The sequence below is a fragment of the Pelophylax lessonae genome, assembly GCF_965119305.1.
Source record: "Pelophylax lessonae genome assembly, chromosome: 10".
In the NCBI taxonomy this organism is placed as follows: Eukaryota; Metazoa; Chordata; class Amphibia; order Anura; family Ranidae; genus Pelophylax; species Pelophylax lessonae.
The window spans coordinates 181,620,811-181,692,899 of NC_138777.1; the positions used below are offsets into that span (position 1 = coordinate 181,620,811).

Sequence of the window (72,089 nt, forward strand, 5' to 3'; positions counted from 1 at the left end):
AGATTCATGTGGAGTAATTAACTTTAGTTACTAAATAAAAAAAAAAAAAAAAAAAAGTTACAAATCACAATTAAAAGGGTATGAAAACAAAATAATTAACAGAGATGAGGGTGTGTTATATAAGAAGAAAAAAAAAGCTTGTCAAGTAATCATTAGTGCAGGAAAGCCGGGAGAAGGTTAATTTCCCACCATATAAATAAGCCTTACGCTCAACATCCGAATGTCCATAAGATCCCTCAGATGATGTTCAGTGAACACATTGACTGATCAAGTAAAGTGTATGTAGTGCAAATGGCTAAAATAAAAAATAAAATATAAATAAAAAAGGCAAGCATCTTATTTTTGCATGCTTATCCTCACTGATGGGGCAGGTCGCAAACAATGCACGTTTATTGGAAAGGCTGCGAAATTCTCAGATTACGGCCCAAATGAGGAGTAACTCACGATACCCTTTATAAAGTGTACCTGTTGCATACACTGAGGAGACAGTGAATGTGTGAGAGGACCAAGTATCAGGGCTATCAGTTTACTAGGAACAGGCAACAACAGAGGCATGAGGTATAATGTCCTATTACTGACTAATGCAAAGGATTATTTACTAAGCTATAGCATAGAGGGAATGTGTGCTAGCAAAAATCAGTAATCTATTCCTATTCCAATGCCAAATGCTCAACTCTGATTGGCCGCCACGGGTTACTGTGCTAATACGCATTGTATTAGCAAAGATACCCGTCTGATTAAAAGACATAAATGTGTCACAATGTAAGCAGCTTTAAGTTTAACCAATCAAGATTTTTACTTCCCTTTGAAATTAGGGTACATATAAAAGATGTAAACCAGCAGCTATGCTGTATCCAAAGCCCTGTGTTTGTTACCGCCCCTTCCACTACATCATATTCAGGTATGTAAAAAGAGGCACTACGACCCTCCAGGTCTTTGCTGTCCCTTAAAGTGGTTCCAAAGGCAAAAGTTGTTTTACCCTAATGCTTTTTCTGCATTAGGGTAAAAAACCTTGGAGTAGCAAAACCCCCCCCTGAACACTTACCTAAATCCTTTCTTGATCCAGCGCTGTGCCTGTGAGCAGTAACCCTTCTCCACTCTTCCTGTACTCACAGGAGGCTCTGACGGCAATGGTAGCCATTGGTGCCTGCTGCTGTCAGTCAAATTCTGTGAGAAGCCTCCTTGTGTGTGTGTCTATGGTCCTGAGTTTGTAAGCAATCCAGCTGCTATGGGGGCACTCGGAGAAGAGGAGGAAGACGGAAAGCGCCAGTCGCAAATCCCAGAAGAGGAGGTAAGTTGCCACTCTGTGCAATATCCTTGCACAGAGCAGGTAAGTATACACTCTTTTTTGAAAAAAAATAAAAAGCTTTACAGCCGCTTTAAGCTAGCCATACACTTTCTATTTCACTTGGTCAGTGTCATGGGCTGAACAAGAGATATCAAGTAATTCCCTGTACATGCTAAATAGTGTGGGGGTGAATCTCCTCTGCCCACTACTGTATTATGACAACCAACATCCATGGATGTAAAAAACAAACAAACAGTGGATGCATTTGATTAGATGCAGCTGCTGTTCAGATGACAATCTTCAATCCGGCTCTTTTGATTTTTAGAATGAATGATTTCAGGTGGGAGAATGCAGACAAGGCCCCCACAGCTCAAATTTTGCCTGAAACCAGTTGGGAAATTTGCTCTATGTGACTATAGTATCACTCACAGTAAGGCCTCGTGCACACTGCTGCTGTTAAACTCAAATTTTAGCGAGTTTGGACATTTTGTTTTTAACAGCCCTTAAGGCCCGTACACACGCGTCGAAAATCGGCAGGGAATTTTCGTCCGACGACCGATCTGCCGATTTTCGGCTTGTTAGTATGATGCTTCCGACAACCGACTCCGACTTTTAGGCCGAAAAAAATCTGGTGTGCAGGCTATAAAATTTTTGTCTGCCGTCAAAACACGGCCGATTTTCGTGCAGTCAGTACAGATTTTGACAGGGAAAAATCTAATGAGCAAGTCTGGGCATGCTCAGAGAAGAAAGAACACAAAGAAAGTAAACCTGCACATGACATCACTTCTGAAGTAGAATTTTGTTGGCCGAGAAAATTCGTTTGCAGTCTAGGCACATTCCAACCAACAAAACACCACTCTGGACAAAAGACGGACGATCGGTCGGCCGATAATCGTTGCGTGTGTACTAGGCTTTAAACTCCCCTCTACGTTATCCTATGTGTCCATGCACACATGGACCTTTTTAGCAATTTAATCAGCAGGGGAGTTTATGGGCTGTTGTCTGAACGCCCTAAAATCGCATTTAAGTGCAGTTCTTCTGACCACAAAAAACACTGAACGCTGAAAAAACTCTCATAAAATTCTGGCCATTGAAATAAACCTCCAAAACTCTGTTTTTTGAAAAAATACAGCTTAGGTGAATTTAGAAGGCTGATTTTCTCCTGTCAGGATAAACATCGTTTATAAGAAGTCAGTGTGCGTGAGGCCTAAAGTGTACTGGGCAGAGGTGCTGTAACAAAATTATTCCAAGGCAGAGCTGCTGGTGACTGGCATCTGATCTGTGATATTAAATGACCTAGCACAGCAGATGTATACTGAAGCATTTCTATGCTGCCATTAGTGGTTCTGCCATGGGGGATCTTATTGATACAGCACTTCTCCACCCAGCCTACTCTGCTCAAAGGGTGGGGGTTCTAGCTAGGAGAGGAGTTGTGCAAAATGTGCACTTGGATCCCCCAAAACCCTGATCATACTGTCAGCACAGATCATTTGAAGGCTGACTGGTGAAGGCCAATGTATACTTATCCACATCATGCACACTGGGTATCATACTACAATATTACACTATTGGGGGGTTTCCTAAAACTGGAGAGTGAAAAATGTTGTGCAGCTCTGCAGTCAGCTTCCAGGCTTTATTGTCAAACCAAAATTAAACAAGCCGATTGGCTACTATGCACAGCTGCCCCAGATTCTGAGTGCTCCAGTTTTAGTAAATCTCCCCCTATGTGGCTGCTTTTGACACAAACAGCGCTTAGAGCAGTTCCTTAAGTTCCTCATTTGTGTTTCATGCCTCGTTGATGACAGCGCCCCCCAGTGAACTGATATTCTTCACTGAATACTGAGTCTACCAACAAAATGGCTGTCATTTTTACATTTAAGTTGTGGGAACTCTTCGATGCACTAAGCATGAGTATGATTAACCCCACAGGGTGCCATGTATCTGCAATACCTGCAGTGTTTTTTTGGCAGTAAATTGATAAAGCTACATGATTCCAGCACTCCAACCTGAGCTCGGATCCTAAAGAGTCTGTAGAATTGCCTAAATGGGAAGTATTCTATCTTTCCAGGCTTACAATGTTAGACAGCCTCTTCGGATAATCATGGTATTTTCAAAAGATGAGATCAGCACACCCCCCATAATATGTACAACTTAGAAAACAATGATTTACGATAAATACCTCCCCTTTAAATGCTCTTAACCATGGCAGTTACTCAGGAAAAGAATACTAAGGATCCATTATGAATCAGTAGCATCAGGAACAGAAGCCTGTGATGTAGGGGAGGGGCAACAGATTTTCTTTTGTGCACAAACACGCAGATTTTGACGGTAGGTTGTGTGTATTCTATTTTTAAAGTCACATGATGTAGTACCTGAATGTGTGGCTGTATATATATATATATTATATATAAATCTATGTATATATACACACACACACCGTTTACGTTAGACTTTCCTTAATCACAGACATTTCAATGTGTTTACATATCCACGTATATAATTATATATACAGATGTGAATACAACGTGAATTCAAGAACACCAACACAAAGGCTTCTTAGACCCCGTTCCTGCACATGGCTCGTGCATGTTTGTGCTTTATGCGCAGCAGAGAGCTCCCTGGTGACCCTGACATTCTATGGAGGAGGTCACGGGGTTATGGAGGGCACGCTGGCTGCAATGAGGATGATGCCCGGCAGGAACTGGAAATGAGGCAGCAGCTGCAGTAACCCACAATCCATGCAGCTCCTCGCCTCTCTGCCAACAGCACACACAGCTGAGTCTTGTGTGAGTATCCGTCAGCAAGTGAAGGCACACTGGGCTGTACCACCCCACCCGCTGTTTCATGCTTACTGGCTGAGCACGGAGGATTTCTGCTGCCCGCTGGCTCTTGGGGCGCCGTAAAGAGTGACTGATGCTATGTGGTTGTTCTGCATCACCTTAAATACAAAGAAAGAAAAAAGTTAAAAGCATATACATCACCAAAGAATACCCATTTCATTTAAGCCTTAGCAAGGCTGCAAGTTAGTTTACTGAGACCTACATTTAAAGTATATATGAAGTCAAAGCATTTTTTTTGTGTTTTGGAGTAGGAAAGGGTTAGAACTGCTGCCAGTTTTCTTTTTTGCCAGGTGTGGCTCAATAGAGAGATTGCCCTTAACTTTCTGTCCTTAAGTCCTGGTTCACACTTATGCAATGCGGGGAAAGCAGCGAATCCTGTGCGTTTCCTGCACCGCATTGCAAAGCGTCCATGCAATGCTGCGGGTGTCAATGTGATCTTAACAACACCCCGATGCAGATTGCAAAACTCAGTGCGATTGCAAAAATCGGATCGCTTGGGTGTAAACAGTGTTTGCACTGGCATGCTGGGGACGCAGGCTTAGGGAACCGACACCAACAGACTCTGACCAACAGAGGGCTGATGTGAAGATTTAGCCCCCGTTCACATCGCAGCCTATTGTCGGCAATGGCACTGTCCCAATCGGTGCGACGCCGACTTTGCGGCACTGCACCGATTTCCAAAAGTACACCCTGCACTACTTTTGGCGACCTTAATAGACATCTGTGCATGAACCAGCACCAATGTCTTTCAAGTCTCCCCTGAAGTCGGAAACCGAAGCGGCTTTAAAAAATGTATGTATAACGATTTCTTCTTTACAGGGCTAGATAGGTTAGTCTTAGATCGTGGATGCCTGTAGATTTAGAGATTTTAGTGTTAGTGTGGACTTCTACTTTAACATTATGCTTATTTTAATACAATATTTACTTAAAGTGGTTGTAAAGGCACAAGGTTTTTTACCTTCATGCATTCTATGTATGAAGGTAAAAAGTCTTCTGTTTGCAGTATCCCCCAGCCTCTTCTATATCCAGCAATATCTACGAGAGCCTAGCCTCTCTGGGGACTGGCAATCCTGATTGGCTTTTGGCAGCAGTAGGAGCCACTGGCTCCCGCTGCTGTCAATCTGTCAAGCCAGTGAGCCAAACAGGAGATGGAGGGGGCAGACACACAGAGCCGCAGCTCAGGAGTGTGCCGGCATGGTGTGGGGGCAACCGGCAGGAAGGAGGATCCAGGAGCTCCAGCAGGGGACCTGAGAGGAGGAGGATCTAGGCTGATCTGTGTAAAACCATTGTTTAACATGTTTAAAACCAAGTAGGACATGTTTGTTATTAAAAAAATAATTAAAAAAAAAATAAGGCTTTAGTATCACTTTAATTAATTAAGTACAGTATAGATATCTGTGTTAATTTGTAGGTTTTTTATGAGTTCAGCTTTAATAATGGCAAAAACACTGAACAAATGGTATCTGACGAATGGACAGGTCATCATTCAGGTTGAGCTTCTTACTGGCTAGTTTTAGCTTAAAGAGACCATTTAATTTCAAACAATAATCTTCCAGTTGAATTATATATGCATTTATTAAGTTTAATGCAAGTTACTTACTCAACAGTCCCTTCTTGTGTAGACATCCAAATGCCCTGACACTGCAGAATTGTCTCTGCCTAACTATAAGTGTCTACATGTTTTTTAATCAATAAACTTGATATACTTCACCATGGGAGCCCCCATTCTATTTTTTTAAGCATTACTGGATAAGCACACAGAGATCCACTTTACAAGTGAAGTCCATACCAAGTAAAGAGTGGCCAGAGGGTTTCAGAACCCCCCCCCCCCCAATCCATTAGGAGAAAAGGAGAAACCCGTTGCCTGGATCTTTGAACCAACAGCAACATATATACAAAAACGCCTTTATTGGTGTAATGTGAGGTGAGCGGCCGCCATTGCACCAGATTTTGGATTCGTTAGCTCACTCTGCATGACACTACTTTGGATCTCACAATAAGAAAAGTCACCAAGTTTATTTGTCAAGATATCACCACAAAAGCCACGTTTCATTTATTATTGTCTTTTGCTGCACTTGGACATTCTTTTAGTTTAGCAGCATCATTCCGTTTTGGTTCACAAGGACATCTTATTTTATCACTGAATTGATTATATTCTGTGCACTTAATTTATTGTTTTATATTTGATCCCACACATAGTGTGGCCATTTATTCCCTATTTATAGGCACCAGCACTATATTTGTCACAGTTTCATCTTCACCATTATCACGCTACATTTCCCCGCACTTTAATAGTTTCCCACACTATTTGGTATTGACTATTGGATGGTATTTATTTATTTATTGATTTAAATATATAAATATTTTTCATCATGCAACATTTCCCGCGCTTTAATAGTTTCCCACACCATTTTGTGTGTTATTGAGTTTTTGATATTTTATCTATCTATTTATTCATCTGGATTGGTTCCTCTACCGTTCTAAAGGAATAGCACCGATTCACCCCTTCTTTTAGAACCTGCCTAAAGCTGGCTTTAGATGTATCTTTTTGCTTTTTTTTGTTTTTATCAGCCAGTTCACCCATCAAAAATTTGAGGTGGATGAGATAAACCCCCCCAATATGCCATTGTATTTTGAAATCAGAGACTCCTCCACTGTCAGGATACACTGATCAGCACTGCATCTATTATTTTTATTAACACCTTTCTTCCCTAAGATTTGTTTCCAGCTGTAGTGCCAAACTAAGGAGCTTTAATCACTTGCCGACTGCCTAACGCCGATCTACGTCGGCAGTCAGCCCCTCACAGGCAAAGTGACGTAGGGCTACGTCACTAGCTTGTGAGGGTCTAGGGAGCGAGCGCGCACCCCCGGAGGCGCGCTCCCGCTCCCGCGTGTGTGACCGGCGGACCCGATGTCCACCGGCCACTCGGCGATCGGCGGGGAGAGGGAGAAAGTCAGGCAGCTTGTGTAAACAGCTGCCTGTCATTCTCCTCGGTGTAAAGACACTGATCACACGGATCTACTATGTAGATCCGTTGATCGGTGTCCTTACAGCTCAAGCCACAGCCAATCACAGTAGAAAGCACGCCCCTAGGGACACACACAGCCCCTCCCTCCCAAATAAAGTTAACCCCTTCACTACCAGTGTATTTTTACAGTAACAGTGCATATGTATAGCACTGATTACTGTAGAAATGTCACTGGTAACCCCAAAAGTGTCAAAAATGTCAGTCAAGGGTCCGATCTGTCCGCCGCAATGTCGCAGTACCGCAAAAAAAAAAAAAAAACGCAGATCGCCGCCATTACGCGTTAAAAAAAAAACAACAAAAATTACAAAAATCTTTCCCTTTGTTAGTAAACGTGATAACTTTTGCGCAAACCAATCAAAATAAGCTTTTTGCGATTTTTTTTACCAAACATAGGTAGCATAAAACAAATTGGCCGAAAATGTTAAAAAATTTTGATTTCCACATTTTTTTGGGGGGGAATTTCATATAAAAAAATGTGAAAAATATTGCTATTTTTGCAAAATTGACGCTCTTTTTTTGTTTATAGCACGTGATCAAAAAAATCGCACAGGTGATCAAATACCACCAAAAGAAAGTTCTGTTTGTGGGAAAAAAAGGACGCCAAATTTGTTTAGGTACAGCGTCGCACGACCGCGCAATTGTCCGTTAAAGTCACGCAATGCCGAATCGCAAAATACCCCCTGGTCAGGAAGGGGGTAAAATCTTCTGGGGCTTAAGTGGTTAATGATAGAAGAAATCAGTAGCTGGTTGCTATGAGTAAAGTGGCCATGTGTATTACTATTATTCTATACAAAATTGGAGATGGAGGTCGTCTCATATCCTAAGCCTTTTAACACTGCTATTTTGCACAACTTTTTAGCAGTCAGTCTACATATATTTTTATGGAAAACAAGAACTCAGTTTCTTTTTTTTTTTTCCCTTTACCTCGAAAATCATCCTCTGCAAACCAAAACAAAAAGTTGATCCAAACGGGTTTGTGTTGTTTGGTGATGATGATCTGTAAAGAGGGGAAAGACACATGACATGATGTTTCACAAAAAAACAAAAAAAAACAAAAAAGGTGGTAATTTGCAGTTGGATATTGCTCAAGAGCGACTATATGAAGCCAGCTGCATTCAGCTTTTTAATTCATTGGCTGCACAAAAAAAAACCCTGGCATCCTTATGACTTTGAATATAATTAAGAGCCATTTAAGAAAGGAGGATTTATAGCAGTAACGCAAATCCTCTTCCTCAAGATGAGCATTTTTGTAGTTTTTTTAAACAAACTGCAATCAACAGAACTGCCACTTCATAGCAACTTTCCAGCACTGTTGCTAAGTGATTCCAGTTTGTCAAGGTCTGTTGTACTTAACACAGTCCAGTGTACTGTATCTGCTCATGCATATTAAATCCGCAATTTGTAGCTGCAAGGACATGTATTGTAGCCATCTACAGAGGCTTCTTTAGCTAGAGACCGGCAGGGATCTTATGAATAATATCCAACCCAATACCCAACCTGCAAAACTTAAAATCCCTAGAAAAAAAAAATGTTGCCAAGAACAAACCCCTTTCCAAAAGCTTAAGATATAATACAATGCCTCCCAAAGGGACTACCATGTTGAAAGGCACTCTCAATGCAGAAAGTCTGAATTTAAACGAAGGCTGTGTTCACACAGGTCCAATGCGTATTATGTTATACATTCATTTCTAATGGGCTGCCATTGCACCCCAGCAAGGTGGGAATGCAATACATGGCAGTGCATTGTGGTGTGCTGCAGCACAGGCACCTTAGTCTATTGGGGTGACAAGCAAGATAGCGTGAACCCAGATGAAATACATGAAGTAAAAAGTGTTTCATGCAGTCAATACCCAGACATTAGAGCAGGGGCCCCCAAACTTTTAAAACAAAGGGCCAGTTTACTGCCCTTCAAACATTAGGAGGGCCGGACTGTTGCCAGTTGGAGTAGAACATTTCCTGGCATTGGTGGGAGCAAAAAAAAAAAAGCCATAAGCTTGGTGGTCAGTGGGAGTAAAATAAAATACATCATTGGTGTCAATGTGAAGAATAGTCCCCCACTATTGGTGTCAGTGGGGGAATTAGTTCCCCATCATTTGTGTCAGTGTAAGGAATAGTACCCCATTGTTGGTGTCAGTGGGAGGAGTAGTGCCTTGTATACGTGAAAGGAATAGTGTCCCGAGGGCCAAATGAAGGCAAGCAAAGGGCCACATCTGGCTCGTGGTCCATAGTTTGGAAACCCACATTACAGGGTGGTTTTATTCAGACATTTACCTGTGAAGGACAACTGGCTTCTCCACTGGGTGCCCTAGATGTTCTTGAATACTTTCCCACTGCAATACACACATAGGGAATTAGACAAATACTATTCATGTGCCCAGACTTTGAACATTAACCATTTTCATATTCCTCACAAGCAGTGAAAGCTTTAAAAAAGCTCTTGCTTGCCTAACTAGGTGATTTTATTGTGAAGTTATTCATTCTTAAAGATCACAACAGAGACTTTAAAGTTGGGTTCATTCAATTTCTACAGCTTTGGAAAACCTGATGGTTGTTTACATCAGAGGGTTGACAGCCTGCCAAAATCTCCTTTAATATAAAAAAAAAAAAAAAATCTAAGTTTTTTATGCCTGTATTTTAAGCTTTGGGTTTTTATTGTTAGTTCAGAATATGTAAATGCTTTAGGCCAGGTTCACACTGGTGCGGTGCAGAAACCGCATGGGATATAATTCGGACAGGAATCGCACCACATTCCTATTCAAATCACATGCGACTCTGCAGCAGTGCAATTCATTCATTCGTTTTGTATGACTCAAATCGCACCACATACACACTAAAATCGTGCAGGACACTTTTTTCGTCGCACCAGAATCAGATTGCATGATTGTTGACACCCATGCAATCAGATTCTGTGAACTAATTTTGAAATGTCCTTAACCTAACATACAAACACGCAGCAGTTCGCATGAACGGGGTGTGATTTTGATGCGGTGCGGGAAATGCACAGAAATTGCTGCAAATTCAGTGTGAACCAGGCCTTTTAATGTGCATGATCTGGGCACAAAATCACTGTAAAATTTCAAATCAACACTAAAACTTTAAGGTTCTAAAGAGAATCAGAATTAAATATGTACATTATCTTGATGCCAGACACAAAATGCTTTGTTATACTCATTATGTGTGTACATATTACAGACATGGTTAATATTTTATACTATTTTAATAGATAATTCATTTTAATTTAATAACCATATACTGAGCACAATTTTACTCCTCCTGCACAAACTTAGTAATAAACATTTATACAGGTAACACAATATAAACCCATCTTCGTAGTTTAGGGTGTGAATTGTAAATCAGACATGTATTTTTTTTCTCTGCAGCAGTTCTAATGTCAGCAACAACATAACCTCCCTTGACTACCAATCACAGGGCTCGTTTTCTGACAGCTCTGCTGCATGAAGGGATATATCAGTAACACAAGGAAGAAGAGAGTCTGTAAGCCCTCCTTTACACAGGTGCAATTTATCATGTGACAGTCCCAAATCGCATGACAAGGCGCACCCCATTGTCGGCACTGAACCTCTCAAATAGCTAGCTGATGTCGCAGTAAATTCAAAAAGGTTCCTGCAATTTGCGACTTGCATAGACTTCTGTTGTACGAAGTCACAATTAAATCAGCAGCAAAAATCGATCTGATGTTCGGCTTTGAAATCGTGCTGAAGTAGTGCAATTTCAAACGGTGTGAACGGGGGCTAAAGCAACAAGCACACATTACTCATGATAACTGAAAAAACCACTGCATTTAAAAGACGAGTGAGTATTGTTGAGCAATCCGATGATAGAATATCCAAAATGATATAACAGAGCTCTTTCCTTTAGTTTTGGGTATAGTGTGGCTGTATTAATTCCCCAATGTCTTTATAGCCATCTGTTACTGCTGCAGGGAGATCATTCCTAAAGTCCTTGCTTTTTTTGCCAACAAAGAAATGATAAGGTCAATAAAGTAATCTTTATTATGTAACGTATTTTATATGAATATTAAAACATCCTGATTATAAGATTGTTCTTTGGACTGATTACCATTTTATTGACATGGGCATTTTCAGGATACCTTATTGCTATATAGATTTTATGGACTTGTATTACTTTATCGTTTACATGAGATAATTACAGAAGGTTTTACTTTTTACTGTTTTTTTTTTTGTACTTTAGCCCTGAAGAAGGGGGAAAGCTGTTTCCCTGAAGCGCATTGGCTTTAATAGATGCTCGTAACCATTAAATGTTTCAAAAAGTCCTTCAAGTGAGATAAATTTTTTTACCAGGCACTCCTCCATACATATCCAAGAATTACAAGAAGCCAGGATGTAATTCAGCCAATTAGTATCAACCTAGTACTGAAACACTGGTTTGGATGGATCAACTGTAAGCAATGATAATATCTCACCTTACTGTACGTGGTGCAGATTTCTGTTTGTGTTTCGGAGCTGTCTGTACAAAGAATAACAGAAAATGGTGTCATCTTCTACAGCATTGCCCCACGGATAGAGTGCAGTCATAGAAAACAATGCTGTGAAACATGCAGTGCAATCTATTAACCTCACCTCTCTTCACATTTAGTGGAATCCGAAAGTCACAACGATGATAACTAAAACAGAAAAAAGTTATATGTTTCACATAATATAACAAGAATCAAATACTGTGATATGACAAGTCGAAACATGACAGCAACAATCTAAAGAAAATAAAGATATTTGCGCCGCCTACACAGTTTAATCACAGGGGTGCACCAGTGCAGCAACAAAAACTTTGATTTAACATACATCATATGGCCAAAAGTTTGTGGATACTTACCTTTGACGTCTTGAACGATATTAAATTTTCAAGACCATTGCCATTATTATAGAGTCCCCCCCACCCCAGGTGTGTCTGTTGGAATTAGTGTGCATTCAGCTTAAAGAGCATTTGTGAGGTCAGGTACTGATGTTGGACACAAAGGCTACTTTCACACAGGAGATTATGGCCCATGCAACTTGTAGCAGCAGGAACCAAATTCCTTCTGTGGCTCTGAGCATCTGGGTGGGGCCACTGGCCCCACTGTTTATAATGACAGGTCGGCGGTGGCCGCAGGTATTTATATATTGCCCTGGAGATTACAAAGTGCATCCAGCAGCGATCACTACAGGTAATCGCTGGCTGTGCAGACAGTCACTAATAGCTGTGGCCACCAGCGACCTATCATTATAGTGAGAGGGGCCAGAAGTCGCATCTAGCTGCTCAGAGCCGTAGAGGAGTCTCTTATTCCTGCCACTACAATTCGCACCGGCCTAAATCGCTGGTGTGAATGAAGCCCAAGCCATGATTTGCAATTGCCGTACCAATTTACCCCAAGGGTGCTTAATTGGGTTGAGCTCAGAGCTCCGTGCAGGACATAACTTCCTCAACACCAAAACCCATCATCCCAAATCTTTAAGGAGCTGGCTTTGTGCAAAGGGGTACAGTCATGCTGGAACAGAAAAAGTCCTTCCCCTAAATTTTGTTTTCTAAAATGACATTGTATGCTTGAGCATCAACAGTGCTCTTCACTGGAAACACCTAAACTCAATCATTTGGAGGGTTGTCCACATCATTTTTTCACCATATAGTGCATATACAGTAGGCTTGCAAATAATGTGCATACATATAATCAATACTGCAAAATGCTCACAATATATTAAGATTGAAAAAAAAATGTATTAAACTGAATTAGAGCACACCTGACCTAATTTATCAACTGTGCTGAAAATTCAATATTTAAATTTGTCAATAAGCTTCTTTCACTTTAAGTGATGCCCCGTCACACACCCCGCAGGACTCCTCCTCCTCTTCTCGGCTCCTTTCCTCTTCCTTCTATTTCCCAGCTTTTTCCCTAGCCCCTCGCCTTTCATGTGTAATTGCGGGGCAAGGTTTTGGTGGGGATGGTTACAGCAATCTATATAGACATCCACAGTCTACAAGTTTAAAATGTTTTGTGTTCTTCAATACCATGCTTGGGTGTCTTTGTTTTAGTCCATAGCACATTGCAGTTTGGAACTTCAAGCTTTCTTCACTAAGGACTTATGGACTTTAGTTATTGCGCTATACTGATTTTGCAGATTATGTAACATTTTTTTATGCATCCCTTTGTCGGGATTTTCACTTATGCTATATGTGATGTAACCATCTCATTGTTGGACTAATTTGTCAGATTGAATTTTAAAAAATTATTTTGTAAAATAAAATTTGATATTTTAGTTCTATATAGGTGCCCACCAGGTCACTTGGTCATGAATCAGTTTCTTAAGCCCCGTACACACGATCAGATTATCGAACAATCTGGCGTCCGTTTTTTGTGGCATGCTAGTCTGATGTGGAAAGTGAAGAGGTTATTTTCATACGAATTTTCCCGTTTCTACTTCAGAAGTGATGTCATTTGTTGGATTGCTTTGTATGTGTTCTTTCGTCTCTGAACATGCCTAGTCTTGCTCTTAAGATTTTTTTCCGTCGAAATCTGTACTAATGAGACGAAAATTGGACGTTGTTTTGACTGATGACAAAAATTATATAGCCTGCACATCAGGGTTTCGTCAGCCGAAAAGTCGGAGTCGGCTGTCGAAAGCACCATACTAACAATCCGAAAATCGACAGATCGGTCGTCAGACGAATTTTCCCTACAGATTTTCTTATCGTGTGTACGGGCCTTTACTTCAATCTGTTTGTCTGGCAGGGATGGCTATTTCTGGGACATAATATTGAACACATATAGGGAGAGACAGATTTCCATACCACACAATTATTACATTTATTGGAGAAAGCTGGGCATTGTCCCAACTGCCTTGTAAGATCTTAACACTTTTCTTTGAGAGGTTTATCTGCTGAATTTTGCGTATGTTTTATGTATGGATCCAGTTATATTATGTATGGAAGTATGCAGTCACATTAATATTTTATCAATATTCATTCAACCAATGTACTGCTATAATTTATGATTTAGGAGATACTAAAATTGCTGACAGCAACTCCGTCATATAGGAGATATGGTAATATGTGATTACCATAACGTATTATACTTTTGCAAATAGTCTCATATACAGTATATGAGACATCACATGCTGTTTTACTTTTATGAATTTCAAAGTGGATGACAACCATGCAGAATATCCAACAAGCATGCTCTTATAATGGAAAATGTACTAGCTTTACACATATCTGAACCGCATACTTGGCAGGTTTCTTGAGAGAATTACTGCTGTACAGCTGAACTATTTTTTCCCAAGCACATATGTTTATGCTGTATTACCTGTACATCATTATGATATTTTTTTGTGGGCAGTACTTTCATTATACCCTGCACTCTCACCATCTGAATCATGTCAGACTTTGTTTGTGCGCCCAATGAAAAACGAGTGACCACACTACCAAATACTAGGAGATCTTTTTTAATGTAAAAGCATCCAACAAGGAAAATTAAAAAGACTTCATGACACACAAAGGAAGAGCATGGTTAACACGTTTCATAAAATCAATTGCTTAGTCATGGTGTTTGCTGCACCAATGGATTAGAGGTGCCGTTCACTTTTATGAAGCTGGGAATAGCAACCAGGCATGCAAATTTATTGTGAAGTTTACTTCTATATGTTAAAAAAAATAGGCCTTGGAAAAAAGGAATGAGTTTTATATTTACTTGGTACCATATTACCAAGGTTCCTTTGGTATCATATTTCTTTGGGAGGAACCATGTAGATCTCAGTATTTTGTCTTACAGCATCTTTTTCTTTTTTTTTTTTTTTTAAGAACTATTTGGAGCTGAAAAAGTCAGGTTATTTAAAGTCACAGGTTAAGAGTGCTTCTTGCTGTAAAGCCATTTTAAGACCATACAGACCTTTGGGTCTTGAAATCTTTATTAGATCTTCCAGCTTCAGATTGCCTCATCAGCTCCCATCTTTAATCTTTAGTTGGGATGTGGCAAGGTGAGATCTGTTTTAAGCTGGCCATAAATGGCCATATGGTTTTCTACCATTACTGTACACACAATGGGAGTAATGCATTGTTAAACCAATACACATTTCTAATAACTCAGAAAACAATTACTCTTATTCCTGCTCCATCCTTATGGCAGTATCCTGAAAGTCTATTCAGATATGGAGAGGAAATATTTGTACTAATGAAAAGATGTATTCAATATACTGTATATACAGTATGGCAGAAACAAATATGTATTAAACATAAACTGGTTACATGCAACTATGAGTCACACATCAACTTACATATTAAAGTTGTAATGCCCAGGATAATTTGTATGCAAAACAAACTTCTTGGCCCTGTGGGTATTTGCATCAAAAAGAATATCCTGCAAATATGGGAGACAAGCAAGGATTATTTATGATTCCAGTTACAGTATGGAGTTTAAAAAGGCATACCAATCCCAACCAAAAAGCAGACAGGAGAACCAAAACATTGTGCCCCCCCCCCCCCAAAAAAAAAAAATATATATAATAATAATATATATATATATATATATATATATATATATATATATATATATATATATAAATAAAATGGAGACATGGCTGTAACCCAGGCTAGATTTTTCTGCTACATGTGGGTGGCATGAGTTCTACTTAACAGACAACTTTGTTTTATGCTCCAAGTTCAGCTCAAATGACATTGCATTCTGGCAAGATCAACAGGTAATTTATTTTCTTAGCCTGAAAAAGGAACACAAATGCAGCCATCGCATCTAAAGACTGGTAATCTGCAATATATTATATTTTTACCCTTAGATTTAGTTTTATTTGAACAACACATATCAAATACCAGTGGACTGGCTTTATAAACATTATATAAAATTAAAATATTTTTTTAGCATTATCAGTTTATTAATTATACTTTCTAATCAATGTAATGCTACCTTGGTGAAGAAAATATCAAAAAACAAAAAAACTGGATTTTTTAACTTACTGTAAAATCCTTTTCTCTGAAGTTCATTGACAGACCTGGCAGCTCCATATTCTTCTTGACCATTGGTGTTATGCTGCCCCCTACAGGAGTAGGACACTAGGCAGGAATAAATCTTTACCATGCCTATAGGGCAGTCCCTGCAGGCATACACCCACACACTCTGCTATAGGCTTCAGTTTTATTGCATGCAATGTTTAGAAGAAACAAAACCCATCCCTCTCATAATTAGAGGGGCGGGTGCTGTGTCGGTCAATGAACTTCTGAGAAAAGAATTTTACGGTAGGTCAAAAATCCAGTTTTCTCTATCATTGATGACAAACGCAGCTACATATTCTTCTTGACCATTGGGATGTCCCAAAGCAGTATTTGCATGAGGGGAGGGAAAAACAACGCAGAAAATAACGTACTTGCCCCAAAGGCTAAACTTAGCCAACCAGGTAACACAGAGCTCACCAGGAACAACTGGAGCTCACCTAGAAATAACATACACCCTCAAAGAGACAAATTGCTCTTTTAAACAGCAGCCTGCAAAACCTTTCAGCCAAAAGAAGCATCCGAGGATGCCAACACATCTACTTTGTAGAATTTTGTAAATGTGTGCACAGACGAACAAGTTGCTGCCTGGCAAACATGCATTACTGACGCCTGATGGCGAAAAGCCCAAGAGGCACTCAGCGCCCTAGTAGAATGCACCTTCACAGGGAAAGGAGGAACCTGACCCTTCATTGAATAAGCCTGTACCACCGTCTGTCTGATCGATCTGGATATGGACGCAGCAGACGCAGCCAATTCTTTTCGAGGTCCTTCGGTGAGGACAAAGAGAGAGTCTGATTTCCTGAAAGATTCAGTAGCCACCATGTAAAGTCTAATTGCCCAAACCTCATCCAAAGAATGCAAAGCAATTTCCTTGGGATGCTTGGGCTTAGGACAGAGTGAAGGCAGCACAATGTCTTTATTCAGATGGAAATCAGAAACCACCTTAGGAAGAAATGGCTGATTAGGTTGAAGTACCACTTTATCTCTGTGGACCACCAGATAAGGTGAACGACAGGACAGCGCCGCCAATTCAGATACTCTGCGGTCAGAAGTAATAGCCACCAAAAGGGCAACCTTCAAAGTGTAAGCAGAGGAATCTCCCTGATGTTCTCAAAAGGAGATTTTTTGAAGAACAGCCATTTCTAAATTAAGATCCCACGGAGGTAACGTGGACCGTATCGGAGGAGCCACATGATGAACCCCTTGAATAAAAGTGTGAATCAAGGCATGCATAGCTAAAGGACATTGGAAAAACACAGCCAAAGCCGACACTTGGCCTTTGACAGTGCCCAAAGCCAACCGCTGTTCAACCCCCTTTTGAGGAAAGGTCAAAATCCTAGGCATCGAAAAAAAGCGACGATGCACCTTCAGCGATTCACACCATGAGATGTACGATTTCCATGTACCATGATAGATCTTCCTGGAAGTAGACTTTCTGGCCTTCAACAGTGTAGGAATCACTGAATCAGAAAGACCTCTATCCTTCAATACCTGGCTTTCAACAGGCACGCCGTTAAAGACAGGGACTGTAAAGCAGGATGGAAGATCGGCCGTTGAGACAGCAGATCTTCCCTGAGAGGAAGTCTCCAAGGAGCATCAGCGACCAACCAGATCTGCGTACCAAGACCGGCGAGGCCAGTCTGGGGCCACCAGAATGACTGGAATCCCTTCCATCTCTATCATGCGCAGAAGCCTCAGCAGGAATTTCAGCGAAGGGAATGCATAGATCAGCCGATACTGACCCTAAGGTGCCACCAGTGCGTTTGTGGAGTCGGCCAGAGGATCCCAAGTACTGGCTACAAACCTCTGAACCTTCTTGTTGAGTCGAGAAGCTAACAGGTCGATGTCGGGTGTCCCGCAACGGACACACAGGAGGTGAAACACCTCCGGGTGCAGAGACCATTTCCCCTGATGACTCAGGTAATCCACCTCCCAGTTTTCTACATCTGGGATGTGCACTGCTGAAAGGGCTCAAACAAAATTTTCTGCCTTTTTCGGGATTTCGGCCACCTCCTGGGCTGCCAAGACACTCTTGGTGCCCCCTTGATGACTGATGTAAGCCACAGCCGTGGCATTGTCCGATCGAATTCGGACTGGACAACCCTGTAAACGATTTGTCCAGTAAATCAGGCAAAGCTTTATCGCTCTGAGTTCCAGAATATTGATCAGAAGGCTGGACTCTTCTACTGTCCAGGACCCCTGGACACACAGCTTCCCTAGCACTCCTCTACAGCCAGACAGGCTGGAGTCTGTGGTTACCACAGTCCAATACAATGGGAGGAAGGACACTGCCCTGGCGTAGTGCTAATGAGTGAAACCACCATAAAAGAGCAGTCTTGGTGTTGTGACTCAACCGAATCTCAGTGTCCAAGGACTTTGGATCTTTGCTCCATTTGACAACAATTTCCCTTTGTAACGGTCCCATGTGGAACTGAGCAAATGGAACCGCCTCAAAAAGGTTGACACCATCAGACCTAAGGTTCGCATGCAAATCCCCAGAGAGGACAGATTGCTGGATAACAGCAAACAAATCGCCCCCTGCAACTTTTGCAGCTTGTCCGGGGGAACTACAACCCTTCCTGAAGCGTCCAGAGTCAGGTCCAGATAATCCAGTTTTAAGGATGGTACCAGGACAGATTTTTTTAAATTGAGGTTCCAAACGAACTCTTCCAGAGTCCGTACAGCGATTGTCAAGTCGCCAAAAAAGGCTGAATGCGAGTCTGCTCTTAAGAGGAGATCGTCCAGGTACCCCAGTACCGCAATCCCCCGTTGTCGCAGTAATGATAATTCCAGAGACAACACTTTGGTGAAGACCCTGGGGGCAGAGGCGAGACCAAAGGGTAACGGCACAAATTGATAATGCTTGTCTCCTACAGCGAAGCAAAGAAAACGCTGGGTGCAGCATAAATAGAGATGTGTAGATATGCGTCCTTGATATCGATGGAGGCCAAAAAGCCTCCTTGGTGTAGAGACGCCACTACTGTGCGAATAAACTCCATTCGAAACTTCTGTACCTGCACAAAGCGGTTCAGAGCCTTGAGGTCCAGGATTAGACATACTTTGCCTTCTTTCCTGGGCACAGTGAACAGGTTTAAATAGAACCTCAGAAAGCGTTCCTGAGAATAAACCGACACAATCACCCCTTGCGACAGCAGATTTTGTACCGCCTCTCATAGATCCCTTAACCGGTCTGGAGATAGGCGTAGATTTTACGAGAATAACCTGACTGACGGTCAAGACAGGAATTCGATCTTGTAACCGATCAGATCAGTTTGTGGACCCATTTGTCCTAAATCAAGGAAGTCCATGGTTCCGGAAGGAAGCGAAGATGTCCCCCCACCCCAGATATGGGGGAGGGTGTCCCTTCATGCAAACTGGGATTTGTCCGCAGGTCTGGATTGGCCTGTTCTCGGCTTACCCGACCATGTCTTCTTGAAACCCCCAGAAGACCTAAATGGCTTAGATCTTTTCTCCTGCGAGCCGCAGGCACGAATGGGGCGCCTGTGGGCTGTGAAATAAGGCCCCCGTCTATTACGCAGAAGACCTACAGGAACCCCAATATACATACCACAAATCGATATGAAGAAGAACCGGATTGTTCTGCTATGTAGAAAAACGATCTGCACAGGAAGAGGAAATACCTGGGTCATTCACTAGAGTAAAGGCCTAGCTGCTCCCTGCTGTCCAGCAATCAAGAAAATGGCCACTCAATGCATTCCTATGAGGAAACCACAAAAACATGACCGCCCATGCATTTCAATAGGGAAGTCTGCAAAACGAGGCTGAATGATTCTACAGCAAAATGGCGGCCCCCCACGGCACGTCATGTGGTCTCCAGGACCCCCTAAGGGGTCCAAACGATAAGTGGCATCAGGGGATCCCATGCAGGGACCTCCACCAGGATTACCCCCCCCCCAGCGGATCCGCTATAGCGGCCTCGGCGCATCCATACTCCCCCCCCCCCCCCCCCCAGGACCCCCGTCGCTGACTGAGGTAGGGACCTCAATGACAGGTGGCGAGGAAGGCCTTGGGGGAGCCTGGTACCTACCAAGAGGCCAGGGGGAAATGAGGGGTACCTGAGGGTCTGACTTTCCCAGGGAGGGGCCGACGTCCACCCCGAGACTGCCAGAGTTATGGGAGGACACTTACTCAGCATACCAACAATATCGGGTGGGCACCACTCCGGACAGACTGCCTCTCCACTCGGAGTGGGGGTGCTGACGGCCAAGGGGTACGCTGCAACTCAGATCGAACCAGGTCGTGTATGTCCTGGCGAGGTGTTTCACTCGTGGGCCAGCCCCGTCCACTGGGGCTCAGTCTTGGCGAGGCCTCCCGCTGTGCTAAAACCTGCACACGTTCGCTGGCAGGGCTGGGAGACCTTAAGGATCTAGAATATCCAGTCCGAAACCCAGTCCGTAAACTGTTTATTATAGTTACTGGAGTTACCTTTGACATACTTGTACATTGTAATCATATCCCTTCTTATGCGCCTCTTCTTCAGAGTTAAGAATTGTATTCTATGTAAACGATCCTCATAGCTGAGGTCCTCCCTCCCTTTTATTAATTTTATTGCCTTTGCTCAACTATAATTCAACTAGATCTTTCCTGAGGATCAGTGACCGAAACTGAACTGTGTATTCAAGATTAGACTGAACCAGTGTTCTGTAAAGGGGTAGAACTATTAATTTAACGCTTGAATTTATGTCCTTTATAATGCATGACAGTATTTTCTAGCTTTGTGGCTTGGCATTGCATACAATTGCTAAATATGTGAGGTACAAGCACTTACAGATCCTTTTCCATCCAGATTCTCCTATGTATTTTGCATGATTATGTTTGACACCAAAGTGCCTCACTTTAAGTTCTCAAAATTGAACCTCATCCGCCATGTAGCTGCCCAACCCCCTAATTTGTCAGGGTCTTCCTGTAATAATTCTGTATCTTCTGCCGAGGCTATTTCCCTGCATAACTTGGTGTCATTGACAAACACTAAAACTGAGCTCTTAATTCCAATCTGTATATCAGGGGTAGGCAACCTTAACCTCCCTGGCGGTATGATTATGTCAGGAATTACATACCAAAAGCGGTACAATTGTTTTCATGGAAATTTGGCGTTATGTATTATAGGCCTACAATTCTTAGTAATTACTGACTTAAACCTGACCAAAACAAGAGTCTAGTAGACATCCCAGATGTGATAAATTTGAAACACAAATGCGTGAATTATAATCGAATCAATAATATTATTTTATTATTTAATATATAATATATATAATAAAATTATATTATTGATTAGATTATAATTCATGCATTATATATTATATATAGATATATGTGTGTGTGCTTATATATATATATATATATATATATATATATATATATATATATATATATATATATATATATATATATATATATATATATATAAAATGTGTTTTGTGCAACGTTTTTTTTTTTGAATTTCCCTCCCTAGTTCCGCTCCCATGCAGCATTGCTGCTGCAGGGAACGGAACTAGGAAGTCATCACACTGATGAGCGGCGGGACTCTCGGCTGGCGATCTCAGCAATGAGAGATCATCGCTGGATCGCCAGGAGAAGGTAAGAGAACACCGCTGCGCTCTCTGCACATCTACCCCGAGCGTGACTCGGGGTTACCGCTCCTGCAATGAAAAATCCACCCCGAGTCACGATCAGGATTACCGCCAAGGTGGTTAAAGAGGTGGAGATCTACCAGTACAACATGGAAGAAGTCAAAGATCACCAGGCTCAGTGTCGCCTCCTCATAAGTGATTTAAACCTCTAATTGCCGTACTACAGTGCCACAATCGCATTCATTGAGCGGCGATCATGGGTTTAAATCAGGTGGTGAGGAAGCAATATATTGCCTCCTCACCACCTGTCAAACACACTCAGATCGCTTTTCAGGGGCGCAGCAGTGCCTGCTGCACTTGCGAACGAGCCCTTAGTTGCATTCAGCAGCGGCACCCCTGGGGCTCATCCACATGTAAAGTTGGGGGGTGGTAAAACCTTGCAGTTGAGTTACAGATTTACCTGCCCCAATCCCTATCCCTTCCTTTAGCTGCTGAGGCAGCAGCCAAAGGTCTACACATGCTGCAGCAGGAATTAGGCCCTCTGTTGCTTTTGGTGGGTGTTACTCCCTGCCAATTGCAACCTATTCAAGTAAATGGGGCCACTCTGCAAGTGCTCCACAACTGCATGATTCTGCTGGGTCCAAGGGGTTAAAGGTGAGAAAGCAAAACAACGGTGACCTCATTCACTTGAATGGGTCATGCTTGGCAGGTGATACACCCACCAACAATGACAGGGCATATAACTACTGCTACGGCTGCCACATGTGTACCCCCCTGGCCACTGCAGTTAAAGGGGGTGCAGTTGGGGCGGGGGTGATAAAAACTTGTCTTAACTATGGGATTTTACAACCCCCCAAACTGCAAATGTAAACGAATCCCTTATTTTCCCTATAATCCCTATAAGGCTGCTTTCACACTGATGTGCTGCGGTTTACCTACACCACGAGTGCAGCTCAGTGCATCTGCAACCTTCCTGGGTTAGCTGAGCTTTACCATAGACTTTTATTATATCCTGCAGGTGTGTGTGGTGCACTTTCTGAAAATGCACCAAAACTCTTGAGTTTTGGTGCACTTTTCAGAAAGTGCACCAAACCTGCAGGACAAATTAGAAGCCTAAGGCTAAGTGAAGCAAACCCACAGGTACCCTGCATTACACCTGTGGAATGGGTAAACCGCAGCACATCAGTGTGAAAGCAGCCCTATACTATTATGCCTAGTGTACAGTATTGTTACACACTGACCTAAAAATCTCTTCTTTCCTGCTGCTGGCACCACTCTGGAGAGACCACTAGCCAGGATAAGAGGTGGAGTGCAGTTGGTATCACTCCACATGGGACAGGAGCTGGCACTACAGAGAAGGCATAAGCTTATGTGGCGCTTGCCCCCTACTAAAGCTCCAACTTTACAAGTAGTCCCCCTGCATTGCACTCTGATGCTCTGGAATGTTGGGTCAGCAAGCCCAGACTGAGATCCACCAGTCAACTGTCTGGGATTTACCAGTTGCTGACCCCCGCACTATATCATTAACAAACTGAACAGCATTGGCCCCAAGACAGAACCCTGGTTTTAATGAAATCTGGTCATTTCTGCTGTAGTTCCATAAAGCTTCAAATCAAAAGCAGCCGGAATGTCACACCATTCTAAAAAAAGGAGAGCCTTTATTTTTGTATAATATTGTTTCACAAGGAATACTTTCTAACCAGTCCTTCTCCATTGTAAAAGTGTATGTCAAGGCAAACCCCCCCCCCCCCCCCCCAAAAAAAAAAAAAATACTGTTAAGATAAATACTGTACATGTCTACAATACATACATATTTCCCCTGTTTCCCCTGTTTAATCCTTTTAAAGACCCTGCAGGTACAGAAAAATACCCGTTGATCTGACAGAATTGCACTCAGCTCCTATGTCCTGTTGGGGCAACACAATATTTTTGGGGATTGATTGGCATCATCTCTCCAGTTGTCTTTCACTAAACTACAACAAATGTAAAGGCTAATTATTCTGTAGTCCAAGATAGACTAGGAAGGCTACTTGGGGTAACACAGGAAGTATGCATTAAGAAAGGGCTCAGAATTTCCTACAAAATCAACTTTTTCTTTTTTTTTTGCACTTATTAAACAGATAACACAAAACACTTCCAAGAGTATATTAAGCACACTAAAGGGAAACTCCACCCAAAAGGGGAAGTTCCGCTTTAAGTCCTCTTCCCCTGCCCCATTTGACATGTCGTTTTTTTTTTTTTGAGGGGGGGTGGGGGAGCAGGTACCCAGTTTTGACAGGTACCTACTCTCACTTAGGCAAGCCAAGTGGAAGTTCTCCTCTCCCCCTTCCTCCCCGCAGTCTTCTGGGACACGTCATAGGTCCCAGAAGACTGAGGGGCCATTCACAAATGCAGCGTAGCTTGCACATGCGCAGTAGGCAGCTGGCTGTGATGCCGCAAGCAGCACAGCCAGCTGCCCACATTTATAATGCTGGTGCTGGGAACCCGAAGGCTAGTGAAGAACTAGCCAGGGTGAGGATGGCGTTGGACCCCTGGACAGATAAGTAAGGATTTGTAGCTGCCAACTTTAATTTTTTTTTCCCCGGAATGAACTGTCGCTTTAAAAGGGAGCAAATAAGTTAAATGCTGTGGTTTATTTACACTTTTTCAATCAACCGTGTTATTTTTGTACAACAGTATCATATTATATTACTACCAATAAAGACCATACATAAAACTGGCTCTATACTCACCACACCCAGGGTAAAATAGTTATAGAAATAATCATTGCACTTTGCTGGAACTTGCTTGTGGGGGGACGGGGAATGAATCTTCATCTGGAAGGAAAGCAGAAAATTGCAGCTTAATCAGCGATAGAATAAATTATACATTTTCAGAAACAATACACAGGTAGAAATCTGCCACCTATAAGAACATACAGTATAGGTTTTTTAAAACCTTTCATATTTATATATTGTATATGAAAGGAACTTTGCCAATCAATTATGGTTTTAATGTCAGTATCAAAAATAAAAAACAAAAACAAAAATAGCTGTGCCTCGAGTTGGGCTTTAGTTGCAGAGCAGCTTTTTGTTTCATATTTAACATTTTCTTTTCTACTGAGTAACATTTTTTTGAACTTGTGTATAAATTGGATTTTAAATTCTGTATATATTATGTTGCATTGAATAATAAATTGGTATTATGTACTACCCTATATTTCCAAAAGTATTGGGACACCTGCCTTTACCCATACATGAAATGTAATGGTATCCCAGTCTTAGTTCGTAGGGTTCAATATTGAGTTGGCCCACCCTTTGCAGCTATAACAGCATCAACTCTTCTCGGAAGGCTTTCCACAAGGATTACGTGTGTGTCTATGGGAATGTTTGACCATTCTTCCAGAAGTGCATTTGTCCTAAAGGTGTTCTATAGGGTTGAGGTCAGGGCAGAGGATTATGGTGTGGAGTTGTTTTTCAGGGGTTGGGCTTGGCCCCTTAGTTCCAGTAAAGGGAAATCTTAAGGTGTCAGCATACCAAGACATTTTAGACAATTTTATGCTCCCAACTTTGTGGGAACAGTTTGGGGATGGCCCCTTCCTGTTCCAACATAACTGCGCTCCAGTGCACAAAGCGAGGTCCATAAAGACATGAATGAGCGAGTTTGGGGTGGAGGAACTTGACTGACCTCAACCGGATAGAACACCTGTGGAATGAATTAGAGCGCAGACTGCAAGCCAGGCCTTCTTGTCCACATTCAGAGCCTGACCTCACAAATGTGCTTCTGGAAGAGTGGTCAAACATTACCTTAGACAGACTCCTAAACCTTGTGGACAGCCTTCCCAGAAGAACTGAAGCTGTTATAGCTGCAAAGGCTGGGCCAACTGAAATTTGAACCCTACAGACTAATACTGGGTTGCCATTAAATTTCATGTGTGTGCAAAGGCAGGTGTCCCAATACTTTTGGTAATATAGTTTATATTAGCATGTTTATTCAAAGGGCAGAGTAGTGTGTGTACAAAAACTCTTCCATATTATTCCAGGTAGCCAAGGCTTTGGCTACAGTTATGGCTCAGGTAATCTCTTGCCTTTGTAAATAAAGGTGCTTTGTGGACTTTAAGGCCTCATGCACACTGCTTCTCCAAAATTTAAATTTTTGGGGCTTTTGGCGTTTTTTGCCTATGCCCCTAAACGCACCTCAATAAAAGCCTATGTGTCCATGCACACATAGGCTTATAGAGGAGTTAAGGAACAGCAGAGTTTAGAGGCAGTCAAAGCTCCTTTTCACGAACGGAGACAATCGCATTCAGGAGAGAAGCTTTTGGCAAAAAATTGCCAGACACAGCTAAACGCATCTAAGCGGTAGGCGCGTTTAGCACTTGAGCTTTTATTTATTTCAGAATAACCAGAATAAATTAAAACTCTGGCCAGTGAAAAAAACGCCCAAACTCCAATCGCTGCTAAACTCGTCTAAACTGGTTTGAAAAAAAGTGCAGCTTAGGTGAGTTAACAACATTGATTTTCTCCTGTTAGGAGAAACAGCGTTTACAATAAACCAGTGAGCATGAGGCTTCCATTAAAAAAATACTATGGTGCAGGTCCATCTACCTTGTCCTCTGACTTGTAGAAGATTTTATGTGGAGCTCCGAGCGTGCTCATCACATCTTGACATGAGTCTCCAAAATATACACACCGCTCAGATACACGCAGCTTAGCATCGGCCATTACTCCTGGACCACAACCTGCCAGTAAAGAAAACAAGGTATTACAGAGCTGTACATCAGCAAACAGTTAAAGCATAAAACAGTGTATGTCTGATTAAAATTCTTTATTTTAGTTTTGGACAGAGTTTGGAAGATTAGAAACCTCTGTTAGTTTTTACTGCTATCCAGGGCTTTATAAGAGATCTCTCCGCTCACTTATTGTCACAGTGAGAACAGTTTTACCAGACAGAAAGGGAGGCAACATTTGCAAACCGGATAACAAAAAGAAATTAAAAGCCGATGGGGGGGGGGGGGGGGGGGTCGTCTAGTTTTCCCCTACCCTACTAACAAAAATTATTATATATATATATTTTTTTTATGTGTTTTGTTTTGTTTAGAAGATTTTCCCTCACTTCCTGTCAAAAAGAGCCTTAGATATGAGTTAAAGTGAGACAGAGGTTTTTCTCCTTCCATGCTCTATTCAAAAGTGAAAAAAAAAAAAAAAAAAAGGTTTTTGCAGAAATTCCGCTCCGTGGCTCAAAATAACTAACATTTCCTTAAGTTCCTGCCCCACAATTACTACCATTCGATTAGCTTGTTTGCAACAAGTACCCCTTGCCTGTGCCCATCTTCAGAGGTAAGGTCTGGTTTGGTTTGAGTATAGGAAATAATGAACAGAGATACAACATATTGTGGGCCAATTATCTTCTGTTTGTTATCACACAAAGCATCACAATGTCCATTTTGGGGCCTTGTCAGGGATGCTTTAGTAGTACATACATGTCCATAGAATGCCTAGGCATTTTTTAAATTTGATGCTTAAGGTGAGAATAAAGGCTTGGGTTTTTATGACGGGTTTGTTATTTTTTTTTACTTACTTGTGCTGTAAAAATGGTTTTGCACAGACCAGTACTATCCTCCTCTTCACAGGTCCCCCGCTGGTGCTCTTGGTCCCTCCCCTTTGCTGAGTGCCCCCACAGTATAGGAGCATTCGTGCATGCTCACCCCTGAACGGTCTCTGTGTGTCCATAAGACACACGGGGTGTGCCTTGGCTCTGCCCCCGCCCCCTCCTCACTGGCTGGTGGCGGAGAAGAAATTAAAGTGTTAAAAATGTAAAAAAAAAAAGGAATAAAATAAAAAGCACCCCACATTGCCCCAGGCACATACATACAAATGCAAGTGCAGGATGTGTTCGTCTATGTAAGCAATCATACAATACACATTGGGTAAGGTTGCACACACTGGAATGAGAGAAATATTTCTAGGTCCCTCATTTAGGCTACATTCACAGGGGTAATTAGGTGCCTACAGCCGATTTCTCTGGCAAGAATCTGCAAATTTGTTTGGCTGGGATCATAGGTGTATGAACAGCTGCGGCCGGGAAGCTTTACAAAGCATTGACAGGTTGACAGGAGCCTTGGCTGTATGCATGTATCTGCACATCCAGCAGCTACCTGTGGTTAGGGACAGGAAAAATGTGCCTTATACCCCTGATCAGCTGTGTGAATGTAGCCTAATGGTTATCTCCAAACTGATGACCTTTAAAGGCATTTAAAGCATTGTCTTTTGATCATTTTGGGAACCCTAAATTTTCGTGGGCAGTTTTACAGCTTGACATATTTGGCATTTATTTACTTGATACAACCTCATCTTTTATTTTGTAAAAAAAAAAAATAAATAAAAAGAAGATTACATTGTGTTTGTGTGCACCTAAAATTTACTTTTGTGTATTGTTTCCTGAAAATATAGATTTCTGTTTTTCTATAATCACCTGTACATTAAAAATAACACTGAACTAAGAGGCCATGCATCATACTTTAATGTGCTGTAAAGCATTGCCAATCTAACCAGCTTTCCAGCACTGGAGCTGGGGGTAGATATATAAGGCAGTCGTAAAAGAAGAGCACAGGAATCACAGCAAAATGACAATGATCAGTTATTATTCCCTGCCTACTCACTGGAGAGTGCTGTTACAATCTAACCTATGCAGTGTTATAGGAGAGTATGTATTACAATAGAAATGCTTTTATTCTAATTTAATATGCACATTAAAATAAATATTGTATGCACAGCTCGACATACCTGTGCTCTGCAGACGGAGTCTCAGCCCTAGGGGACCAGATGCATCTCGCAGCACATCCACACTCTCTGCATATACATTGCCCATGTAGCATCCCAGAGGCATTGCTGGAGCTCTACCATGTAAAAATATAGGAAAAAATTACACATTTTTTTTACTTAAAAAAGTTATTTGTCACCCACAATCAGAAACAGTTATTTTGTGTGCTGGAACAAAATTTTAGTTCTTTAGCAAACGATTTACAACAGTATAGCATAAAGCAGGGATACAGCTAGTTTTTACAATCCATAGCCCAAAAGTGTCTTTCCATTGCAAATGGATTTGATTTGGACTTCTCAAAGTACTACAAGATTTTTTCTAGCACTGAAACTTTTTGTGTAATCTGGTATTATGGCTATTCCAGCTAGTTGACATTCTGTGAATGTAATGTTTTCTCTGGGAGTGACCTGCAGCATTGTAAACAGCAGCAGCTGAGCTTTAAGATGTCTCTTACTTTGTATCTTGGAGGCTGTTACCACTGTATATATACATGCGTTTCACCATGGCTCCATGTGGTATCTGAAGTGATGCCAACCCATGGGCAAAGTTGGGCTATAAAAGCAAGAAAAAAAAAATTAGTATCAACTTTTTTTTGCATACACATACTGTATTCCACATAGTGGCAGTAAAAACACAGTAACACATTGCTGTGTACAAGTCACCTGTGCTAAGCCTTGCTCCTTCCCATCCATTGTCAGAAGTGTGTCATAGCTGGTGCAAACAGCTGCACCACAATTTTACACATAAGGCAAAAATGATAAAAAAATACTCCGGGAAGGAGAAATTACAGTTTATAGGTGATCTTTCCCCTCAGTTCATAATCAGCTCCTTCTTGGCCTTAGTTCATGACCAGATACTTTTGCTGCATTGCCACTTTTCTCAGTTCCTAAGGAAGGCCAAAGATGATGCGATCGCTCGATTCCCTCATCAACACAGTCAAGTGTTAAGACGGGGAATCTCACCTGTGGGGAGCTATTGTGTTCTGACAGGAGGGGGGGGGGGGGGGAGGGGGGCAGGGAGTAAGCCCTTCTGGGAGAACACAGTGATTACAGCTATACACTGGCATTATTTGCATGTAAATATCGGATATGCTGGTCATACCCAAGTCAATCGATGAATCAACCATCTATGATGGGCTTAAGCCCTCAGCAACAATCAGTTCTAGCTCTGCATTATTTCTCCCTCATGCCTGAACAACTCCTAATCTACCTCCTTTCATCTCAGCAACAATCTCATTATCTTTTACTCAACTACACTTAGGGTTGATTTACTAAAACTGGAAAATCTATTGCAGCTCTGCATAGAAACCAATCAGCTTCCAGATTTTTTTTAATCAAAGCTTAACTGAACAAGCTGAAGTTAGAAGCCGATCGGCTACTATGCACAGCTGCACCATATTTTGCACTCTCCAATTTTAGTTAATCAACTCCCTAACTTAACCTTTTTTCCTCTTCCAGCGTTCAATGATCTGATCACACTCCACATCCTCTACGCTGTGCATAATCGGATCCGACTGCCTTCTGTCTCTTCCCTATTCCGTGATCATCTCCACAGTGCTTCCGCTCATTCACTTTCCCGTCACACTCTACAACCGATCTATATTATCTCTACTACTCTATAGGGAAGATTTACTAAAACAAAATAGTGCAAAATTGCAAGAGTGTAAAATCTGGTGCAGTTCTGCAAATTACCAGTAACAGCTTTCAGGTTTTAGCCTAAAGCCCCGTACACACGTACCGATCGTCGGCCGAACGATCGGCCGTCTTTTGTCCAGGGCTGTCCTGTCCGCTGAAAAGTGCAAAAGACTGCACGCGAATTTTGTCGGCCAACAACAGCCGACTGCAGAAGTGATGTCATGTGATGGTTAACTTTCCGTGTCTTTTTTTCTTCTCTGAGCATGCCCAGTCTTGCAAATCTGACGATTGTCGGCCGAAATCTGTACTGACGCACAATCGGCCGTTCTGTTGTCGGCGTACAAAAATTTTAATGCCTGCAGGACAGATTCTGTTTGGCCGAAAATGCGCTGTCGGCTGTTGGAAGCATCATACTAACAAGCCGACAATCGGCCGAATATTTGCGGCCGACAATTGGTACGTGTGTACGGGGCTTCAGTTCACGCTGAGGCTGGTTTAAAATTGTGCGAGTTCAACTGAACTCGCACGATTTCAAACCGGCATTTTCAGTCCGACTTCAGGGGCAATTTCACAGACATCTTTGCTGGTTCCTATACAGATGTTTATTGAAATTGCCCCTCAAGTCGCCAAAAGTAGTACAGAAACTACTTTTGGGAATCGGTGCAGTGCTGCAAAGTTGGCGTCGCACCGATTTGGACTGTGGCATTGCCGACAATTGGCTCCGATTTGACATGTCAAATTGCATGTCAAAATGGACCAATGTGAACGTGGGCTGATTGTCAAAGCCAAATTGAACAAGCTGTAGTTAGAAACGAATTGGTTTCTATGAACAGTCACACCAGACTTTGTACTCTCCAGTTTTAGTAAATCAACCCCTACATCTCCTAATGTTCCAAGGTTACCTTTCACCACTCTCTACCCTCCACAGCTTCCTCTAGAACCTCTGGTCTAAAATCAGTTGCCATTTTCCCCTTTTCTATTTCACGCACTTGAACTGCAAGTTCAGCAACCATTCCCTTTGTACCTCCCCATGACCAGTTCTAGTGAGATAGAAAAATACATGTCTAACTAAAATTTTGTCTGTATTGGCCAGCAATTTATAACAGTATATTATGAATCACTTAGAGGCCAAAAGCTATTCAAATCTAAATGAGCCTGTTCATGATATGGCACACCTCTGCTAGCACAGATTGGAAGAATCAGTAAACAATATGCTTTTTATCAAGCAGAATTTATTACCTCATACTTAGGGGCTTCCGTCCAGGAATCCAGTTGAAAAGAAAATGACAGACCTCGAAAATTGAGGTGGAACAGTTGTTCTGCTGAGTTGTATACTGAAATGAACATAGGGCAGAATGAAGATAACTACTGTATTAAAGAAAGTACATACCAACATTATTAAAGTGGGGTCTTACTTCCCGGATGTGTTGCTCCAAATGACTGATCGATCTGCTCTATAGTGGGAGCTATGGCCTGGGAGTTAAAATGAACCCCGCTGTAACAAAAAGAGGGCAAGTGATTTCATTTTGGATAGAGAAAAAAATGAACATAAAAAGGCAGAGAAAGAAAAACATTTATAGACAAAGAGGGCAGAACGGGAAGCAGATCATTTAAAGAAAAACATTTATAGACAAAGAGGGCAGAATGGGAAGCAGATCATTTAAAGAAAGAACAAAGCTCAGATCTAGAAAAAATAAAACTGCAGAGCATATAAAGAAACAGCAGGAATCAGAGTGAGAAGAGGAGAAAAAAAAACAGAACCTGCCAAGCAAGGGTAAAGTTCTGGGTAAGCAAATGCCAAGGAGAAAAGCATGTATTAAATTAGAAGTTTGGAAATAGCTAAAAAAAAAAAGAATACTCACCTAGATGGTTGCAGCTTTGATCCCAGCTGCAGCTGGTCACCGTCGGCTCTACCTTGAGAGCTAGGTGACCCATCACAGCAGATCATTCTCCACTCTCAGCAGAGAATGGTGGCTGTCAGTCACCGGCTCTCTACCCTGTCCCTCCAGTGCTCACTGGAGTGCTGGGCTGTGGAGGGGGTGGGCGTGGCTGGCTCAAATTCCCAGCGGCATGCTGAGAGGCTGAGCTAGCTGCCAAACCATACATCTGGGGGGATCCCGACTGTAAAGCCAGGACCGGCTAAGTGAGGTCAGCCATCAGCAGGCTTAAGCCCACTGTCGGCTGAAAATGGGTCACAGGAGTGCAGAAAAAAACTGCACTCCTGTGATCCATAGAAGAAGTATAGCCAAAATAGCTTTGGCTATACTTCTCCATTAAAATGGGAGCTCATAGTAAAATCCAGACTGAGCAGTAGAGCAAAAGAGGAGAGATAGAAGAGAGAGAAGAGAGAAGAGAGAGAGAGAGATGCAAACAGAAAGCAGAGACTGTTAAAAATATTAGAAGGAATAGGGAGCAGCAGATAAAAAAGAGGAATATATTAGGGAATAGAGGGCAGAGAGAAGGGCATAAAAACAAAGGTTACAGAAATAGAACCAGGGTCAAAGTGAGAAAAAAAAAAGGTTGAAGGTTACAGGGAGGGAGAAGAAATTGCAAACAAATGGTAGAGGTTAGCAAAAACGTAGGAGAATCAAAGCTTATAGTAAGCAGAAAAGGAGCTGGGATTATAAAAAAAATAATAGGGTAGAGAGAAAATATTTGCAATACATACACATTTTCCTATGCTTTATCCATTTAAAAGCTGCAGGTACAGAAAGTACCCAATAATCCTGCCAGAAATCAAGCATACACATAACTTCCTGCAACACGCTGACAATGCTGCCTCTGCTGCACTGAAATCCAAAGCAGCGCTGTCAGCCCTTTGTTGGACTACAGGACACCTTATGTTATGGAGATAAGGAGATGGTGATGTGATGGTGACGTGTTCTGCAGTTCACAACACAGTTTAGCTATCTGGATTTGTGATAGGATCAACAGGCATTGTTTTCTGTACTTGCAGCATAACATGCAAAACATGGGAAATGTGCGGAGATGTAGCGAGCATGTTTTTTGCTTAGATATACAATGCAAGTAGCAGAGAAAGTGTGGAGATTCGTATAAAAAGTCACAGAAATATCAAAATCATGTAAGCAACTATACTAAGGGACAAAGAAAGAAGGGAGGTGTTAATGAAACGGACCAAAAGATGTGGTCAGGTGAGAGACGAGACATGGTGACCGATACACTTACCAATATTTTAATTTTACTTTTGTCAAATCATATACTTCTATCACCTGAATATAAAGATCAAGAGCATTAGAAAAAAATGGTAAGAGTTAATAACAACCTTCATTTTCCCATTTCTACAGGTTTCTCACCTTTAGCCTTTGATTAAATGCATCAAACAACAGTTTGATCCCGTCCTGAGTAAGGCTAAGTATGAGGTCATGATTCAAAGGACTCTGTGAAAAAAAAAAAATACAAATTCTTAATCTATAAAAAAAAACAAAAAAAAAAAAAACAGTTTTTATTTTTTGACCAACACAAATTTCTTATTTCAAATGCTTGCTACGCCTGGTCAGATTTTCTTTTTACACTTAAATGTACAGTACTTTATTAAAATATACAAGCTGAATGTGGAGAAAATGTTAGAACATCCGTGACCATAACCAAAACCTACAATGGAACTGAAATAATAAATTAGTTTCCCACACTGGCCCCCTAGCCTTGCAGAGCTCATACAGCTTAATAAACAAAGCAACCTCAGGCCAGAAGGTGGCATTCATCTAAGCCAGAGCAGAGATGTATAGTAACGAAGTAGAACTACTTAAGTACTGTACTTAAGTACCGAAATGCGGTATATGTACTTTCCTAGAGTAGAATTTTTTTCTCCTACTTCTACTTTTACTTCACTACATTTTTTCGATGATTTCGATACTTCTACTCAAGTATTTTTTTTTTGTGCTGCATAGTTACTCGTTACTTTTAAAAAAATTACCACTGCCAGAACAGTAGATGGCAGGTTGCATAAAGCTCAAAAAATGTGTATAATGTCATTTGTAAATCAGCGCATACGAAAATAAAGGCTGTGTATAATAAAAGCTGCTATACCAAATCTTTCCAATAAAAAGAAAATATGAAACAAACAAATAAATGGTGCTACAGCGCTTAAAGTGCATCAAGAAACTATTAACAAACACAGGTTAATCATTTGAATAAATCATTTGAAATAATAAAAACAATATGATGTTCAAACTTTTGACTTCTTTCTTTAATAACTACATAACACAGTACTTCTACTTTCAGTACTTGAGTAGAAATTTTTTTTCAAAACTACTGGTACTTTTTACTTTTAGTACTTAAGTAGCAAATTTTTTGAAAAAACTACTTGCAATACTTAAGTAAAAAAAATGTTGAATACTTTAGTACTTCTACTTAAGTAACTTTTTCAGCGAGCACTTCCACTTCTACTCAAGTAATTTTTTGATCGAGCACTTGTACTTTTACTCAAGTAGAAATTTCGAGTACTTTATACAAGTCTGAGCCAGAGCCTAGAAGTGTCTGAGAAGCTCTGCAATGGGCGAGTTACATTGTTACATAGTCTGGTTGAAAAAAAGACAAGTTCATCCGGGTTCACCCAATAGAAGAGAAAAAAAAAATATACATTACAATCCTATATATATATATATATATATATATATATATATACACACACACAATCCTATACCCACAGCTCATCAAGAGGAAGGCAAAAAACCTCAATGAAGCATGATCCTATTTGCTCCAGTAGAGGAAAAAAATGTTTTACCTCTAAATAGTATCCAGTTATATTATGTGTATCTAAGAAAGAATCCAGGCTTTCTTTTTTTTAAGGCAATCTACTGAGCTAGCCAGAACCAGGTCTTGAGGGAGTCTATTCCACATTTTTACAGCTCTTACTGTGAAGAAGCCTTTCCGTATTTGGAGAGGAAATCTCTTTTCCTCTAGATGTAAATAGTGCCCCCTTATCCTGTCCCATAGCCAAAACAGGATGTGAGAGGAAATCCCTCCAAAGTGAGGGAATTCCAGCGTGTCACCAGAACTAGTCTCCTTTGGAAGTTTTCCCCTCTATTAGTGTTCTGATGTTAACCCAAAATTTGTGATTTTCTTTTACTTTCACTTGTGATTATAACTGTAAAAAGAAGAAATAGAGAGAGAGAATCTTCCAAATGGGGGCAAAGACAGCAGTAAGAACTAACAGGTGTTCTAATCCCCTACCGCTCTAACCAAAACTAAAAAAAAAAAAAAAAGTTTTGTCTTTAGTTACACTTTGACACTGCAAGGCCGTAGTTGGACCCATGCCAAGTGAAACCCATGTTCTGGTTTCAGGTTTTTTTTTTTTCCTCTGCATCTGCTATTCCAATAAATCACATTGGGAGACAATTGCATGGCAGCAGAATCACACACTCGTGCTCCAACTGCAATCCTGTGTTTGGCATCAGTTTTAATTTTGCAGCTAAACTATGTAGATTGACTGTTTCAGACGAATATTCTCCAGTTGTCTGCTTCAGATGGGAGACAACGGAGCAGCACAAAAATGCTTTCTTCAAACAAACTGCAGGGAACAATAAGCTGGACCCCCCTGTACCCCGCAGCTTACTTGAATATTGGGGCAATTCTGTGCTGCCTATAGAAAAATAGGCAAGGACATAGCAAGTGGAATCAGAGGAAAGGCAAAAATCACTGATCTACATACCTGTTGTGAGTCACTGGCTTAAGACGTATTGAACACTTTATTGTTTTAGGTTAATTAAGAGGCATTTTGTTTGTACATTTCTAAACCATGGCCTATATAGGCTCATTATATTGACATGTAATATTTTACTCTATGCAGCCTCAAATGTCTGTGTGAATACATGTAACAAAATTCAGTAAACATATTGAACAAGAAAGTATCAACATATTAGTGGGGCAAATAGTATTTCCAAGAGGTGAGCATAGCAAAGGCAGCCTATGTATTTTCTTAGCACGGGTTACCTTTAAATGACTGAAGAATGCACTTACCAAACGACAAATGGATTTAGCATGGTTAGGAAGGATTTCGGGTTCAAATCATATAGGGTTGGTAGATGGGTAGAAGGAATCATAATACCATGTGCTTTAAAAGAGAAGTAGAAGGTTCTTTTGGCCATACTTCTCTTGTGGGCCACAGAAGTGCACTTACTTTGAGCAGATGCAGTCTCTGGATGTATCCCAACAATAATGTCAGGATCCATCCAGCTACTTGAATGGCAACTGGCTCAGCTTCTCAGCTCCTGCTTCTTCTCCTCCAGTGCTTAAGTGAGCGCTGGAGGGGCAGAGCACAGAGGGATGACTGACAGTAACTGCTCTGTGCTCACTGAGGACCTGGGACCTGAGCAATCAGCAGTCACATTATCGCTCAGTTCTCCGGATTAGAACTGACGGGGACACCTGCAGCATCACACTAATGCTGGTATGTGTGTATTTTTTTGGGTTCCCGCACTTCTCCTTTAGAAAGGTGATGCTGTGCTTTGGATTTTTTTGAGGGGGGCCTTCAATATAATCAGACTGGTTACACTGTGTTTGCCTATACCATAGATGCATTACTTGGATAATAAACACATCCAAAAGGTAAAGGAGCTGTCTGAGGGTTAAACAAAATATGTATATATTCCAGTCTAATTCTAGGCTACTTAATCTGCAGTCACAGTTGTGCAAAACAAAGGAAATTTTAGTGACTGTTTAAATGTAAAGCCTGTTGGTATTTTTTATTTCTAACAGATATCACAGTTTTCCCGCTGACAATGCTTTTCTTTCCAGAATGGTGCCATCTTTGTATAGGCACTTTTATTCGGGATCTGCATCTACTTTCTAAACTAAGTTGCTGGCTCAGAAATGACACACTCCTGACAGTACCGATATCTGTGCCGTTCTTGGCTGTGTACCTAAATGTTTGAGACAAATCAGCCCCTTGCTGTAGACTCTCCCCTTGTGATTTGCTACAAACTTATAATGTTGTATTTGGATCACCAGGGAAGAGCAGATTAGCGAAAGCCTTCTCCTGCCTGCAGCACACTGATGACATCTTGGCAAGGTCACTTGACTGGGGCTCTAGGACTGCTTTATAATAAAGATAATAAAACTAAGGGCTCTTTCACACGGCCACTCCGATTTTTTATTCCGCTGCGGCACTTTTTTTTTTCACGGACACAAGTGTCATCCGCTCCGTATGTCCGCATATCATCCCATCTGTTTGCGGATGATATACGGACATAATGCATGTCTATGGGGATTGCAGATGTCAGCGGATGAAAATAGGGTTCTGTTCCGTTCCAAAAAATGGAACAGAACTGAAAGGACGAAAATCGATGTCAGCGGATGGTTATCCGCAATCCCATTGACATGCATTATGTCCGTATTTCATCCGCAAAAAAAATGGGATGAAATACGGACATACGGAGCGCCCGTGTGAAAGAGCCCTTAGGCCTCTTTCACACATACTGCCCGTTCAGTTCATCAGTTCAGTCACATCAAAATGTATCAGTTTTCTATCCGTTTTTCATCCATTTTTCATCTGTTTTTCATCCGTTTTTCGTCCGATCCGTTTTTTTGACGGAGGAAAAATAGGGCATTCATCCGTTCAAAAAACGGACATTGACGGAAGCGGATGAAAATGGATGGTAGCTGATGATCATCCGTTGTCATCCGTTTTTACATAGAGATACATTGATGTCCGTTTTTCATCTGTCAACGGATGAATGAAAAACTGACAAACGGACAGCATGTGTGAAAGGGGCCTTAAGGGCCAGTTCACGTCATAATTTTATGCTTTCTGGATGTGTTTCTTTCTGTATGCAAGCTTTTGATGCGTTCTAGTGCATTTTTGATGCATTCCAGGGTGTTTTTTTCCCCTTCTTTCTCTTCATCTCAATTGAGAGCATATGCGTTCGGATGCATTTTGCCATGTCCCAGATGCGTTCCATAAAGAAAAAATGCAACATGTTCTACTTTTGTTGGCTGCACTGGAATGCACTGCACTGGTGTGCACTGGATGTAATCCATGTTAAAAACTGTCCATACATTTTTAATGAATAAAAAAAATACAACACACAGGACTGCATCTGGGGAGAACCAACCGTAAAAAGAAAATTCTGCTTCTGAATTTTGTCATGTTGTGTTTGAATAATTTATTTATTCAAACTTGCTAAGTTATTTTAAAGGTTTAGCTTCAGTAAAGACTCACCTGTTCGCTATAGAGGATCTGCACATTTCTGATCATTCTGCAATGTTTCTGGAGGATAGACACAGCCTGAGCCAGGGGCATTCCTGAAAACAGACAATCAACAGTATAGCTTATGACAGTAAAGTTGTTTATTGTTTAGTGCTCTAGCTTTTCAGGTGCAGAGTCTTCCCTAAGCCCTCTCTGGAGTTCTGGAGCTGGGGAGACAGGGAGATCCCAGGATCTTTGCTGCCATATGTGAATCCATCTTTGTGGCATTGGAACTGGCCTGAGAACCTCCTGGAGCTGTAACTCAGAATCCTAGCCCAGTGATAGCACAGCTTAGGAAAAACCTACAAGGACTTCTGTATTGAAAGATTTATTCGTTTTGACAAACGCAGTCAGTTTCATCCCGAAACAAAATCAACCTAATGCTGAAAGTAGAGGTTCGGCCATTTACCTACTAACTCTAAAGCTACTCGTAGCCAATTCTAAAGCTAATCTATATAGCCCTGTAAAGAAAAAAACGCTATACATACCTGTTCTGCGGCTGCTCTGGTATGGCCCAGCACTAAGCTGCCAGCGGCGGTCTCAGTGTGTAGGCGTGTGCAGGAGAGGCAGCCAAAAACCAAAGCCCCATACTATGTCTATGGGGGACGTCACTTCCCAGGCATCTCCTTCACACAGCATCCGCCAATGGAGACCGGAACGGATATCACTACTAGAAAAAAACTGGATCTTGTTGGTCACAATGACAGAAAGTGAGGGAGAATCTCCTCAACGGGGGCCCAAAAAGAAATGAACAAGAGACAAATGTGTTCTCCAAGCGACCCAAAGTAAAAAAGTTTTGCTGGAGTTGAACTTTAATAGGAAGTATAATATACAAAGACAGAAGGATCTGGGAATACAAACCATTACCACTATGAACAAATTAACGTATCGTGGTTTCTAATGCTTCGAGCCGTTTCTTTCAGAAACCAACTGCACTAAACAACAGTTTCAACCAATAAGCTAGTATATATTGAACAAATTGTTAACTCCTGTTGTAGTCTTGTCCACTTCTCTTTACAAAAAAAAAACTAACAAACACACATTGTACAAAGTGTATGCTGCTGAGATGACTCATCCCAGGATGTCATTGGTTTCACAATGTCCAAATAAAGATAACCAGAGGCCAGATTCCTGAAATCAGGTGACACTATGAGTAAAAAGCCAAAAAAACAAGCTGAGAAAGAAACAAACGGATGCAGTTTTTCACACAAGGACACACGGGTTACATCAGATTGGTTATTGTGCAACACACAGGAAAAAAAAAAAAAACATTGAACGAGGGAAACAAAAGGGCTGGTCATTGTAAACATCCAATCAGGCCTAACCTTTCAGTCTAAATAGCACTAGAATATGACTGGCTGCAATGAATAGAACTCTGGTCCTGTTTATCAGTTTCTGATATAGCTGAACTACAAATGATTTAAAGTTTAAGTTCGCCTTTTCAGAATTTTTTTTTTGAAAAAAAGGTGAACTCTGTACATCTTCCTGATCACCACTGTACCTACCCCTGTGGGTGATGAGCTGTGGGTGCCCACACAGCTGGTGCAGTGTTCCAGGGATTTTAAATCCCCGCTCTTCTTTCCCCCTTCTTTCTGCAGGGCTTTTGGGATTATTTAGGGCAATGCTCTGCGCTGACCAATCAGAATCACTCAGATCCATTCCAGAAGCCCTGAATAAAGAAGAGGGAAGAACACTACCAGCTGCGTAGGCACCCACAGCTCATCACCTATGGGGGTAAGTACAAAGGGGACAAGGGGGGGAGGGTGTACAATGTTAGTTCAACTTTTCATATTTTCTGAAAAGGTGAACTAATCCTTTAAACATTGAAACTTTTGAAGCTGAATTTTGGACACATAATAAAGCATCCTGTTTTAAAGTTCTTTTATCGAAGTGTGTATGGAAACTATACACCCTATGCATGTAATTCAATACTACCATGCTGGAAGGGTTTACACACTACTACTGTGGGCCGCCCTTTGAATGTAATGAATGAAGTTCTGCTGAAGTTTAAACTTACCTGCGGAAATAAAAAGGCTACAAAAATTCCTAGAAATTTGGCACCCCTTGCTGGATATAGTTGAGTCTAAATACTGCATAAAAGAGCAGTAAAAAGGATTGGAGGAGAAAAGGGATGCAAGCAGGGTGAATTTGATTTAAATCAGTAGTAAAAAGGCTTAATTTAAATCAACTCGATATAAATCATAATTTTTAAAGAGCAAATGTCAATCTCTGTCCCACAGCGGCTCCTCCTCTGACCTGCTGTTGACTCACCGACAGTCCCATTCCTTTTAATAGGACAGCTGGTGATGCAGCAGTGACACAAGGTGAGGGACGTGGTGGCAGCAGGTGAGTGAATGCCCGCTAACAGGCGCTGCCATGATGGATCTGAAATGACAGGTGCTCTTTAAATGTAAGGACCCATTCTTGCTGGTAGTTAGTGTGAAATTGTGTGAATGCATCAATGCAGTGCATGTTATCTCAGCTTGCAGAGCTTGGATTCATTGAATGAGTTTACCAAAAATTGAAATATTGCATATATTTTTTTTTTTATTTTTTTTTTTATTTATTACACATACACACACACACACTTCAAAAAAATTAAAGGAACACTTTGAAGACATATCAGACCCCAATAGGGAAAAATATATTGCTGGATATCTATACTGATATGGACAGGGTAATGTGTTAGGAATGAAAGGATGCCACATGGTTTCATGAAATTAAAATTATCACCCTACAGAGTGCTGAGCTCAAAGACACCCCCAAAAATCAAAAGTGAAAAAATGATGCATCAGGCTAGTCAAATTTTGCTGAAATTTCATTGCAGCAACTCAAAATGGTACTCAGTAGTTTGTATGGCCCCCACGTGCTTGTATGCATGCCTGACAACGTAGATGAGATGAGGGATGGTGTCCTGAGGTAATTCCTCCCAGATCTGGACCAAGGCATCACTGAGCTCCTGAGCAGACTGAGGTGCAACCTGGTAGCGTCGGATGGACCAATACATAATGTCCCAGAGGTGTACTATTGGATTTAGGTCAGATGACCCATTTCACGTTTGTCACATGTACTCAGGGTGAACCTGCTCTCATCTGTGAAAAGCATAGGACGCCAGTGGCGGACCTACCAATTCTGGTGTTCAATGGCAAATGCCAATCGAGCTCCACAGTACTGGGCAGTGAGCACAGGGCCCACTAGAGGAAGTTGGGCCCTCAGACCACCCCCATGATCGGTTTCTGATTGTTTGGTCAGAGACATTTACACCAGTGGCCTGCTGGAGGTCATTTTGTAGGGCTCTGGCAGTGCTCATCCTGTTCCTCCCTGCACAAAGGAACAAATATCAGTCCTGATGATGGGTTAAGGACCTTCTACGGCCCTGTCCAGCTCTCCCAGTGTAACTGCCTGTCTCCCGGAATCTCCTCCTCCTTGCTCTTGAGACTGTGCTGGGAGACACAGCAAAGCTTGCAATGGCACGTATAAATTTGCCATCCTGGAGGAGTTGGAATGCCTGTGCAACCTCTATAGGGTCCATGTATCGCCTCATGCTACCAGTAGTGACACTGACCCTAGCCAAATGCAAAACTAGTGAAAAACAGTCAGAAAAAATGGTTGGGGATAAAAAAATTCAGTGGCCTCCACCTGTAGAACCATTCCTGTTTTGGGGGTTGTCTCATTGTTGCCCATCTACCGCACCTGTTGTTAATTTCATTACCACCAAAGCAGCTGAAACTAATTAAAAAGCCCCTCTGCTTCTTAACTGACCAGATCAATATCCCTGGAGTTTCATTGACTTGATGCTGTAACTACTGTATTTTATTGAGCAGTGTATATATGCTACACACCTTAGCAAAAAAAAAAAAAAAACTTGCAGTGATCAAATACCACCAAAAGAAAGCTCTACTATCTAGAGATAAAGTAGGGGTTTCTAGGCTAATTTTGGAGAAGGAAGATCAGAGCTCTATTTGTGGGAAAGAAATGACATAAATGTGGTTTAGGTACAGTGTTGCATGACCGCGCAATTGTCATTTAAAATGCAACAGCGCTAAAAGCTATAAATTGGCCTGGGCGGGAAGGGGGAAAAGTGCCCGGTATTGAAGTGGTTAAATAGAGAACAATCTTTAGATAGATTTTTACGCCGAAAGAATTTTATTAAAATAAATTTGATACAAAAAAAAAAAATCTGGTTTAAATAAAAATAAAAAAATCTGATTTTTTTAAAAAAGTAATACATTTTTATCCACCCTGGATGCAAGCATATATCTATATGTGTGATTCTGTGTTTTATATTTTTTTGGTAGCTGTACAACGGGTGCCATTCTCCTGTTCATGTTTTTTTAAATGAGAAAATATATAACAGAATAAAATGGATGGTGCATTTACCATAAGCTGGGTGTAACCATTAGTCAGACAGAGGGCAATGTACAGTAGCCCCAGTAGACATTTTTTTGCCTCATGACAACTGACTGTAATACCAACTTTCACACTTTAAGCTGGACTTGGACCGCCATTGGCCAAATATCAAAACTCACCTAAGGTAAACTCCCATTGCTGGTTGCCAAGGGATCTCTCAGGAACAACCTCCAGATCCAGCATTGGCTCAGGACGGGGAGGTATCAGCTGTCAGCTTAGATCCAGACTGTTAACACAGCTGAACCTGTAAAAAAATATCAGAGAAGAAACTAAAATGAGAAATTTCGTACAAACACAGACCTGCATTTTCTGACTATAAAACAGAAAAAGCCATTTTATTTGCTTTACTAATAGAATATAAATACAGTGTTTAATTACAGCTGATAATGAAATCTTTCATTAGACAAAAGCGGGGTAAATGATGCGAATGATTGAATTTGAATGAATTCCTTTGTTGCCTTCACAGAGCCATAACGCATGTAATGAAATATGAAAATGCGGAAAAGATCACTGCGTGTGTTAACATCATCTTGTGTTGTTAACCATTTATCTGCTACTAAGACGTCCATGTGGGCAAACCTCAGTCAGCACAGCCTACCTTAATGAACAAATCAGGCAGAATGTGTGCTTCCAGAGAGCCCGCCACAATGGTATACTTGGGTGATGGGTAGGAAACCCCAAGGGATGGTCTGTTTCTTTCATTTCAATTTAGAATTACAATTCACCTTTAAGATGCAGGCTTAGATGTCTACAGTGCAAGAAGCTTTACTTCTCTGTACTAAACATCAAAGTGTTACTAAAAGTCAAACTTTTATTTATTTTTTTAAATTAAAATAACAAGAATGTTAGCCCCCGTTCACATTAGGTTGCTCCGACTTTGGGGGCGACCTGTGAAGTCGCGTGCACCGCGACTTCGGCGCGACTTGCACGGACTTCATACAATGAATGTCTATGCAAGTCCAGGACCCTTTTTCTAAGTCGGAGCGAGTTGTGTCGCTCCTATTAGAACGGGTCCTGTACCGCACAATGGGAGCGTGAGGACCGCGACTTGTCAGGCTGACAAGTTGCGGTCCAAGTTGGATCAGTGTGAACCGACACTTATACTGTAATGGTTAAGGAACCTCAATCAGGTTCAAAATAGATTTCTTGCTGCTGGATCTGATTAAATAGGTAATTATAGTGCATGCACGGGGATATCATAGACTGACACACATTGTTCAGGTAAATGATACTACTTTTATTTCTAATGGACAGTATATTATATAGTTAGTAGGCGGTGTCATATGTTAGTACGTCACAAGCATAATATTAGCATAATACTGATTATTTGCAGCTTTCTGATTAGTCAGGTCCGTTATAAGGTGGTCTCTTTCGAGTTCATGAATGTTATCTTCTTTTGAAGGCACTGTGCCAAGGCTCCATCTTTCTTTTCACATTCCATCTCGGTGGTGGGGGGTGGGAGGTATCTAGTAACGGCCATTTTGAGTAAGGACGACAGAGGAAAAATATATATACATGTAGAGAAGAATACACATAGAAAAATAGACATTTTGCTTAATTCACAAGTGTTCATCACATTCCTTCACAATACTTACCTGCTCTGTGCAGTGCTATTCCACAGAGCGGCCCCGATCCTCCTCTTCTCAGGTCCCCAGCCGGCACTCCTGGCTCCTCCACTTCTATGTGTGTTTCTATAGCAAGCCATAAAAAAGCTTACCTGTAGGTACAAGGAATATCTCCTAAACGTGCGCCATTTATGAGATATTCAGTGTTTCTGCAGCCGGTGACATCATTGGTGCATGCGCTCTGAAGAGATGGCACACTCCTGCTGTCCATTCAAAGGTCTATGCCGTGGTCATGACTGGCATACACATGTGCAGGAGTGGCGCCATTGTGGCTCAGCCATGCAAATGGCTGAAGACTGCAAACCCAAAAAGGAAGACCGGGTGAAGATGGAAGCCCTGTCAACAATGAAAGCGTGCCCCTGGAGGGCATCGTTTTGAGTTAAGTCTTTCATAATCTGCTAGTATGCAATGCATACTAACACATTATGACATTACCTTTCAGTAGGAATTTTTTCATTTATTTAAAAAAAAAAAAATTTACTGCGACAGGGTGGCTCAGCTGTGCATAATCACGTAGGTCTACGTAATTATGTGCACGTGGTTTTGGCGGCGCACGCCACCGGAGTCGCGCTCCCGATGTGATTAGACACAGTGGGAGGCAGACCGCGGAAGAAGCAGGCTCAATCGCCGCCGGCCTCCCGCCACCTTCGTCTAGACTGACAGGAGAGCTGTCTGGAATGTAAACAATGTAAGACAGCTCTCCTGTCAGAGAGGCAGGGAAAGATCATGTGATTCAGCTAAGCTAAGCTGAATCACTGATCTCCCTGTGCCTTTCTTCAATTCACCCCCCCCCCCCCAGTTAGTAAGCACTTCTAGGGAACACATTTAACCCCTTGATCACCCCCAGTGTTAACCCCTTCTCTGCCAGTGTCATTTATACAGTAACAGTGCATATTATTTAGCACTGATCATTGTATTAATGTCACTGGTCCCCAAAAAGTGTCACTTAGTGTGAGATTTCTCCGCCGCAATGTTGCAGTCCCCATAAAAATTGGTGATCGCCGACATTACAAATAAATAAATAAATAAAAAAGTCCATAAATCTATCCCGTAGTTTGTAAATGCTATAACTTTTGCCAATGGCCAAAAGTTCATGGACACTTGACCATTACATCTTTTATTGAATCAGATGCATGTGGGTTCCCTGCCAATTTGAGTTCATGTGTTCTAGCGGAGGGCATTCTAAATACTAAAAGATATTTTTGACAATTTTGTTTTTTAGGGCCAGTTGACATCACAAAAAAAGGTCCTCTAGATCGGTTTCGGATGCTTTTCTGCATGCGCTTTTTGAACGCATTTTTTGATGCTGTATTGGGGTTCGGTGCTTTTTTTAATACTTTTTACTGCGTTCCAATACAGTTCTGTGCAGGAAAAAGCAGCATGTTGTACTTTTTTTTCTGGAACTGAAAAGCACTGGAATGCACTGCGCTGGTGTGAACTAAGCAAATGGAACACATATAACCTACTTTTCATGCTTTTTTTATGCAAAAGCACTGCACTGCATGTAATGTGAATTGGACCTCAATCTTGTGGTAACAGTTTGGGGAAGGCCCTTTCCTGTTTTACCACGACTGTGCCCTGTGCAAAAATCCAGCTCCATAAAGACATTGTTTGATTAGTTCAGTGTGGAGAAACTGGAGTGGCCTGCACAGAGCCCCAAACTAAACTCTACTGAATAAGTATGGGCTAAATTTAAAGGCCGACTATGAGCCAGGCTTTTTCATCCAAAAAAAGGTAACTGACCTCATAAATGCTCTTCTGCCTAAATGGGCACAAATCCCATTGACAGCGGGAAAAATTTGTAGGAAACGGAGACGGTTATAGCTGCAAAGAGGAAGGTCACTCCATATTCATGTCCAGGGTTTTGGAACTGGATGTCCAAAAAGCTCATATAGATGTGAAGGCTTTTGTCTATAATGTATAGATGGGTACGGTTATCCCTAAGAGGTGTGCACAACCACTTAGACATATAGGGGTTGATTTACTAAAACTGGAGAGGGCAAAATCTGGTGCATCTCTGCATAGAAACCAATCAGCTTCCAGGATTTTTTTGTGAAAGCTTAACTAAACAATCTGAAGTTAAAAGCTGATTGGCTACCATGCACCGCTGTACCAGATTTTGCACTCTCCAGCTTTAGTAGATCAGTCGCACAGTGTTAATGAGTACATTTATCCCGAGAGCGACGAGTAGGGAGTTATCTGCTTGTCTTCATACAGGTCACTCCAATTTTCCAACAATTCCAGAGATGCTCATTGTTTAGGCCAGTAGTTTCCAAACTGCGGTGCCTTTATCTGCCACTGGGGCACTATTCCTCCCACTGACAGCAACAATGGGACAGAATTCCTGCCACTGACATTGACAGGGCAATATTTTTTCCCTCCTAATACCAAAGATGCGCTGTTGACTCCCACTGACACCAGGACAACTTCTACTCCCATTGGCCACACTCCAGCCCCCCTAAAGTCTGAGGAACAGTAAACTGACCCTTTGTTTAGAAAGTTTGGAGACCCCTGGTTTAGGCTAAACATTCCCTACAAAGACTGTTACATTCTGCAGTGCAAATGGTGTCTGGACTATGAGGCTACGTTCACATGTGGGCGTAGCTGATCACGGGCAGAATCACCGCGATTCTGCCGCGATCTGTAATCATTGCAAATCGCGGGACGCCTGTGCGATGCCCGTGATTTGCAATGGCACCCCAAACGCTGTGCAATGTTGTCTCGATTTCCACCTGCTGAATCGCGGTAAGATCGCGCAAACAGAATCGAGAGACGCATGTCGCCCCAAAAAAGGTACAAGAGCTTCTTTTGGGCGTCGGGCATCCCGCGATTCTGTTTGCGCGATCTTACCGCGATTCAGCAGGTGGAAATCGTGGCAACATCGCACAGCGTTTGGGGTGCCATTGCAAATCACGGGCAACGCACAGACGTCCCGTGATCCGCTACGCCCACATGTAGCCTGAATGAAGCACGAACCATGCATGTACATCAAATCTCATTACAGCCTTATGATGATTAGGTCTTTGGCACATGTCTGAAATTCTATGGGACGATTAGCAGTTCTAAAGCACAGAACCTCCATTAGTAGTCAGAATGACAAACACCAGAGACAGGCCTCACCTGGCTTCAACTCCTGAAGCTGCTGGCTGTGCTACTAAATTCAACTATCCATGGAGTAAGTTTCTGCAAGATATTTTTATATTGAGAAACTATTTTAATAGTAAGTAACCTTTGTGCAGTAGAAAAACACCTCTTGTGCAATGGAATTCCATATTGTATACTCCAATATAGTCTCTAGGCTTGAGGTTCTATACAACTTAAATAAGTCTACCTATCATGTTATTTATTCATTTAACAAATAAGGTGGAGCGTCACTCGTTTTTGTGTTTAATAAAAGTAAGCAGCTACAAGAAAATGTAGCTACTGACTTTTAATAAAAACACACTCACCTGTCCCAGGCACAGCTGCCATCCGCCTGCTCAGCAGAGGATCGGAGGTTTGATCCCCCACTGAGAAAAACGGAGTCTGCCTGGCAGACTCCCTGTGTGAAAGGGGCCTAAGCCCCCGTTCACACTGGGGCGACCTGTGAGGCGACCTGGTCGCCTCACAGGTCGCCGCAGGTCGCCTCCCATAGGGAAGCTGCGGACCCGTTCTGATAGGAGCGACACAAGTCGCTCCGACTCAGAAAAAGGGTCCGGAGCTTCTTTGGGGCGACCAGGAGGCGACCGCCATAGACTTCAATGTTATGAAGTCCGTGGCGGCCGCTCCGAGGTCGCGGCGCGCTGCTCGCACCGCGACCTCGGAGGTCGCGGTCCGAAGTAGCGTCGCCCCAGTGTGAACGGGGGCTTATACTGCTGATGAGAAAAGGTATTTATCATTTTATATTTACTAAACAAATTGCATTTCCATGTTCTGTGTACTATGGGAGAGCAGATATGGTGAATGCAGGGTCCTGGGTTTAGTAACACATTAACCACTTCCCCACCAGGCCTATTTCGGACACTTTTTGTTTACAAGTTAAAACCAGTATTTTTTCCTAGAAAACTACTTAGAACCCCCAAACATTATATATATTTTTTTAGCAAAGACTCTGGAGAATAAAATGGCGGTCATTGCAATATTTTTTGTCACGCGGTATTTGCGCAGCGGTCTTTAAAACACCATTTTTTTGGGGAAAAATTACATTTCACTGCATTTAAAAAATACTAAACAGTAAAGTTAGCCCTTTTTTTTTTGTATATTGTGAAAGATGATGTCACGCCGAGTAAATAGATACCCAACATGTTACGGTTTAAAATTGCGCCCCCCCCCCCCCCCGTGGGATGGCGACAAACTACGGTCAATAGAGATCTCAATAGGCGACATTTTAAATTTATTTAACGGTTACCAGTTTAGAGGTAGAGTGTAGCTCTTTTTTTTTAAATTATTGCTCACGCTCTGGCGATCGCGGCGATAGCTCACATGTGTGGTTTGAACAGCGATTTCATTCGCGGCTCGACTTCCGTATACGTTTTTTTTTGTGCACGAGCTAACGGTGATCGGGGCGGCTTTTTTTTTTTTTCCCATTTATTTTATTTATTTTTTTAACTTTATTACAGGTTTTTAAAAAAAAAAAAAAATCTGATCACTTTTATTGCTGTCACAAGCAATGTAAACATCCCTTGTGACACCAATATGCGGTGACAGGTACACTTTATGGAGGGATCGAGGGTCTAAAAGACCCTAGACCCCTCCACTACACTTCCCTGTATGCAAAACGCCGAAAACTGCGTTTTTGCATACAGCCGTTTTTCAAATTTGCCGCCATTTTGCAGCACAGTAACCCGGAAGTGACTTCATGGACGCCACCTCCGGGTTACGTCATCAAAGACCCGATCGATGCCGTTTCCGGCATTCATCGGGACTCCATCCAGCCGGTGGGACGGGAGCCCCGGTAAAAGCCGCGGAAGGCAGCGGGAGGGGGCGTCCTCTCCTGCCCCCCCGGGTAATGATCGAGCGGCTCCCGAGCCGCATCGATCGGTACAGACGGAAAGCCGACCGCCGGCTTCAAACAACGGTACCGGGATGATGCCTCTAGCTAGAGGCATCATCCCGGTATACCCCCGCAAAGTTTACGACGTCATATGACGTCCACCCAGGGGGAAGTGGTTAAGGTAAAAAAAAAAACCTTCTCCCTTTAGAACCACTTTAAAAAAAGACAATTGTCGGTAAGAAGACAGAATGCAGGAAATAGAAATGTCATCTAAAAGGCTATATAACACAATATAACAAAACATGTGAGCATTTATAGTGCAGGATATTTAGATAACCATTTGGACAAGTTCATTTGCCAAATCTCCCTTTGATTTCTATTTTTTTTTTTGCCCTGGCAACCAAGATTTGACTTGCTTGCACCAAAAAAAATAAAAATTAAAAATAAAATAAAAAATACTACATTAAAGTATGTAAATTTGGCAATCCGAAATTAAATCTGATGATATGTAAACTTTTTATACCACAGGGTTTTATATTTTCAACAAAGGACTAACTGGGATGAAGGCTGGTCTGGGAGACAGAAGAGAAGCTTAAATGGGTTTTAAGACCCCATTCACACTAGCGCGACTTGTCAGGCGACTTAGTCGCCTGACAAGTCGCGGTCAGTCGCCTGCCATATATTAGCACAGGACCCGTTCTAATAGGAGCGACACAAGTCGCTCTGACTTAGAAAAAGGGTCCTGTACTACTTTGGGGCGACCTGGAGGCGACTTGCATTGACTTCAATTATATGAAGTTCGTGCAAGTCGCGCCGAGGTCGCGGTGCAAGCTGTGCACCGCAACTTCACAGGTCGCCCCAGCAAGTCGTGTCGCCCCTGTCTGAACGGGGTCTAAAGGTTCAGATTTTTTTTTTTAAATAAAAGTAACAAACATGTTATACTTACCTGCTCTGTGCAAGGGTTTTGCACAGAGCAGCCCCCGAACCTCCACTTCTGGGGTGCCCAGTCGGCGATCCTGGCTTCTCCCCTTCATCGGGTGCCCCCATGAAGAGCCGCTTTCCATAGGGGCACCAGTGTGGGCGCGCTCCTGAGTCCCGCTGCTGCATGTATTGACACAGACAGCGGGACTCGGTCCTGCCCCCGTGTCAATGGATTTGTTTGACAGCAGCCGGAGCCAATGGGTCCTGCTTCTATCTATCCAATAAGGACAGAGACAGCTGCTGGAGCCGCTGCACATTGCTGGATCAGGCTCAGGTAAGTAAAAGGGGGGGGGCGGGTCTGGGGGGGGAGCTGCAACAAAGAAGGTTTTTCACCTTAATGCATACAATGCATTTGGGTGAAAAACCTTGAGACTTTATAAACCTTTTAAGTGCTTTAAAGCAGTATTTAACTCTCATTTTAAAACATTTCTGACAGGCAAGAGAAGAAGAGCCCCCATCTGCCTCTTCTGTCATAAGCGCTCCCCCCTGTCTGTCGGCTGTCATGTACCCTGAGCAGCACAGGTATGGCACCCGATTAGTGTCATGGTGATGTGACTCCCATGTACATGTTCAGTGACGTCTTCATGGCCTGGCCATTCAAGCGATCGAACAGAGAAAACACAGAAGGAAGCCCCGGAGAAGATGGAAGCCCCTGGGACCAGCGGGAGAGGTGACAGCGGAGCGATGAAGGGCACATTATGACAGGTGCGATGTAAACTAGATCCTGTGGTATAAAAAGTTTACATATCAGGATTTCATATTGGATAGCAAACTAGCACATTATGGCACAGCGCTGTAGTAAATTTATTATTATGGCATAACCTGTTTAATTAAAAAACAAATAGAATTGAATACCGCTTTAATTACCAACAAAGAAAATGTATGTTTTGACCAGACTGCCCTTTATGTTTCAGAAATTATTTCTGAGTTTGCCATCCACATTTACCAGTTATCCATGATAGAGTCCTCTGGGCGTTTCACGATCTTGCTCAATATTTAATAAGTTTATATGTTTAACCTGATACATCATTATATGCCAGCAGCACAGACTGAATTATGCAGACCAGTGTTATACTCACAAAGCAGTTTGAGAGTAATGGAACATTGTATACATAGCTGTATAAATAGCTACACACGAATCAAAAACACAACAGGAAATAAGTTCAGAGACGTTCACAGATAAGAGACTATACATACAGTATATGCTGACATGTTATGTAAAACACATAAAGACAAAATGTATTCTGTGCGGTAAGAAGAAACACCCAACCAGTGGCTTGTGAAGCACATTTAGTTCCCAGCTACCCCAGATGCTGCTCGGGACATCTCAATACCTGTCTGTATGTACAAAGACCGCACTATATACACTTATAGCTAAGCAGCCATTATGTAGAATAAAAGAAAGAATTGCCGGGTTAGTTGCCTGGCTGTTATTATGACCCTCTGACTTCACTAGGAGTCACTGATCTGTAGTGAGTATGCTTATCAGGACGTCAGGTGTCCATAAAACGGAGTTCCGCCCCCCATGAAAAAAATTTAAAGTCAGCAGCTACAAATACTAAGGGCCCTTTCACACGGGCGATCCGATCAGATCTGCCTGTTAGTTTTTTAGGCGGATCTGATCGGATCCTCCATGCAGCTCTATGGGGCAGCGGGTGTCAGCGGAGACACCTCCGCTGACACCCGCTGCCATCCGTATCCGATCCTGTCCGTGAAATCTGGACAGATGGAAACTCTATTTTTCAATCCGTTCAGTGATTGGATCAGATGAGAGCGGACAGGCGGTCCGCTCTCATCCGATCCCCCATAGAGGGCAGCAGGGGCTGAGACACCTCCCTCTCCGCTCTGCAAGCGGAGATGGAGCTGTCATCCGCCGGCTCAGCGGGGATCGTGGATCGATCCCCGCTGAGCAGCACGGATCCGCCTGCGGAGGCGGACCGTGTGAAAGAGGCCTTAGGGGCACTGTCACTTTATTTATCATTGCACCTTTCCTGCAGTATTTAGCCACTTTATATTGCCATTGCACATATCACTGTTGCACTTTACTATATCATCAATTTCTGGGATATTTGTTGCATTTTTTAAATGTATCAATTTTGTTTGTATATTGTGCATTTTTCACTATTGCACTTTCTTCATCTTCAGAGCCGGTTCACACTGGGGCAACCTGTCAGGCGACCTGGTTGCCTGACAGGTCGCCTGCCATAGAGAAGCTGTGGACCCGTTCTAATAGGAGCGACACAAGTCGCTCCGACTTAGAAAAAGGGTCCGGAGCTTCTTTGGGGCGACCCGGAGCGACCTGCATAGACTTCAATGTTATGAAGTCCGTGCCGGCCGCTCCGAGGTCGCGGTGCGAGCAGCGCACCGCGACTTGTGAGGTCGCCCCAGCAAGTCGGATCGCTCTAATGTGAACCAGCTCTTATTGTAGTCATTTATATTGCATTTAGCACTTTATTAGTACATATCACTTATTGGAGAGATACCAGTTGATTTGATTTACATTCACCTATTCATTTATTTACATTACACTAGTGTGGCAGCGCCAAGTACTTCCCCCCCCCCCCCTTTCTTTCTTCCCTTCTTTCTTTCCTACCTGTCCAGGGAGCCCGTGATGTCAGCACCCGAATTCAATTTTCGTATGAGCTCCTGGGTGCTGCCGCCTTTTGGCTTCAATGCTGGTTCCCTATTGCGCATGCGCGAAGCACGCTACGCTTTGCAATTGGCCTGGCGGCAAAGGAAAAAGCAGGGGGCCGAACTTCTGAGGGACAGCGCCGCGGCGCTGTCTCCCGGAAGTGGGGAAGGGTACCTGTCAAAAACAGGAACCCATTCCCCCCTCCCCCTGAAAGGTGCCAAATGTGGCACCGGAGAGGGGGGAGGAAGCCTATAAGCGGAGGTCCACTTTTGGGTGGAACTTGGCTTTAAAGAATACATTTTCTCTTGGGAACATGTTACATGTTCCATCTGTTTTTTTCCTAGTTCCAGGTTGGACCCCCTTTTGCCTTTAGAACTGCCCTAATTCTTGGTGGCATAGATTCATCCAGGTGTTGGAAACATTCCTCAGAGATTTTTGTCTATATTGATATGATAGCATCACACAGTTGCTGCAGATTTGTCGGCTGCACATCCATGATCCGAATCTCCTGTTCCACCAAAAAAAAAAAAAAAAAAAAAAACTCCTTACAATCACTTTAAGGGCCAAGTTCGTCTTTCAGGCAAAAATAATAAATGCACATATTTATGCGGAAAAAAAATGTGCATTTATTATTCTTTCCTACAGGGGGCTGCAAAGCATGTCATGCTCCTGCAGACACATTCTCCAGCTTTCTGCTGGTACCTCTGGTGCGCTTTCTGTTAGACAACTGAAGGATGTGTAAGTGGACCAGAACGGCGCTGACCAGTGCCCTCCCAGTCCACTGACCACTACCATTCCATCTGCCACGGTGGTAGACGGGATTTTGCATTTTCTTCATTCGCAGATTATCGTAAATAAATGATGCTGCTGTGCAGGCAGGACCTGCAGAGCCATGCAGATTTTAACTTGTTGCCGCCCGCACTATAGCCGAAGTACGGCTACAGCGCGGGCTCTAATTTCCGGGAGGCCATCTTTAAACGGCCTCCCAGTGACAGGCTCCCCGAGCGCTCCCGCGAGCGCGCATCGGGGAAAATCTGTGTCGGCCGTGTCCCTTGGACACAGCCAATTACAGATCGTGGTAAATGGCCAATCACAGCGGCCATTTACCACGTGATCGGACCATGCAATGAGAGATGATCTCATATGTAAACATATAAGATCATCTCTCATCGCCAGCTCTCCTTCCTCACACAGAGACTGCGTGTGAGGAAGAGCAGAGCTGAACAGCGATTAGGGGACACAGAGACATGTAATCAGGGCACTGATCACCAGTGCCCTGATTACAAAAAAGGTAAATAAAATACAATAAGTGCCCACCATCAGTGCCCACAGTGCCCGCCATCAGTGCCCACAATCAGTGCCCATAGTGCTGCCAGTCAGTGCCTGCTCATCTAGGCACTGATGGGCACTGACTAGCAGCACTATGGGCACTGAGTGTGGGCACTGATGGTGCTGCCCATCAGTGCTCATCAGTGCCACCCATCAGTGCCACCCGTCAGTGTCCAGCAGTGCCGCCCATCAGTGCCGCCTCTCAGTGCCCAGCAGTGCCACCTATCAGTGCCCAGCAGTGCGGCATATTAGTACCTCCTCATCAGTGCCACCTCATCAGTGCCCATAAGTGCCACCTTTTCATCAGTGCCCATAAGTGCCACCTCATCTGTGCCCATCAGTGAAGCCTATCAGTGCCCATCAGTGCCGCCTCATCAGCGCACATCAGTTAAGGAGAAAAATGTATTTATTTTCAAAATTTACTCGCAGAAAATAAGAAAAACTTTTTTTTTCAAAATTTTCTGTCTTTTTTCTTTTATTTTTGTAAGAAATAAAAAACCCAGAGATGATTAAATACCACCAAAAGAAAGCTCTATTTGTGTGAAAAAAATGCTAAAAATTTCATATGGGTACAGTGTAGCATGACCGCGCAATTGTCATTCAAAGCGTGAGAGCACTGAAAGCTGAAAATTGGCCTGGGCAGGAAGGGGGTGAAAGTGCCCGGTAGGCAAGTGGTTAAATATGACAGCAGCTAGGGGGGGGGGGAGAAGCACAGGATATCACAGGAAAGGGGTGAGGGGGTGCTGGAACATGTTACACCCTAAAAACAGATGGAACATGTTCCAAAGGTGTCCACCTAGCAGCACTGGGGGTCGCTGGTTGAAATCCCATCCACAGCACTACCTGCCTGCAGTTTGCATGTTCTCCCTGTGCCTGCGTGGGTTTACTCCCACACTACAAAGACATGCTGGTAGGTTAATTGGTTCCTCTTTAAAATGTCTGTCCCTAGTATGTGTAGGAGTCCCAGTTCACACTGGTGTGATGCAGGAAACCCTGGGAATCAGTGCCGGTTCCCACATTGCACCAGAATGGCACAGTGGTTTACACTGAGATCTGCGGTGGGGGTGTCAAAGTTAATGACACCCCCAGATTGGTTCACAGATCGCAGTGCGAACTGTGAAATGGTGCAAAAATCGGATCGCAGAGGTGTGAACACCCATGCGATCCGATACCAGTACAAACCACAAAAAAGGGTCCTGCGCTATTTTGGTGCGAATGCAATGTGATTTCTGAAATCGCATCACACAGACATCGCATGTGATCTGCACAGCAATGTGTTACGAATCACATGCAATGTCTGGCACTGCACTATTGTGAACCGGCCCTGAATGTGAGTTAGGGGCGTGGGTAAGCCCCTTAAAGTGGAGTTCCGGCCACAAAATCGATAAAATCTGCTAAGGGGAACCTGAAAGAGAAATGGATAGTGCCGATTTTTTTTTGGTCACTTACCTTATTATAGAAGAAAATATACTCACCTTCCTTCCCCTTCCTTCCTCTGCGGCCACGGCCCGCGCCGTCACTTCCGGTTTGCGATGATTCCTGGGAGCTGAACGTCATCGCTCCCAGGAATCAATGCGCCTGCACCGGCCCCGACGTCAGTTCCGGTTCAGGCACGGCATTCACTGTTAAACAGCTTCTGGGCATGCCGCGCCTGCACCGGAAGTGACGAGTGTTTAGCAGTGAATGCCGTGCCTGCACCAGAAGTGACGAGCGGGGCCGGTGCAGGGCATTCTGGGACTCCGACGTCACGGAAGAGGACACGAAGAGGGACGCTGCGGCTTCAGCTGCCCACACCTGAGATGGCAGCGCTGGAGAAGAAATTTTCAAGGTAATTATTTCTTCTTACAGGTAAGTGCGACCCGGGACAGTACAGAGGATATCCATTATGGAATGTACTAGCCCTGACTGTCCCGGGGGGATTTTTAGCTCAAATTGACCCCCCGAGGCCGGAACTCCGCTTTAAGGGTATAAATGTACAATATGTATGTAAAGTGCTGCGTAAATTGGCGGCCCTATAGAAGCAACTGTAATAAATAAATAATGCTGGAGTCACTAGGCATGTAAGTGTGTTTACCCCTAAAAGCCAAGAAGGGGTCGGGAAACAAGTGAAGGGATAAAGTTCCTATTTAAAATGTTACTAAACCCAGGAGCCTGTATTCACCATATCTGGTCTCCCACAGTACACAAAACATGGAAATGCAATTATTTTAGTAAATATGAACTGCTAAATACCTTTTCTTATCAGCAGTATATAGCAGTCTTAGGATTTATTTTAGTGTCCAGATGAGCACTGGTTAAAGCACTGACTGTCCTATGAGGCTGCAGGATCCCTGACCCTCTGTCCTGACAGTGCTGATTGCATGTGATCAGCACAGGGCCACTCTACCAAAAGAATAAAATGACTCTCTAGCAATACACACCAAACTGAGCATGTGCAGCTTGTCCCCAAGGCTCTGTTCTACCAGGAGATGGTTTGGAGACACTAGAAGAAGGGGAGGATTGGAGAAGATAGGATCAAACAGCCAATACAGAGGATAATCCCTTAGGTTTAATAGGGAGTATAACAAGCATGGTTTACTGCATATACAGACTGAATGTAATGTTGTAAGTTTAGTAACACTTTAAGGGCCCATCACAATGTCCATTGGGCTGCTTTGCTCAACACAGGCAGAAGGCAATGACAGGCTGGCATCCATTATATCCAATGGGCCACACCAACACAACATGCAGTGATAATGGAACAGGATGCATTTAAATGCAGTGCAAGACAATACAGTGCATTACAGAGCGCGCAACACGTGTTAAAGAGGAAGTAAACCCTCCTCTGACACTTTTACCTATAGGTAAGTCTATGATAAGGCTTACCTATAGGTACTGTAAATATCTCCTAAACATGTACCGTTTAGGACAGGAGTGTCAAACTCCATTTCAGCGCGGGACGCATCAGCATTATGGTTTCCCTCAAAGGGCCGGTTATATCTGTAGGATTAGATGTCCAGAGCACCCCATGTCCTGGGGGGGCAAAGAGGAGCCTTTCTACAGCTGCACAGAGGAGTGCAGGATCTGGCAAAGGAGTTCTGTCATCTCTGATGTCGACTACAGAGACAAGGTGGGGGCAGAGACAAGGGGGGTGCCGTAGCTGCAGGAGAGGTGCGAGGGCCACATGAAATGGCCTGGGGGGCCGCATTCGGCCCGCGGGCCTTGTGTTTGACACCTGTGGTTTAGGAGATATTTACCTTACATGCAGCCAGTGACATCACTGGCTCATGCGCTCTGAAGGAACGGCCGCTGGTGCCGTTCCTTCAAAGCTCCGTGCCGTGACCGTCGGCTCCCGCGCGCGTGCGCGACGTCACCGCGGCTACGGCCAATCAGATGGCCGGATGCCGCGATCCCGGAAGACGGGCGACTGGACATGTTGCCCGTCATACAGGTAAGCGGACGGCACGGCGGGGGCTCCTTCTAAGGTAAGTATTTCATAATGAGCTAGTATCCGATGCATACTAGCCCATTATGTATTTCTCTTGCAGCTTGCGAAAAGAAGAAACATTTTTTTTGGGGGTTTACAACCTCTTTAAGGAAAACAAAAAGTGTTTTGCCTTTTAGCCCCGGTTCACACTGGGGCGACTTAGCCGCCTGACAAGTTGAGCTCCATTCAGTGCAATGGAAACGTTTTAATTGGAGCAACTCAAAGGTTCCTGCACTACTTTGGGGGCGACTTGCATTGACTCCTATTATAGAAGTCGTATGCAAACCCCGCCAAAGTCGCGCTGCACAGGGCGGCCTCAGAGTCGGGCGACTTTGAAGCTGCCCCAGTGTGAACCCAGGCTTACCACGAAAAAAAAGTCAACACAAGGGGGTTCATTTACTAAAACTGGAGAGTGCACAATCTTGTGTAGCGCTGCATAGAAACCAATCAGCTTCCAGGTTTTAGTGCCGGTTCACATTTGTGTGATGCGGGAACCCTGCGTATCCACTGCGGGTTCCTGCATCGCACCCGACTCGCAGGCAGTTCACACTGCCATATGCAAACTGCTGGGAGAGATTTGTTCGCATATCGCAGTGCGAACTGTCAGTTCGGACATGAATCGGATCACATAGGTGTGAACATCCATGCAATCTGATTCTGGTGTGGACCAAAAAAAGGGTCCTGAGTGACTTTGGTCCGAATGCGATGTGAATTAAGGAATGCAATCTGCATGGCTGAATTTGCATCGCACAGACATCGCATGTGATTTGCAGAGCAGTGTGGTGCGAATCACATGTGATGTCTCACATCGCATATGTGTGACCGGCACTTACTGTCAAAGCTTGATTGGACAAGCTGAAGTTAGAAGCTGATTGGCTACCAGGCACAGCTGCACCGGATTTTGCACCCCACAGTTTTAGTAAATCCCCCCCACAGAGTGATTTCAGGTGTCCTTATCTCAGGACAAGGCGCAGGAAACGCACTTTAGGTGACATGTACCCGGCCTGTATGTGAGCCCCGCACCCGATCTCTGTATTGGTGCTCTGAGATCAACGTATAAATAATGACCCCCAGCACAGCCAGGCTCCATCTGAGCGGCCATGCTGGGACTTGTATCACCACAACATCTCCGCCATCAGGAGTCATGGCACAGATATAAATGGTATACCATGGAGGCAATACACAGAATCATATATGGGGGGGGAGGGGTATATTCCACATCCAGGCAGTAGGTGGCTATGTACACATCTATGTGCAGACTGCTGGCTGGGCATGCTGGGACTTGTAGTAGTACCTCATCCACTCTCCCCTCCCCCTGTACACAGCCATGTCTTAGCACACAGTAATAATAGCAGATGTCAGGGACACTGTATATACAGAACAATACATGGAGGACACAGACCCCCTCCCCCCCTGTACAGGACACACCATGGCAGCACAGCCTACAATACAGGGGGCCCCACCATCCCCCACATACACACTGCTGGGACTTGTAGTTCCACAGCAGGTCGCCTATGTAGAATAATCTCCTGTGTTGTACAGCGCTGCCATGTCCTGACCCCCGGCTGTAATAACAGAGCCCAGCCCGGGCACACACACCGTACAATAGACACCTCTCACCTCTGTTTACCTTCTTCTCCCGGTCGCTGCTGAAAAACTTCCGGTTCTGAGGAGATGGGCCGTAAAGTGACACTTGGGCCCGCCCAGAGTGGGAGGGGCTGGAGGGGGTGACAGGGACACGGGGATCAGGGATGGAGAGAGGGGGAGGGGGCTCTGTGTACAGCACTGCAACAGTCAGTGTGTCACCATAGAACACAGAGATCACTTCTTATTCCAGCTGGACCTGTCTGACCTCCTCTCTCCTTTCTTCCTTTCTCTCTCTCCTCTCTTCTATTCTTTCCCTTCTCTCCCCTCTTCTCCCTCTCTCTTCTATTCTTTCCTTCTCTCTCTCCTCTCTTCTATTTTTTCTTTCTCTCTCTCCTCTTCTCCCTCTCTCTTCTATTTTTTACTTTCTCTCTCTCTTCTATTCTTTCCTTTCTCTCTCTCTCCTCTCTTCTATTCTTTTCTTTCTCTCGCTGTTAGTTTCTCTCTTCCTTTCTTATCCTCCCTCCTTTCTTTCATACTTCTTGTCACTCAACCTTTCTCGCTCACTCTTTCTTTTTTACTCCTTTGCCATATTTCCCCCATTCCTTCTCTTTTTTCCTCTCTCCCTCCTTCTCTCTCCTTTTCTCTTCCTCTCTCCCTCCTTCTCTCTCCTTTTCTCTTCCTCTCTCCCCTCCTTTCTTTGATCTCTTCCTTTTATATTCTGTTCATTTCTCTTTTATTTTCTCACTCTTTTCATTTCTTTTTCTTTTCTCTCTTCCTCGCTTCATCTCACTTTTCCATTCTGTCTCCTCTCTTTCTCCTTTCCCCCTCGTCATTCCAATTTCTCCCTCTCTCCCTTATTCTCTCTTTCTTCTTTTTCTCTTTGTTTCACTCTCGCTTCATTTTCCACTGTCGTTATTTCCATTTCTCCTTTCATCTCCCATTTCCTCTTTTGTTTCTTTCTCTCTTCCTTTCTCACTCTCTTATTTCTCTTTTCCTTTCTTTCCTGCTTCCTCTCTTCTCTTTTTTTCTCTCTCCCATTTCTTTCTGTTCCTTTCTATCTCTCTCTTCTTTTCTCGCTTTTTCATTAGTTATCCCTCTGTTAGTTTCTCTCTTCCTTTCTTACTTACCTTTTATTTATTTCTCTTTTTCCTTGCTCTGTTATCCTCTCTCTTTTCCATTATTTCTTACTCTCTACTTTATTCTTTCTCTATTCTTTTTTCTGCTCTCTGTCTCTCTCTCCCCTTTTCTCTACATATCTTCATCACAGTGGCGGCTGGTGCTCCATGGGCCGGGGGTTGCAGATGGACCACACCATACCCCCCCCCCCACACACACCAGCTCCAGCCCACACTGTTCCCCCCCCCCCTGGTCGCTGGTTCCCCCACCAGCTCCAGCCCACACTGTCCCCCCCCCCCGGTCCCCCCACTAGCTCCGGCCATACTGTGTGCCCCCCCCCCCCCTCGGTCGCCGGCTCACTCACACTGGGCAGGCAGCGACGGCTTCCCCCTCTCAGTCTCCTCCCTCCTCCTTCTCCGCTCCTTGGCCAATAGCATGGCTTTTCCTTTTGGCCAGTCAGGAAATGAGTCTCAGGACCTGCTTCCTGATTGGCCAAGAGGAGAATTAGTGTGGCAATAGCGAATATTCATTTGCTATTGTCAAACAACTGGGTGGGCTCAGGCCACCCTTTTTGAAGCCTATTAGAGCCTCTGGCTCTAATCACGTGCTTCAAAAACAAAAACCCCATTGGAATCCATGCGTCCGGCACTCTGCATGTAGATTAGGGGGCAGGATGCATGGATAGGGGAGGCGGCGCCCCTGCGCCCCCAATGCACCAGCCACCACTACTTCATCAGCTCTTTTTCTTTTCTCTTTCCCTGTCCTACTTTGTTTTCTCTGTTTCTCTCTTTCTCTTCCCATCTCTCTCACCCCCCTTTCTTTCTAAACTACTAGCCAGGCCCTAGGGGTTACACACCACCAGTTGCCCCACCCAATCCCTACCCTGCCCCGCCCCTAAACAAACCCTCGTAAATTATCTCACGAAATTACACTGTTAAAGCTTAACTCCACTTTAGTTGAGAAAAAAACATTCCCCTCTGGGTGATTTCTGTACATTACAAGGATTTTAACAAACTTTGTAGCAGATTCCTACCTTTTGTTATTCTGAATAAATCATTGTTTGTTCCTCTGTGCTCAGTGGGTCTAATGGGATTGGTTTCATAATTATCTATCAGCTGTGGCAGCTGCAGGGCTCTAATGAGGAAAGCTGCTGGGCCTGCATCCCTTTAGACGTGTTGGGAGTTGACTATTGGGAGTATTGCACCAAAAATGACATTTTTGTTGGAGGGGATGCCTGAAATCTGACTTGTCTTTTAGGCAGACTTCTGGGAAAATTGGTGAGCCAATAACAAGCAGGAGATTATGTTTCTGGGGTGTGGTCAGTGCCATATTGGATTGCATTTTCAGAAAATTACAACGGCTGCAGATTGAAAAGGAAAGGACATTTTTAATAACATTCAATTACAATATGATTTGTCACAATTATATACGCTATATTGTTTTTTCTTTATTTGCTATCCCCCCCCTCCCATGAAAGTGTTGTTACCCTTTAAATGTTTTATGCAGAATTAAGTTACAAAAAATATTAAAGCGAAGCTCCACTTGTTTGTCCTCCCCCCGTCACATCTCCCACTTCCGGGTAAGATCACCGCAATCGTTATGCAGCACAGATCTCAGAAGACAGCAGGACTATTCAGAAAGTGCAGCGAGACTCGCGCATGCGCAGTAGGAAACAGGCTGTGAAGCTGTAAGGCTTCACTTCCTGTTTACCTTAGTGAAGATGCTGGCGCCTGCACCCAGGGCTGATGGATGGATTGGCTTTGGGTGCCAACATTGCAGGATGCCTGGACAGGTAAGTTTCCTTATATTAATTAAAAGTCAGCAGCTACAGTGTTTGTAGCTGCTGACTTTTCATTTTTTTCCCCCCAGGCTGGAACTCTTCTTGAACAACTTATATTAACATAAAGCATATCAGTACCCATCAGTGCAGCATATCAGTGCTCATCAAGCCTATCACTGCATGGGGATCACGGGAGGGGAGACAGCTGTTTGACACAGAGAGAGGATCTCCTGCTGTGCTGTGACAGCTTGGATCTGAAACGCTGACCACTGTCAAAGTCCCACCTCCTGAACTGGCTCTATGATAGACAGCACACTGATTCAATTTACCAGCATTGGACCAGTGTGCTATCCATCATAGGAGCCGGTTCAGGAGGCAGCACTTTCTTTGACAGCGGTTGGCTTCAGATCCAAGTTTCACAGCACAGTGGGCTATCCACTCTGTGCTCTCCATGGGGACAAGTTGCTTTTGGGTGGGGGCGGGGGCAGAGCCCTCCCTGCCCCAAACACCCCCCCCTCCATGTTGAGGGCATGTGGCCTGGTATGGTTCGGGGGGGGGGGCTCACTTGTCCCCCTCCCTTTCCTGACCTGCTGGGCTGCATGCTCGGATGAGGGTCTGGTATGGATTTTGGGGGTAGGCAACGCCTTTTTTTTTCATTATTAGCTGACAGCTGATGACTCAACGGTTGTTAAGGACAGGGCAGCCGGCTTCTCGGCCCGCTCCTTAGCGACCAGCTATTTACAATGTTTTTAAAGGGAAACAAAAAATGCAGAACCCAAAATGCCTGAAAACTGCATGCAAAAAACGCATCAACTATAACGATGTGAGCCTAGACTTATGGTTACTACTTACAAACTGTCAGAGTATACTGAATGGAAGTGGAGAGTGGAGTGAATTACATCATGCTCTTCTAGCCCGACTTCTGAGTGGGTTGTGAAGCGGGTACAGTTTATATTAGCACTGGAGTGTTCCGCCTAAAGTTGGTGGATGGTGACTGAGGGAACCACTGAGGTGAATGTTCATCAGTTAGAAAGGATTGAGCAGGATGCTGCTGCATTAAATGGGAGCACAATTGATTTTTGGTAAATAATTTAGTAACGAAAATACTACACTGTTTAAGAGACTGGCCTGGGGTGGTAAGTGGGGTCCCCCAAGGCTCAGTCCTGGGACCAATTTTGTTCAATTTATTCATAAATAGCATTGAAAACAGGATCAGTAGCTCAATATCAGTTTTTGCAGATGACACAAAATGAAGTAGGGCAATAACTTCACATAATGAGGCAGAAATCTTACAGAATGACTTGAACAAAATAACAGAGTGGGCAACGAAATGGCAAAATGAGGTTTAATGTGGAGAAGTGTAAGGTATTGCACTTGGGGACTAAAAACATAAACGCCCAATGCGCTTTGGGGGGGGGGGGAACCCCTGGGGGAGTAAAAAATGGAGAAAGATCTGGAGTCTTAAGATCGCCCGATAATCTGGTCGTGTGTACGAGGCTTTAGTGGAAGATAGACTTAGTAATAGCATGCAATGTCAAAGCCGGCAGAATATTAGCTTGCATAAGGAAGGTGATGTATTCCAGAAATAAATCTAGAATCCTTCCACTTTGTAAATCACTGGTCTGACCACATCTTGAGTATTCTGTCCAGTTCTGGTCACCAGTCAAAAGGGATGTGTTGGAGCTGGAGAGAGTCCAGAGGAGAGCAACTAAACTGATTAGGGGATTGGAGGATCTTAATTATGAAGAGCGCTTACAATCGCTTGATTTATTCTCCCTGGAAAGGAGTCGCCTGAGAGGGGACATGATAGCGATATACAAGTACCTCAATGGTGATCTCAGCATAGAAAAAAAACTGTTCAGTCGCAATGAATGCATGAGGACATGTGGCCATACAATGCGATTAGAGAAGAGATTTAACCTTAGGCTGCGCAGGGTTTTTTTTTTTTTACAGTAAAGCCCCGTACACACGTACCAATCGTCGGCCGACGGAACGTCCTACAAATGTTCGCGGCTGGTGTGTTTGTTGTTTGTCTGTTGAAAAGTGCTCAAAACTTGCCCAGGACATTTGTCTTCCGACAGAAAATGACGTCACTACGTTCCACGCACGTTCGCCGCTACAAAAGAGGAAGTGAGTGTTTGGCCGTGACCCTTCTGGGCATCTCGCGCTGATTTCGGTAGCATTTGTTTGGTTGACGACATTTCGCTATTTTCCGAGACATCGTTCGAGAATTTATTATGGCGACCGTGAATTCGTCCGTTGCTGTCGTTAGTGTTGGAGTTTTGGCTCTGAGACGACGTACGAGCAATAGGAAGAAGAAGCGGACCTCCTGGACGAAAAATTGGTTGCTTAACCGTGATCAATTTTCTCATATGTCCTTGCTGAGGGAGCTCCAGGAAAATAATCCTGATGACTTCAGGAATTATTTGAGGATGACGGATCCCATCTTTTACCGTCTTCTTGCCCTGGTGTCCCCCTATATTCTGAAGCAGGATACTTGTATGCGGCTTGCAATTACTCCTGAGCAAAGGTTAATTGCGACGTTGAGGTATCTTGCAACAGGGAGAAGCCTGCAGGATCTGAAGTTCACCACAGGCATCTCCCCCCAAGCTCTTGGAGTCATCATCCCTGAGACCTGCTCTGCCATCATCAAGGTCTTGCAGAAGGACTATATCAAGGTATGTTTGATTTTTTACATTACATTACATGTATTACTAGTTTCACCCGAATTATGATGTTTTTGGATGTACAGCAATTGACACAGGCCATTATTTGTAAACTACCCTCTGTCCGCATGCACATAGTAGTAAAGATGTAGATTATCTTTAACCATTTGTAAAATTACCCACTGACCACCCCACCATTCTCTCCTATGTGTCCCTAAACGCATTGCCTGTTAACAGTATGTCGAATTTATCTAATTTTATTGCTTTCCCTCAAACAATTATTCCTTGGCCAATGTTTTAGTACCTAGTTAATGATTTATCTAAAATACATCAGTCCATCCATTCCCACCTATGATTCTGTATGTTTATGTAATGATGTTAAAACCTTCACTGACCACAAGCCCTTATTGATGTATAAATGCCCAGTTTTACTTACCCATCCCCCACCCACATGCTAAATCTCAAAGTCAGCATATACCAAAGCTCAAGTTCAGAGGTCTTCAAACTATGGCCCTCCAGTTGTTCACGAACTTCAATTTCCATCATGCCTAGTCATGTCTGTGAATGTCAGAGAATTACAAGGCCTCATGGGATGTGTAGTTCTGCAACAGCTGGAGGGCCGTAGTTTGTAAATCTCAGCTCTAGCTGGTGAGTATAATGGGCCATACACACTAGAAGATTGTCAGAACAATTTATCCTTCCGATTTACCAAAACCAAATAATATGAGGTCCAACAAACACTTTCAAATCCTATGCAATCTGGTAGGCCCTTGCACTACATAGAAAAGGTAAATCTGCACGAAAAAGTCTTCAGAGAATCTTCTAGTGTGTATGGCCCTTTACAATATAAGAACAATAGGAGGTTGAAAAGAAATGTATGTAGATGTTACATCCCCATATCCAAACCTTTGCCTTCCTGTTGTATATTTTTTTAGCAAGTTGCATAAGCATTTAACAGACAACTGTGTGTGTAATTAATAATGTGATGTGCTCAAGCACTAATTTTATTTTTTTTATTTTTTTTTATTTTTTCCCCACAGTTTCCTTCAAACGCAGAGCAATGGCTGGAGATTTCTGATCAATTTCTGGAGAAGTGGAATTTTCCCAATTGTGGGGGTGCTATTGATGGGAAGCACGTCCGCATTGTCCCCCCTCCGAATTCCGGCACATTTTATTATAATTATAAAGGTTTTTTTAGTATAGTCATGCTAGCCATAGTTAATGCAAACTATGAGTTTATTTTTTTGGATATTGGCAAAAATGGCCGCAATTCGGATGGGGGAGTTATTGATCAGACGGAGTTCGCTCGTCGTCTAAAGAACGGCACTCTGAACCTGCCATCCAGGGAGCAAACTGTTGAGGGTATGAGCTTTGTGTTTATCGCAGATGAGGCTTTTGCGCTTGGGGAGCATCTCATGAAGCCCTACCCTCAGAGGAACCTCACCCCAGACCAAAGGATTTACAACTACCGGTTGTCCAGAGCTCGCAGAGTTGTGGAGAATGCCTTCGGGATAATGGCCAACCGGTTCCGGATATTCCTGACGTCCATAAACCTGGCACTGTACAAAGTGGATAATGTGGTCTTGTGTTGCTGCATTTTGCACAACTTCCTACGCAGGAATGCACAAAATTATGTATTGCAGCAACTGGATACTGACCCTGCTATGCCAGGTACAAGTGGAGAGGCCCAACCTTCTAACCAAGTGGAGTCCATGACGTCAATGGAAGTTGGACGGTCAGCATTGGCATCACACAGGGCCCGTCAGATCCGCCAGGAATATCTGGACTATTTCGTGGGGAGAGGAGCTGTGTCCTGGCAGCAATCACTGTCACACACCCATTAATCTTGTTAAAGATTGGACACACAAGATAAATGTCAGAGATATATTATTTTTCAACACATTAAACAAAAATTGCAATGATTCTGTATTGTGGATTATAATCATTTGGGCACATATGCCAAACACAATTATTTGGGTTAATCATGTGTTATATATGTGTGACTTTGGAAGGGTTAATACATTCATCAGTGTGTTTCTTGACTGTAGTCTCTCACCAGCTGATCCAAAGTGATGATGGCCATGTGTTATTTTTTAGCCAGTGGTGTAAATACAAGGGCCTTCTGCACCCCACAAAATGTACACAAACCCTGTCACATTGAGAACTAGGTCACACCCAAGGTTCATCTAATGTCACCTTACATTGGTGTTCATTGTCCAGAAGTTGCCCATACTATATATTTCATATAATACATTAGGGTATTAACAAAGTACCTACACCTGTTATGTTGTGTTCATTTATGACATCCTTCTCACTGCCCACCAATGTTAGGATATGTCAGTGTTATGTGAAACTTGATCATTGTTCATCTCAAAGTGTTATATATATAGGTAATGGAAAGTGAACTAGAGCAACGAACAAGCAATACACTATAGATTACACTGATCTCCCTACACTGATTGCTACTGGCAATATCAATGCCATATTGAATCCTAGGACTGCTAGTACCTTGAGTGTTGAGTCACACTTATGCGATGCGGGAAGTCTGCGACTTTGCAGCCTTCCAGCATTGCATAAGGGTGACCCGCCACTTACTTTTTGCACAGGATTGTATTCCACAAGTGTTAAGCACTGTGCGATCCAATCCAGATACATCAGAAATAAAGGGTCATGTGCGACTTGTATGCGTGTTCAGTGCGAATGTAGCCATACAAAGTGTATGTCTCAATTCACACTGCACATCTGATGGCATGTAATATCGTAGCGCACTGCTCCTTTATTACATGCGATCAGATGTTCATGCGAAAATCAGCTATACAGTTTGTATGGCTCAATTCGCACTGCACTCGCACAAAAGTCGCACATGATGCATTTATTCAGCCGCATCAGGATAGGATCGCACAATCGTTCAAACTTGTGTGATCCGATCCTGTGTGAAATGTCAGATCGCACTGTGATATGCGTTAAAACTGGGGGTATCTTTAACATTTCATTGACACCTCCAGCAACTCGCATATGGCAGTGTCCAAAATGCTTTCATTAACATGTAAATATGGGAATAGGACAGCCATCATACATTTAGTGCTTCTTTACACAGCTTTAGACCTCGACCCCCCAACGAAAGTCTAATAAAGAATTGAACACACATTGTTGAATGTAAAAACGTTTTAGTATCAAACATTCACAGGGTTAGGGTTAGGGTTAGGGTTAGGGTTAGGGTTAGGGTGTTGTAAAGTGCTTTTCCCAAACTTGGGTACACTCTTTAACATCTGAGTGTAATTAAAATGCCCTAAAACATTATAAAAAATTTGTAACATCAGGAACATCCCAATACAAACATTAAAAACCTAGTAAAATTGTGGCTTAAAATTTGCCAATCATGTCCACAAAATTGCGCATTTTGATTTGTAATGCCGTTGCAGTCTCCTTTATTTGTTCCAGGTCTGCGCAGCATTGGAGAGCCTCACGGGTCAATTTGGCTAATGTGCAACTATGTAAAACATGGTCTGTAAAAATTAAAAAAAAATGAGTCAATGTGAATCACCTACATGAGGTCATAATAATAGAGAAACATTTGGTGTCCAGGTAATCTTAAATTCCTCTCGAGTTAATACCTACCCTGTTCTTATGCTCTTTTGCCCTAGGCTCTTCTTCTTCCTCCTGTCCTCCTCCGATGCTGTTGCTGATGATTCTGCCGGTCTCCTGAGCTTACTATATATTCATTAGGGGTGTGAACGCATGATGACGTCATTGTGAGGGCATGGTTGTAATGTATATATATTAAGATGCAGAGACCAGAGACGGGCAGAATGCACGGCAACAGCATTGGAGGAGGACAGGAGGAAGAAGAAGAGCCTAGGGCAAAAGAGCAGACAACATAAGAGCAGAAGATTGGACAGCAGAAGACTGGAGAGGAGAAGATCCAAAGAGCAGAGTGGAGAAGACCGGATGAAGATCTTTAAGAACATTTCATAAACGTCTCCTGTCGTTATTCACATACACTTCCATTTATGTGGTTAATGTGTAGGGGTACTATGTACCCCATACCCATTCACATAGTGATTGGGGTCTGGGATCTGGGGGCCACCCTTTGTTAAAGGTTGCTTCCAAAGTCCTAGGAACCCCCTGGCCGCATGACCCCCCAAAACCACCAGACAGGGTTGTGGGGATGAGGCTCTTGTCCTCCTCTACATGGGAGTAAGGTGCTTTTGGGTGTGCGGTGCAGAGGCCCCCTGGCCCAAAGCAACAAAACCCCCCCATGTTGAGGGCATGTGTCCTGCTGTGGTCCAGGGGGTGTTTGGTCCGCTTGCTCGTTCTCTTTCCTGGCCTGACAAGCTGCATGCTTGTATAAGGGTCTGGTAGGGGTTTTGGGGGTAACCCACGCTGTCTTTTTGTTGTGGGCATACCCTCAAACTCAATACCACACACAAAAGGCCTGGTTGTGAACTTGGCGGGACACCCACGGTGGGTTGTTCAATTTTTTGGTGTAGTTCCCCCTCAAAAATCTTCACAACGCAAGTGGCCCCGCAAGTCAGAGCATCCTGATCCGACTTACGGTGCGACTTCCATTCAAATAAAGAGGCTCCCATAGGGAACTAGTGTTGTAAATTGGAGGCTAAAAATAACACTGATAAAAATCATTCTGCAAAAACCTACGTGGGCACACAATTGGCTCTTGGACACTTGGTCCTGGTTCCTCCACAGTTTCGGAACTGGCTTCCATGCTGCTTGGCAAGTTGCCAGGAGATCGGGCTTCTGACCTGGCTGGGGATGCCACATCCTGGCATGATGCAACATCTGCAATGTAAATTTGTAAGGGAATACAAGAATATAAGGTTAAACAATCATTGCAAATACACATATTTCTATGATCCCACTACACAAAAATCTGTGACTACCAACCTTCTTGTTGCTCTGGTGTCTCATCACTTGTTGGCTCCACCAGGATTATTTCCGGAATAATGTCTTCATCTACATAATACAAAACATTGGCCATATCATAAAAGTCACAAGAGGTACATTTGTTAGGACATGGTGCCCTGCTTGATAGCTCTTTTAGTAACAAATATGAAGACATGTACATGGTTATCTACGAAAAATATGGTACATTAATGTTTGACAGTGCATAGGAACCAATTACCTTTAGTGGAATCTGTGCCACCTTCTGTGCCCATGTCCTCATCTTGTTCGGCAACTGCCGATGGAGCTGCCAGACCTCTCCTCCTCCTTTCCCATAGTTTGGCACGGAGTTTACGTTTTTCTCCTATTTAAAGGTTTGAATAATAATCTGTGATTAATAGGAATGTTTGCTGAGAAGATTCGTGCAGGAAAGAACGTTCGTTGCAACACAATACATATATTTTTAACTATGGCTTCCTGACTTTTAATGTCATATACTAAAACATCAACAATAGATCGATCAAATCACGACATGACAACTAAAATGAGTAATCTAACTTTTTACATAGACATTATAATCTAGACATGTTAATACAACATACACCAAATTATAAAAAACATATTGCATGATTAAAAAAATAAAGAAAAAATAAAACTTACTTTTTTTCAAAATCCGATGGATTTGGGAAAGCTGATCCTGCTCACGGTGTTTGAGGTCAGACCACCGTTTCCGAATCTGATCTTTCGATCGCTCGACACCGAATTTTTTGACCAAACAGGCCACCACCTTGTCCATGATGCCATCTTTCCTGGCATTGGGCCGATCGTAATTTGCCAACTTTCCATCGTAATCCATTTTTTCTAAAATGGAGACCATCTCCACCATTTCTGGCTTTGACATGGGTGTAGCCCTTGATTTTCGGGTGGCCCAATCACTTCGGCCCCCACTAATTGAGCTCCCAGATTGTTGAGACATGGTTCCTAATTAAACAATGATTATTCCACTGCCTCAGGTGTGAGTGTCGCATGTAGGCCTGATCTTCGGCACGTACACACCCCTGCACAAGCCCGCCACTGGAGGAGGAGTTGACGCCTGCGCTGTATTTAAAGGACGCCAGATCGTTCGGCCGACGATTCGCTAGCGGACATATCGAGAGTTGGAGCACGATCGAGCGGCGAATCACGACTTTTCCCCACAAACAAAGGTACGACTCTTTTAATAGAAAGTGTGTGTTTTGGGCCCTATACAGCTTTTATTAGGAATATCTTTATTATGTGCCAAAATACATGCTCTTTTAATATGTTTTGTGTTGTTTTGTGTCTTGCAGGCATATACTGTCCTGCAATATGGTGGACAATTTCACCACCCACAACTTTTTAATAAGTTTTATTGATGAGTTCAGGCAACTGCCCTGTTTGTGGCAAGTCAAGTCCGCAGATTATAAAAATAGAAAACTCAGAAAACAGGCCATGGAACATTTGGTGGCCTTCTACAAGCCCGTCTGTCCTGGGGCAAATTTTAATTATATCCGCAAAAAAATAAACAGTATTCGCACTGCCTACAGGCGGGAGTTAAAAAAAATAGAAGATTCCACCCAGTCTGGAGCAGGGGCACGGAATGTATATGTACCACGGCTGTGGTACTTTGATAACATGCGGTTCCTGGCAGACACCATGGAATCCAGGCCGTCAATTTCTACACTGCCTTCTACTTCGGCAGAGGGCTCAGTGTCGGTAGATCCAAGCCAGGATGAGGATTTCCTGGAGGAGAGTTTTACTCAGGTATGGCATTTCACAATATATTGTCTGCTAAAATGTAATCATGTAACAAAATTATAAGCTAAACCATAATTGACCCTTTAGGTAAACGGGCATAGCAAGGGGTTGGCATGACAGGCAACCGCCAGGGGCGCAGGCCAAGGGGGGTGGGTCACAAAAACATTGGCATTGTTTTATTGTTTATTTTAACAATCCACTCAGCCTGCACACCCCAGAACCCCCAGTTTGCAGGCGGATTCATGCAGGTGTGAAACATTGAGAGCTGCTTCATGCAGGTGTAAAACATTGAGAGCTGCTTCATGCAGGTGTAAAACATTGAGAGCAGCTGAGCCAAAAGACCAGGAGACTGAGACTGCCTCTCACTGCATCCCCAGCACACCTCTGGTCTTACAAACACTGCTGCATCCCCAGCACACCTCTGGTCCTAACAAACACTGCTGTAGCCT

General features: G+C 43.1%; 1 protein-coding gene across 2 annotated transcripts; it reads right to left on the bottom strand.

Moving 5' to 3' along the window:
- Window positions 1-3,727: 3,727 nt before the first annotated feature.
- Window positions 3,728-59,513, bottom strand: PHAF1 (phagophore assembly factor 1). Of its 2 annotated transcripts, none has more exons than XM_082270356.1 (17): window positions 59,437-59,513; window positions 42,931-43,055; window positions 38,375-38,457; window positions 33,510-33,593; window positions 33,382-33,425; window positions 31,611-31,690; window positions 31,435-31,529; window positions 29,016-29,113; window positions 28,525-28,637; window positions 26,347-26,480; window positions 24,493-24,576; window positions 15,440-15,522; window positions 11,759-11,802; window positions 11,602-11,645; window positions 9,429-9,487; window positions 8,082-8,154; window positions 3,728-4,226 (listed from the first exon to the last, which is right to left on the bottom strand). In XM_082270356.1, the coding sequence occupies exons 2-17, from the start codon at window positions 42,992-42,994 to the stop codon at window positions 4,137-4,139; spliced, it is 1,272 nt and encodes a 423-aa protein (XP_082126482.1). In that variant the 5' UTR covers window positions 42,995-43,055; window positions 59,437-59,513; the 3' UTR covers window positions 3,728-4,136. The 2 variants fall into 2 exon arrangements, with proteins under 2 accessions (XP_082126482.1, XP_082126483.1); XM_082270357.1 differs by having other exon boundaries at window positions 59,447-59,489.
- Between the last annotated feature and the right edge of the window lie 12,576 nt (window positions 59,514-72,089).

What these genes read in the sequence shown, in the direction of transcription:
- PHAF1 (XM_082270356.1), bottom strand. Translation starts at nt 42,994, where the DNA reads ATGCTGGATCTGGAGGTTGTTCCTGAGAGATCCCTTGGCAACCAGCAA. An exon ending in AACAGCCTCCAAGATACAAA is followed by an intron (nt 28,638 to 29,015) that starts GTAAGAGACATC and finishes TTTACATGGTAG; the next exon opens with AGCTCCAGCAATGCCTCTGG. An exon ending in TCTGCACCACGTACAGTAAG is followed by an intron (nt 9,488 to 11,601) that starts GTGAGATATTAT and finishes TGTGTATTGCAG; the next exon opens with TGGGAAAGTATTCAAGAACA.